Source organism: Zophobas morio, unplaced genomic scaffold (genome assembly GCF_036711695.1).
Source record: "Zophobas morio isolate AGI-343-1 ecotype UQ-CSIRO unplaced genomic scaffold, CSIRO_AGI_Zmor_V1 ptg000070l, whole genome shotgun sequence".
Taxonomy (NCBI): domain Eukaryota; kingdom Metazoa; phylum Arthropoda; class Insecta; order Coleoptera; family Tenebrionidae; genus Zophobas; species Zophobas morio.
In genome coordinates, this window is record NW_026972175.1 from 15,575 (window position 1) to 87,663 (window position 72,089).

The 72,089-nt window shown below is 26.9% G+C and overlaps 5 protein-coding genes and 3 long non-coding RNA genes across 8 annotated transcripts; 2 read left to right on the top strand and 6 right to left on the bottom strand.

Annotated features, from left to right (window-relative positions):
- Positions 1-5,225: 5,225 nt before the first annotated feature.
- On the bottom strand, positions 5,226-10,799 carry LOC135143687 (uncharacterized). The gene is made up of 10 exons (XM_064075595.1): positions 10,735-10,799; positions 10,542-10,645; positions 10,412-10,486; positions 9,559-9,675; positions 9,069-9,121; positions 8,772-8,912; positions 8,674-8,722; positions 8,213-8,326; positions 7,721-7,910; positions 5,226-5,352 (listed from the first exon to the last, which is right to left on the bottom strand). Exons 1-10 carry the CDS (start codon positions 10,797-10,799, stop codon positions 5,226-5,228), a joined length of 1,035 nt encoding a protein of 344 aa, XP_063931665.1.
- Positions 10,800-19,195: 8,396 nt separating this feature from the next.
- On the top strand, positions 19,196-20,729 carry LOC135143686 (uncharacterized). Its single transcript, XM_064075594.1, has 3 exons — positions 19,196-19,297; positions 19,365-19,571; positions 19,688-20,729. The coding sequence occupies exons 1-3, from the start codon at positions 19,205-19,207 to the stop codon at positions 20,567-20,569; spliced, it is 1,182 nt and encodes a 393-aa protein (XP_063931664.1). The 5' UTR covers positions 19,196-19,204; the 3' UTR covers positions 20,570-20,729.
- A 3,704-nt stretch (positions 20,730-24,433) lies between these two features.
- Positions 24,434-26,154, bottom strand: LOC135143696 (uncharacterized). The gene is made up of 6 exons (XR_010282882.1): positions 26,064-26,154; positions 25,847-26,014; positions 25,576-25,753; positions 24,646-24,757; positions 24,543-24,582; positions 24,434-24,490 (listed from the first exon to the last, which is right to left on the bottom strand). It is a non-coding gene; the product is annotated as an uncharacterized LOC135143696 (long non-coding RNA).
- Positions 26,155-27,501: 1,347 nt separating this feature from the next.
- Positions 27,502-35,040, bottom strand: LOC135143688 (DNA replication licensing factor mcm4-like). The gene is made up of 23 exons (XM_064075596.1): positions 34,958-35,040; positions 34,827-34,900; positions 34,611-34,763; positions 34,391-34,555; positions 33,994-34,096; positions 31,135-31,208; positions 30,593-30,647; positions 30,459-30,530; positions 30,280-30,403; positions 30,095-30,226; positions 29,874-30,041; positions 29,702-29,808; positions 29,543-29,645; positions 29,420-29,480; positions 29,301-29,358; positions 29,187-29,244; positions 29,025-29,118; positions 28,882-28,969; positions 28,635-28,819; positions 28,478-28,577; positions 27,989-28,085; positions 27,669-27,921; positions 27,502-27,606 (listed from the first exon to the last, which is right to left on the bottom strand). Exons 1-23 carry the CDS (start codon positions 34,971-34,973, stop codon positions 27,502-27,504), a joined length of 2,445 nt encoding a protein of 814 aa, XP_063931666.1. The 5' UTR covers positions 34,974-35,040.
- Positions 35,041-38,939: 3,899 nt separating this feature from the next.
- LOC135143680 (uncharacterized) lies at positions 38,940-40,025 on the bottom strand. The gene is made up of 3 exons (XM_064075590.1): positions 39,970-40,025; positions 39,560-39,669; positions 38,940-39,397 (listed from the first exon to the last, which is right to left on the bottom strand). Coding segments are annotated over exons 1-3 (558 nt in total). The 5' UTR covers positions 39,972-40,025; the 3' UTR covers positions 38,940-38,951.
- Positions 40,026-46,822: 6,797 nt separating this feature from the next.
- Positions 46,823-49,536, top strand: LOC135143689 (hypoxanthine-guanine phosphoribosyltransferase-like). The gene is made up of 6 exons (XM_064075597.1): positions 46,823-46,891; positions 47,672-47,761; positions 48,618-48,730; positions 48,888-48,905; positions 48,959-49,088; positions 49,412-49,536. The coding sequence occupies exons 3-6, from the start codon at positions 48,710-48,712 to the stop codon at positions 49,534-49,536; spliced, it is 294 nt and encodes a 97-aa protein (XP_063931667.1). The 5' UTR covers positions 46,823-46,891; positions 47,672-47,761; positions 48,618-48,709.
- A 5,110-nt stretch (positions 49,537-54,646) lies between these two features.
- LOC135143694 (uncharacterized) lies at positions 54,647-66,556 on the bottom strand. The gene is made up of 7 exons (XR_010282880.1): positions 66,508-66,556; positions 65,626-65,731; positions 65,492-65,567; positions 61,368-61,435; positions 58,591-58,688; positions 55,026-55,178; positions 54,647-54,778 (listed from the first exon to the last, which is right to left on the bottom strand). It is a non-coding gene; the product is annotated as an uncharacterized LOC135143694 (long non-coding RNA).
- Positions 66,557-70,893: 4,337 nt separating this feature from the next.
- LOC135143677 (uncharacterized) lies at positions 70,894-71,370 on the bottom strand. The gene is made up of 3 exons (XR_010282877.1): positions 71,273-71,370; positions 71,062-71,146; positions 70,894-70,979 (listed from the first exon to the last, which is right to left on the bottom strand). It is a non-coding gene; the product is annotated as an uncharacterized LOC135143677 (long non-coding RNA).
- Positions 71,371-72,089: the final 719 nt, after the last annotated feature.

Genomic DNA, 72,089 nt, shown 5'->3' on the forward strand with positions numbered 1-72,089 from the left:
CTGTGCGTCAAGCAACTCTAGCATTCTCCGAAGTACCGTATATCTCTCAACTCAGTGTTTGAATTAGGAAGATACCATAATCACTCTGCATTGGATTTCACAGTTAATTTAGCTGTTAGTGTCTAAATTGTGTTAAAGTTTAATTGGTTTATGTTTATTTTTTTACTGTAACATAGTGTTGGCTCCTTTACAGAGTAGAGAGCGATATGACCCGATCAAGATAAGTTTACTTGTAACAGTATTCCACCTTCGGATGGCCACCTGTGGCTAACCTAGACCGAAACCATTAGAAAGCCCCTAACGCCGAAGCAGGACGAGAATTTGAATATATAGGCACGATCTTTTTCGCGCGCTTGTACGATAACGAAACTCGGGGCGATACAGAAATCCTTACGTCGTTAAAGTGAGTACAAAACTTGGCGAAGAATCACAAGTTTTAATCCAACGGTTAAAGTAGAAACCAAGCATTCTACAAAACACTCCCGCAAAAAGTCTGGCCTATGGCAGTTGCCAAGGCGCTTTAACTACCGAGGTCTTATTTGCTGCAGTTACAGTAAAAATTAAGGATTCCTTCGCAACTCCTGCGCCAAAAAATTAAGTTAAAGGTGCAAAAAATGCTCGCACAGGACGTGCGAAAAAACATCAAGACATGCTGGTTGGGTATTTCTCATACGAGTGATTCTAGGTGCTAAATTATAGTAGTTGCACTAAATCATGAAAAAATTAAGAAATAACGATCATAGTTCTTTTACCCATTGAATTAAGATAGATTTAGACAAGGTTTTGCATTTTTCTGGGTAAAAAGCACTAAAATATATAATAAATTAAATAAAATTATTCAATAAGATCGTCTCACGTAAATTTATTCGTTAACGATTAAAATAAGATACTAGAAAATAACCGTATTCAATTGTATACTTTATTTCCGTTAAGGTTTTTTCATTTTTTAAGGTAAAAGCACTAAATGAGATAATTATATAACATTAGAATGTCAGGAACTGGTAAAAGTTAGTATGTTTATCTCCTGGTTAAAAAGTAGTATTTTAGAATTAATTGAGTGATATCTTGCTAAAAAAAAAGGCAACTTTCTGAAAATGCTAAATTTGATTCAGGTATCCTTCCCAGAAAAAGCTATTAATAATAGTTACTTAATTAAACTAGATCCTTGGGATTTCATTATGCTTCAAACCAACTAAGGAGAGCTCAAAAAAAATCATCTAATTAATTTTACAAGTTAAAGATACAAAGGTTAGTCATATAAGAATACCTGATGCTTTTTAGTTAGGACTAGGTAAAGAACTGAAATTACTTATTTTAGTGTAAAATTTTCGGCTAGATCAAGATAGTTTGGTTGTTTCCGCACGGGTCTAAAGCTAGTTTTAATCACTGAATGTTACTTACTCACGGATCGAAGGGAAAGGTTTTAATTATACAGTAGCACACTAAGTGTCAATAAGGACAAGGATTTAGCTAGAGAGGATAGTATCCTCACCAACATAACAGCGGTGATCCTGCTACTTTAGTTTGCTTACTTTAAGAAGAGCATTACTATTTTAAACCAGTGTCAAGCTTATCTAAAGTCGATTCGACCTGTCGCTTGATAGTAAAGGTCTCCTAATGGTCTTATTGGAAGATACATATTACATCAGTTTCTAGTTAGGTTTTTAGCATTTTATCTACTTTTTATTTTTCAGATATAGCTAGCTTACGTTTTCCTGCTTAATTTCCACACAAAGTTACCTAGTTTTATTTATTATTCTATTATTTTGTAATTTACTTCTGTATTTATTTATTTTATTATAAAGTTAAAATCAAGGTACTAGAAATGACTCAATTGTTATTTAGGTAAACTAAATTGTTAAATTGATGAAAATAGATCTGTTAAGAGGTAGCGATAAATAATGAGATATACAAATAGAAAGCTAAATGGTGACCTACCTCAATGAACTTGAATAAAGTTAGAGAGCATCGTCCAGATTTTTAGACCACTCGTTAATGCTAGGAAAGAGGCACGAGTATTACAAAAGGCTAAGGGGGTTACTAAAAAGAGTAGCAGAGTCTAGATGTTAACTATGGTTAAAATGGTGAAAATTTCTACTTTAGTAGAAAAAAATAACTAACTAAAAGTCCAGAAATGTTAACTAATTAAATGTTCCACTAAAGTAGAACGAAAAAATAATAAATTAAATTAAATCCTTAAATCGCTTTGGCCTCAGTAACAGGATTTGAACCCATCCAACGGAACTAACAGCGTAAATGGGATTTAATTTAATTTATTACTTTTTCGTTCTACTTTAGTGGAACATTTAATTAGTTAACATTTCTGGACTTTTAGTTAGTTATTTTTTTCTACTAAAGTAGAATTTTTTCATCATTTTAAACACCCGGGCTAGCCCTCTGAGTTGGGTCTATATTTTAACCCATCCAAAGGACCAAGGGCGTTAGATAAAATTAATCTGACTTATCTTACTTTTTTCGTTCTACCTTGGTAGAACAAGCTAGTTAGCTATTCTTTCTGAAACGGTAGTTAATTAGTTTTGTTCTACCATAGTGGAACTATAAGGAGAATGGAACCTAATTTTCTTTGCTCGAGGTTGGCGCCTGTGCTAGCGCTGTGTATCTCACCTTTTAGATACTCTAATCTTATCAGTTACACTTGCCTGGGAGCGGGCCTCCTGAGCTGGGCTGTGACAGCGAAGTTTAAGCCCTTTTTGGGATTCATTTAGGGTGTCTAAACAGGCGTGTGCGATAGGTTGGTCTTTTAGAGGTAGCATCGAACTCGATCGTTAGCCCTATCTTGCGGCTTTCGTCCAGTATTGTCACTATAATAAAATAAAATATGAAATAATATAAAATAAAGTTTAATTTAATATAATATATATGCGCTTCATACTGCGATAGTTCTCGCGGCTCCCGGCAGGTAGAGATATCGGTGGTTGACAATAGGCTGCCATCCGGAGAAGGACCTCACGTTCAATGTCGGCTATATCTTTGGTCATGTCATCATCTACAACGAAACAGCTTCCAATTTATTCGCGGCTAATGTCGCTAAATGGAAAAAAGGAATAATTAACAAACTGTAACGTTGGGATTCTGGTACCTTCCGTCGGCAATAAAGTAAATGTGGGCATGCACCCCGGAAAGTTCTAATTAAGGTCTACTATGATTTCATTAATCAAGGGTCGAAAGATATTCTATTAAAAGTTGCAAAAACTTGGTATAAAGGAAAGCCTAGAGGCAGGTTCTATCTTACCTGTGTTTTTAGAGAGTGGTTTCCGGACTCCGACGTATAGAACAATGTTAAAGTAATCTTTGAGGAACGACTTTGAAGTTTAAAAAAATGCCAGGTAAAATAACTTTGCTAAAGTACAAACTTGCGCGGTGTATAATAGCGTTGCCTGTTGCAGTTGTCTATTCTTATGGCAACCAAACAGATCCAGTTAAGCTTTTAGTTAAACATTTGTAAGACTGTCTAAGTTCTTGGAGTACTTTGACTTCTAGCTACTAAGTACGTATGAATGCTCTCGCTCAAAGCGGCTCCTTGAATACATAACGGGAATAACACTATCTTCTGGTCAGGAAGCGTTGGTGCGAGTTAGCAAAAATGTTAGCTCTTAGTTGTAATAATAGTCAATAGTTTGGCTAAGTACCCAACAAATTTAACATAGTTAAACTAAAGCTAACATGTGGCTCTCGTGCTAATGGGAAATAATGTACGCAGCTATGTATCTAACAGGATAGGCGGTATTATGCGCTGTTACTAATAGAATTATTTACTAGTACTTATTTATATGTTTAACTCGTTATCAAGCCAACAAAGCAAACTAGGAACAATCTTATTGAAGAACTAGAATAATGATAATAATTTAATTAAGAAAATAAATAACATTTAACTAAAGTTAAATTAAAATATAATAATAACATAATAAACATAACAATGAAGAAAAAAACTAAGTTAAACCTCAGCATCAACATCATCTCAATTTAATGCTGTTGCCTCATAAAAAATTCAAAACTTTTAACCTTTTTTTATATTTAATTAAAAACAGTACTTTTAACTATAATAATTAAGCACCACGATTGACCCGTATAAGAGATAGGTGACTTATTCTTTTATTTCATTGCTTGCGCTTGTCCTATGCGCTACTTTAATACTTACTTTAACATCTTATCTTAACTTCGGTGCGGGATGCGCATAGGCAACTCCTCTGTTATCGCTGAGACCACCAAGACATAGGCTTCGGTCATCATTTAAAGATTCAGATTAGGCAGCTATGCAGGTTGGTGCTATGACGGGTAGCATTATGTAATCTAGTTGTTTATTTTACATTTGACCTTTGGTTTGAAACTAACTTATGAGCGTTCGCGATTTCTATGTACATCTTTAACGGAGAAATGATTGCTTTTTACCACCGGGACGTTACCGTAAAGCTCACGAAAAAGATCGTGCCTATATATTCAACTTCGCGTCTACAGACGCTTTAGCCCCCTAAGCTTTCCGATGGTTACGAGCTAGGGAAGGTGAAAGGTTATCATCCGTTGTTGGAAAGAATGCTTAATGTAGGCTCATTCCCCCTTGGTCATGTCACCCTCTACGACTTGGAAAGTCTTACTTTAATCGTTAGCTCATGCAGCTACACCAAGATTCCTGTAATGATTAAACCACCTTAAAGTTGTGATTATGGAATTTTCCTTTGGACAAAATGAGCTCAGGGTAGACGGGTCGGCGAAAATTGCCAGAGCGGTAAAACGCCCGGTTCGAAAGAACTGCTTTTAAAATTGACAAAAATTCGTCTGTAGAATGAAGTCCTTCGGTAGGTTTCCAGCTTACCTGTAAACATTCGGGCAAACATGATGGTTATTAATGTCTTGTTTTGATGCCTTTTTGTTCATTAACTAGAGTGTCTTGGTAGGAGATTTAACTTTATTGTGTGTTTTGACTAGGAAGATCATGGAAAGCCATTGGTAAAACATCGGTGCATACATACTAAGTTATGTAGTACACTACTTCACATTCGAGTGAGTAAGGCCCGCTAAGAACCATAGAAGCAAGAACTATATAATGGGGGATGGCAGTTAACACCATTGCTCAATTCCGGAGCTACTAAAGCAATCATTAAATTAGCATAAAATTTGGCTAAATCAAGGATTGAATTAGTACTATTAACTAAATCATTGGGGTTATCTTCTTACATTTCCGATCTGAATGGTATTGTAGAATAGTGCTAGCTACTAGTACTATAGATAACTAGGCCTAACCGTAACGACGACGGCTTTGCGGAGTAGAGGGTCATATGGCCAGTGAATTGTTTATGTCTCCGTTCGCACTTTGCTACGCCTTGGGCTGGTGACCTGTTGAGCACCTTAGACCTTAACCAACGGATGCCCGCGAACACTAACTCCGAAGCAAGGAGTGAATTTGAATATACAGGCACGCTCTTTTTCGTGCGCTTTTATGAAGAGGAACCTGGGGATGGAAAAGGAATCCTTATGTTCATTAAAAGTGTACAACGCGGTACGAAAATCAAAAGGTTCGATCCAACGGTCAAAGTCAGAACCAATCGTTCGGCAAAATACCTCCACTGCAGGCACCTACCTACGTAATTGCCAAATCGAATCGGGTCGGAAGAACTAACTTGCTGCCATTTCCGCATCGCAAAGGTTGCTTACGGGCCCCCGCACAAAGTATAAGTTGCATGCAGGGACAAGCACAGGCACCAGACAAACTAAAAGCTTATCTCTTATACATGATAAGGCAGGTGCTTAATTATTATAGGAAATAGCACTAAGCCATGAAAATTTTCATACATGACCTTAAGAAAGGCCAATATTCTACCAAGAAAATGATAAAATATGGGAACAACTTTTGTAATTTATCTTGGTAAAAGTACTAAAATTAATAATAAAGTGTTGGCTAGGTTTGAACTAGATTCTTCGTTAAGAAGGTTTTTAAAAGTTAAACCACAACATCGAATAGCATAAAAATAATAATAAAAAGCTCCAGTAAGGATCTTATATCATCAAGGCTAGCGGAACCCGAACCATAGCATAACTTGCTTAGGGTACCTTGCTAAAAAATTCCAAATTAGATAATGGTGCCTTTAAAGACTAATTTCTGACTAGTTAAAACTTTAGAGTACACTTAGCTTAAAACCAACTAAGGTTAGCTAAAACGTGCTTAAAATTAAAGGTCCCCTAGGTTAGCCAACAAGTTAATCTGTTGCTTGTTTTTATTTATCAAATAACCTCTTTAGAGTGTAAAAGAGGGTATGTACCAGGTGTATCAACCATCCGAAAGTCTTGTTTACTGTATAAAGATATAATAAGCAGTACTTTACAGTTTGATCAGCTAGAATAAAGTCCGATTAGGAGTTTAGGCAAAGTGTAAATAAGTATAATTAAGTTATTTTTTATTCATTGTTAGGTATACTGTTTATGAATGGCGTAATAATATTTCACCCATTAGGTTTAATTTAGCGTTTAATTGTTTGATTGCCTGTGAGAGTGAAAGTTACAGGTCCTAGTTAACATAGCTTTAAGTTTTTTTTTATTTTTCTAATGTCACAGCACTAAAATTGATAATTATCTAGCATAATCGTTTAGTTTTTCAGTAAAAAAAAAAACTAAGGTATTTTGTTAATCAGAAAGCTGAAAGTTTGTAAGTCTTCGTGTTACTTTATATTATCATTTATTATATTCTGTTAATTTGTTTATTTATTTCTTTATTTTATATTTCTATTATTATAAAAAGTTCCTTTTTAGTAGAACAAAACTAATTAACTGCCCCTCTAGAAATGATATCTAACTAGCCTGTTCTACTGAAGTAGAACAAAACTAACTACCACTCTAGAAATGATAATTAGATCATTCTACCAAAGTAGAACGAAATAAAAGTAAGATATTAAATTTTAGCAAATCAAAAAGATATTCACTTTAAAAATTTCTAACGCTTTAATGGAAGTATTTTTATACAGATAAATAAATTTTAAGAAAAAGAGACATCTATAAAGTTTTATAAAGGACTTTAACCAAGTTTAAATCTATTAATCAAGTGCGGGCTGCTAGGAAGTTCGCATGCATAATTGTGTTGTGAAAGTTTGTATTTGTATACATCTTTTTTAAAATTGAATTATTATTTATGGAGCTTATAACAAATCAAAGGTAAACCCCTTTCTAACAATGCCTAACGCGTGGCTCATTAAAGATCGATTACAAAAATTTATATAAATTTTTTTATTAGTAAAAAAAGTTATGTGGCGAGTACTCAAAAAAAACCAAACTAAATTTTTTATTTTTAAAGGTTTTTTCAATTCTAAATAAAAAGGCGTTGTAAAAATTTTATTCCCGTAATTGAAGTGCAGAAGTGGCGAATAGTAAAAATATTAAAAATAAAATTTTTTAAATTTATTAGAATTATATAATTTTAAATAAAACTTTTTTAAAAATAATTTTTAACTTTATTTTTATTTTCTTTAATTATAAATAATAATATTAAACTTTTTTAACGTTAGAAAAGTATCGCTTAAAACACCTATAAATTAGGACCTCTCTTTAAAAAACTTAATTAACTTATAGTTAAAAAAAATAATGCTTTAAATTCCTGTTAAAAAAGATTTTATCACACAGAACAATCCAATAACTACAATGAGAAAATTAGCATTAAATTCGTTTATTAGGAATTGAACTTCTTTTTACTATAAATTCCATATAAATGTGAAACAGATGTTGCATAATACAAGCAAAAGGCAAAAGCAGAAGTTCAAGAAGAAAATTATTTCTGGGATTGGTAGAGTTGTTTGAAATTCGAAGAAGTTCAACAGCAAAATCACTAGTGATCTGGTAATGGCCGCGGGAAATTCCAGTCCATAAAGAAGCTGCCGCTTGGTCACTAGTTTGTAGAACGCACGTGCCTAAAGTAACAGCAAAAAACATTTAAGTATAAGAACTAAAAAAAAATTCAAAGGTAATCTTAAAACATTTAAAAACAATTGAATTTAAAGCCTTATTAATAAAAAATTAAATAAAAAAATAATTGAATACAGTTACGATTAATTTTTTTAAGAAATTTCTATTCAAAATTGACTGCAAATAAAAAAAATTATTAATTTTTTATTTCATAACTTAAAAACTTGGGGGAATTACGATTTTCTTAAACTCAAGCATTACGAAGATTTAAAAATAATTACATTTATTATTATATAATAATAAAAACCTTCAATTTTCTTAGTAAGTTCCGGTTTTAACTTCTGCTCTTCTGCAAATCCCGGAGAATCTATACTAGATGCAAAGAAGATGTGGCTTGTATACTGAAATAGCAATAGTTCTCCTTTCAAAAGAAATTAATAAATAAAAAAAATAACAAAGTATTATATATAAACCTTTTTAATACAAAAATTTAAACAAATTTTGAAAGTAAAGTTTACATGAAATTTAAAATTTATATTTATTGGACTTCAGCTTTAATAAGCTTACTTAGTAGTTTTAAATTTTTAAATATACAGTTAACTAGTTTTTATAAAAATTTTTAACAATTAAATTTTGCTAGCTCTATAGTGCCATCTTTACTATTTTAGAAAAATATATAAATTCAACTTTATTAATTTTCTTAAAAACTTTATTTAATGTTAAAAATACACGAAAAAATAAGTTTCTAAGTTGATCAATTTAGTGAACCTCTAAAAGCATCACAAAATCCTCTTAAAGCAAACTTTGTAGCTGCATACTTTTTTAGTGTAAACAATCATTCTTAATGCGAGTGACTATTATGTTACTTGAGAGTATCCCGGAAATGATAGAAGACCGCAAGCAGAACTTATAAATATAAATTTTGCACCGCAAACTCCATCGCGGAGCATTTTTTGAAAACAGTATGTGGCTGCATAAACACTTCCTAAATAATTTAATTCCACTTGCTTATCAAAGAAAAAATGATTAATAAATAATTAATTGAACACTTCAGTATATATTAAAAGTTAAAGCAAATTTAAGAGATCTCATAAAAAACGGAAAATTTTTTCTAATATATTATTTGTTTATCCAAAAAAGTTATAATAATGGCTGTTGTATACATCTTTAAAGAGAACTGGAGATTGCTGATGGAAAAATCCTGGTTTTGAAGCTCCTGCAAATAATTAACAAGCTTAAAAATAATCATAAGTAGCAAAACTGTTACTCTCGTATAATTCAATTTTTAAACTTAAAATTTATTAATTTCTCATATAAAACCTCTATAGGTGGCCTTACTAGGTAATTATAATTGTTTTTTATTTAGGTAAAATTTATTGAGTAAAGTTCAAGTTTAGAGCTTTATAAGGGTAGCATACTATTTATTAACAATTTTAAAAATAGCATCGTTAGTTTAAAAAAAAATTATTATCATAATTGAGTTTTTATTCTCTACTTTTAGCTTTATGACTGAAATAAAAAAAGCAACTGAAAATAATTTTTATCGCCAAAAACAATATGAACTACATCCTTGAAAAAAATGTATTACTAACGAGTGATGCTAATTTAAAAATTTAGTAGCTAAATTAAGTTATCCTTCTTATTATTAAATACCAGCACAGAGAACAATAATATCGACAGGAACAATTAGAGAACAAAATAATTGTTCAACTTCACTAACGCAAGTTACATCGCAGGCAAACGATTCAATCTTCTGAGAATCCTTTTTTGCTTTATACAAAAAAGTTATCATTATTTATCCAATTAAAAAAAATTATCATAAATCATGAAAATTAAAATTTTTGATACTTAATAATTAACTGCTTTAGAGTTGAATATAACTTATCTCGCCTTTAAATATACTACACTGATTTTAATAGCTGAGTAAATTAATTTAAAAAAGGGTGTTTTAATAAAGAAAGTTATATGTGGAGTAATTAAAATATTAATCCATTAACAACGGTAACAATTCGTAATTTTAAGAAAAATATTAAATTTAGTTAATTTTTAAATCTAGTAAGCCAAGCATATACCATTAAGTTTAACTGGAGTACAATGAAAGATTTTTTATAAAAAAAGAGTTTTAAAAGTTTCCAAGTAAAGAGTGCCAGTACTCAATCGCAAAACAAGGGCCGTATGCCTCCTTTGACATTCTCTAAAAAAGTTTTACTCCCTACAATGGCTTCTACTAAAAAAAGCTTATATAATTTATAAGTACAGTGTTTTAATGGCCCTTTCTTATAACTACACAGCACTAAATTAAAACTACTATTACAATAACAAATTTTGTAAATCGAGGTAGCATTCAGCGAAACAAGTATGCACAAGGAACTAACAGCTTATTATCCAGAGATTTGCATATAAAAAATAAAAAAAAATAAAAAAACCATAACAATATAATATTATATGATTAACAAAAGTTACAATCCCAAAACAAAAATTATATATTTCAGATATTTTTCTCTACTTGAGAACCCTCTAAGTTGCTTAACAGCTACATCAAGTTTTTCCTGAGAACGAGAAACGATTGTAACATTAGCACCTAAATTTTTTATGTGTAAGTGGTGAGTTCTGTTAAGTTTCGATAAGAGTAAAACCATTTTTAACACATAATTTTGCAAACGAAAAACCGAGACCGCTAGAGCCTCCCGTAATTAAAACATGCTTATTTTTAACTTGAAATTCAGAACTAGAAAAATACCTAAAAGTGCATTATTTATGTTTTAAAAAAATATAAATAATAACTTTATTAAAATTACGCTAAAAGAAAATAAATTATCAAGCAGATACCTTTTATAAAAAGTCCAAATAATTAAAACTATTATATAAACAAACAGAAAATTAACAAAATTCATCAATCAAAGTGGAAGTGGTGTTTCGCGTAATAATAATACTAGCAGCTTTACTTTTATTTTTTTTAAAAAAGAAGAAGGACCCATTAGCATTATTTCTTCACTGGCAGGTGGCTTCATCCCTTTTAGAAGTATCAGTTAATAGTTTTGAGGAGCTCACTGACGGGCCGCGCTGCTGCTGGGAAGTTGTATATCGCACTGGTTGTCTATCAGATTATTCAATGGCTTTTACTAAAGTCCCGTCGACAAACTAATGCTAAAAGGTTTTCACAGGCCTTAGAAAAAACTAGCAACTTTCCACGCTAATCTTTGGGAGGCGAAACTTGGTGGCTGGGACCGTGAAGGCAGGCGTAGGACGGTCATCTATTTGACACTGCTGCCATCACACCAAATGCATAATAGTGGCTAAAAGCGAGGAAGCTAAGGTGATGCTTTTTGTTGATTATCTCACTGCTCAGTGTGTGCTTCTAATTTTGATCTATCCTATGGACGAAGGCAGGACACCACGAGATTTTGTCAACTCTTAACTACGGACTTATCAAACTGAGCATAACTGGTATAATCACTTCTCTAGCCCCGGTAGTTTCGCAACGGAAAGCATCGGTCTTAACGACATTACCCACGCTATGTTAGGCTAGTTGCCGTGGGTGGTGATTAACCACCTTTCCTGTTTAGCAATTTCAACAAGGCCGCTTAGCTCCTTCCTAACACGATGTAAAACAGCCACTGTTGTGGTGTTACCCAACATTTCGCGAACTTCACCAGACCCCAGCAAATATCGCCTCATTAGCCTACTTTCAGCGGTGGACAGAACCGCGGAGGCTCAGCTACTACTTTGGAATCGCTCCCAGAACTTCAGTTTGGGTATCGAAAAAGCTATCGACGACAGAGCAACTTTTGCGCTTTGTTAAGTGGACAACTCGTCACTTTATTTTTAAAATATTATTCGGCGTTGTCTTCCCCGCTTTGAAAAAGACCTTTGACAGCGTATGATTAGAGGTCTTCCTAAGCAAACTACGTGTATTAAGCATTCCATTAACCTATTACAAGATTCTAATACCGTTTCCTACGCGGGCGCATTTCTCATATGAGGTTTGACACTACTCTGTCGCCACACCGTCAACTGATAAATATTGTTCCGCAGAGCTCTCTGCTCTCATTCCTGCTTTTCGAACTGTATATGCGGGACAATTCCACTTTCTGGGAAACCTTCATATTCGCATCCTATTTTACGCTAACGACAATACAGTCTATGCATCCTCAAAGAGCCGCTCATTATACGGCGATACTTACAACGTTACTTGAATACTCATGCCAACTGATGGCGGCAGTAAGGAATACCCCTAATGCAGAGAAAAGTAAAGCGAGTAGTAATATGCAGTTCGCATTGATTTATTTAGTTTGCAAAAAGCATTATTTCTGAAGTCCAATCAACTACTATTAATTAAATAACTATTTTTCTTTATAAATCATCTTTTTATCTGCATTATTTGAAAAAAAAAAGGTAGTGTGGTCTTGCTTGAATTAAAACGCTTGTTGAATTAAGGATTTCTCATATTTGGATCTTTATATTACGTGTAAGTGGCTTATAGAAATGATTTACACAAGAAAATTCAAGGGCTACAAATTTGTAATGCGAACGAAGTTTTTACTGAGAAAAGTATATATTTTTTGGGCCCTAAATCATTGACAGTATGAAGCGCGTTTATCTACGTGGGTAAATATAAATTTAGTAATCTTACTTTTTTAATTTACTTATATTTTACTTTTCCTTCACTTTTAATGAAAAATATTGAAGTGCTTTATTTGCAAAAACATGAATTCCGTTAATGGTTTTAATTTAGACAAAAAAGATGCAAAAAAATAGTTAAAAAGAAAAATCTATCCATGAGCCTTGCCATTTGGATCAGATCTAATATTGTTTTCACTTTTCTTTTTTAAAAAAATAAAGTGAAGTTTTAAAAAAAGAATTCTTTTCACATTACAAAATTAATTTTCCTTTAATTTTATTATAAACTTATCAGATTGGAGCTCAATAATCCTACTTATTTCTTTAGATCTTGCTCTTGTTTAATGCATACAATTAAAATTCCTCCGTCATTATTTCATGACGTATTAACTAAATGAATGTACAACATGATTTATAACATTTGTTCCTAATGATAACACTCTAAATTAATTTTTACGTATAATTAGAATTACTGAACACTAAGAAAAAATATAACTATTTATTAAGCTATCTCGGTATATAACTAAACACAGGAAACAGCCAATCTGGCACACAACGGGCAACTAAACCAAGAGAGAGAGGTAATCTGCGCCCTCCATGTGACTTTTATATATTTACCTGGGCCCTTAACTTTCACTCTCTACATCCCCCCCATTTACTATAATATACATCACTGGCGGGAAGTATAATCTCCCAGGAACTAGGTTAGTACTGCGGTGGGTGGCGAGGAGGCACACCATGTATCGCGCTTTTTTTTTTAAGATAATCGGAACATGATACCCCCAAAGATATACGGGCACCTATTTGCACTCGACAAGACTAAGCGATCTGCGCTCGACTTACCGAGAAAATGCAAAAGTCATTTAAGATAACATATAATTGTATACATCGCTCTTTAAGTCTTTCTCCGAGTGCTACCCCAAACAGTGTATGATTTAAAAGTTAGGAAGTAATTCTGCGAGATTTTTTTTTTTGAATGTAAAAGTTCGTTCTTATTAATCTTGTTGTATAAACCTAAACTGCATCACCTCTTCACCTGTAGAAATTTCGAAAGGGGCTAATTTCTTTCTTTTCTATCCACTCGTCCGTGAGAGAAGCTATCTGGTTAGGCAATATACTTTGGGACAAGTAAGTAAATGAGCTACTTAAATTTCTTTCCCAAGCGTCCTACACCCTAAAATTCTACTTATCTTGTGATCCTATTCATACGGAAGGTTTACGTACCCTAATGGAAGGACCGTACGTTGTACTGTTTTTCCTTCCGGTAAAGTGAACGAGGAATATTTATTAGATTCTCTATGATTAAGTCGCTGATAAAAAGCTTTAGCACTGTTTAAAGTAGAAAATAACCTGTTTCCTGACGTATTTGAAAATGGTTTTTTAACTACCACACGGCAATAATTCCATATAAACTCATTAGAAGTCGGTAACTATTCTCAAATCATCTATGTATAACGCGATTATACACCGAAAGTTCTTCTCTTTTGAGTAAAACACGCAGGGTTCTATAAGAGATTGTTTAAAACCTAGTTCTAGAAATTTTTTTGTTATTAATTTGTACCACAATAGCCCTGCTTTCTTTGCTCCGTACAATGCTCTATTTAATGATAAACATTTTCCTTTTGAATCACCCTGATAAATTAAGTGAAATCCCTCTGATATTTTAATTAGTAACTTGACGTCCATATTAGCATTCATGTATGCATACTTGAAGTCGAACTGACGTTGAGTTAAACGATAGTGATGAGCAATAAACATTAATAATCTTGCCGTCTCTAGCGATATCATCCGATTCATGCTTTCATAGAGCCCCCTCATGTATTTGAGGGAATCCTCTGTAGCATATCCTTGTTTTTTGGAACCATCATCTTTTACTCTAAATGACCATATTGTATCCCTCACATGCTCACTGTCCTCATGGTATAGGTCTTAAATACCCCAAGTATTGTCATCTAAGTATTTTAGCTCCTTTAGCAGAGAACTGATCCACTCGGGACCCTCATGTGCTTCACTCGCGCTCTTAGGGAGGTAGGTGGTTACTTTGCATGCGTCAATCTCATCTCGTCCAATCTTATGTTGTTGAGGATTTCGCCGTCATTAAATCCAACGACATAATGGTTTCTTTTATGCCAATTATTCCGCCAGAAAAGGCTTTTCGATTTCCATTTTTAAAGAATTCGACTTGGACCCTTTGATTTATGCTAGGGCTTTCCTTTTGTAGCGGAGATGCTCTGTTTTTATGACCATTCACCCCATTGTCTGTTTCAGAATCGGAACTTGTGTCGCTCTCTTTGTCTTTAAAATCTAATGCATCGCTCACGTTGGGGTTATTTTCTCCATCATAGTCTTTATTATGTTCGCATAATGGCAAGAAAAAGCGGTTTTTAATTACTCCGCCGGTCTGTAAGTTGTAAATCTTATAATAACGTCCACATGAGTCAGCTGCTAAGCCAAGTAATATACCCTTGGACCCGTTGTTCTCTAGTTTTCCGGGTTTGACATCGTGAAACATGATCCTCCGCCAAACATAATTAGTTTAGTTAAATCAGGTTTGATCCCATAAAAAGGTTCCCAAGCACGAGGTGTCTGGTTAACTATTAGGGCAGCGCTTGAATCATTGCCTCTGCCCAAAAGGCTTTTGATAACTTGGCACCTAATAACATTGCTTTAGTCATGGATTTCAGTGTGCCATTGTACCTTTCCGCTATCGGGTTGTGAGATGGAGTGTCTGATGCTGTATAAGTGGAGGTAATGCCTATAGATTTACACATATCCAATTATCCGAGGTGAACTCAGACCCATTATCATTGTGAATTTTTTTGATGTCATAACTATTCCCCAAGGTTTTGTCTAAAAAGTTTTCGACTACCAAATAAACATTTCTCTTGTTTCTGCAGAAGTTAACCCATATAAATTTAGTTTTTTTTGCAAACCCTTGTGATGGCCCAGATACGCCCGCCAATAGACTATGGATAGGAGCCGTGTAAATCTACATCTATTTTTTAGCAAGTATTAAGACAGGAATAATTATTTACTAGCCTTCGATTAACTTTGCTTTTCTTAGTATTGTCTTCTGCACATACATCGCAGTTTAAATTGCTGCCTCAAAGTTTTAATCAATGCCATTCCCTTTTAAAGACTTTTTAATCTGTTTGTTACCGCCGTGACCGAGGAGATTTCATGCCAAAACATTGCTCCACGGCCACGCTAGCGATCTCTTTAGTCATCTCGTAAATTCATTCGCTGTTCCTCGTAGCTAAGACCCTGTGTGGGATTATAGTGAGCACGTCTTGAATTAAAGGGTGTTCTTTAATGACGACTGCTTTTTTCTTTGTCAAAAACCACAATTTTTCCTTTATCACACAATCTTCCCACGCTAAGTAAATTACTTTCACTCTCAGGGATAAATAGCGCACCCCTTGGTAGAGACCTCCGGCTGCCTGCTAAAACGTTTTCAGATACTCCACGTACATATTCTCTGATATCCATAAAATCTTTTAGAATGGGACATCGTTAACCACATGACCACTTGCACCAGAGTCAAGAATAAATTTAGAATGCCCTTTAGTTGCCTTAAAAGCTGATTCCAAGTGTGTTTTTGTTCTGCAGCGGGGGCTGTGTGCCCAATTTTATTACATTTATAGCACTTCTTGTCCCAAAAAGGTCATTCCTTTTCATTTAGACTATGATTACCGCATCTTTGGCATTTGTTCCTGAAATAGCAACCTTCTTCTAAATGATTGTTTCTCTTGCAAATCGTGCATCCCAGGCTTGGACTGAACTGTTTGCTGGTAAAATTAATATCTTTTTCCTTACCAACCCTAAAGACTACTTCCTGTTCTCCCTTGTACTGGGAACGACTGCAGGTAACTTGCCATGCCTCTTCCATTTTAACCAGCTCGAGGTATGATATGTCTGTGTTGGAATCTCCGGTTTTCAAGAAGTTGTCATTTCTAAATATTTCCCAATTAGGTTCATCCGGGAGAGCACATTAAAATCGGTCTATTTTCATGTGCTTGGAGATTTCAAAGCCATAGTTGTGTGGGTTTATACGCTCAACAATGTTATATATCCTATCATAAAGCGAAACTATAGATTCGTTTAACCCTTGTTTCAATTCCATCAATTCCTTTTCAAGGGTCACTCTAGTGGCTAATTAATCTTATATTTGAACTTTTTTCGAGTTCTACCCATAACAATTTTACTACATTTAGCTTTGGAGTATTCTTTTTGATAACTTCAACGAGTCTTACTATTGGAAAAAGGCCCATGTCGATAGAGCTTATGATTGCATCCCATGCTATAGATTTCTTCATCAATTAATGTGGATCGTATAGAGCAATTAGAGTTTTCTTTCTTCTGAGATATGACTCAACCTGAATTTTCCAGTTGGGATAGTCACCAACCGTTTCTAGTTTTTCATGTACGCTGAAACTATGACGTTTGCTTAATCGGTAGAGCCCGACTCTAAATCTTGTTGTTAGGGCATTTAAACCTTTACTGACCGGTGTCTAAAACTTTAAGTCCTTTGAAATTAATTGTAAACAAATGTATATATATAGAGAGAGAGAGAGAGAGATGTACAGATGTGACTAAAACAAAAAAACCACTAAAAATTAACACAACTGCCAGTTTACTTTTCGTGAACCTTCATTACATACTAACTACCAAGCAATAAAATAATCAATAATAATCATAAATTGCCTAAAAATGGTAATTTGCGTTAAAACTTATGAACTGGGATCTTTTCCTCAAGACTTTCAATAGTCTTCTGAAGATACCTTTGAATGCTCGTTTTCCGATGTTAAGTTTCTGGAAAAAGGCACTAGAATTCACTTCCTTATTACTTTTACTTTTAAAAAAACATTGTTGAAACTTTATTAAAGTCGTAATTAGCGTTTTCTAATGAACGTTTCTAAATCTCATTTTATCTTAATGTATAAATTATTATAAGCCTACCGTAGAAAAGTTACACAGACAATTCTTTTAACAGTCTCTTCGTACGATAAGATGTGACTAACGGTAGTTTTTGTTTACAGTATCTCAACTCCCTACCTTCAGTAGTCAAGCTTTTCCTTATTTTAGTTCCGGTAAAACGGGGAAGAGAAAGAATAAATTTTCTTTGGCTAAGAAATTAATCATTATAACACTATAGAATTAATACAAATATAACAATTTTTTTTATATACTTTATGTTAAAAACCTTAAACTAGAAACTCACTTATATATGACGAATAAAATGAGATTGGGTCGGGTCAGATTATCTTTTTATTTTTTTAATGCATTTGGTAAATTTTATGGAGATAAAAAGATTTTATTGGATTATCTTTACTAGATTTTTAGTGCAGTATGAGAAAGTTTTTGTTAGTTATAACATTATAACTTTATCAGCTCACTTTTTCAAAGGTTTAATTAATTTAGAAAAGTAATGGTAATTTTTTTAAAAAGGACGAGAAAGGAAAATAAACATGAATAACATATTTATTAATAGAAAGATTATAGTAATTAAATACATATTATAGTTGACCTTCAATTAATTTTGTTTTAATATTTTTCAACAATCTTGTTAATAGTAGCGAAAGAAGATTATTAATAGAAGAAAGTGGTTAGCCAGCCTCGCGAAAGCGTTATTTTCCAGTAATATGAAAATAAGCTTTGCCATTCTCATGTTAGTTTTAATTTTATCATAAAAAGAATTTATGAAGTTTTGACTATAAAATAACTTTTACGGAAACTTCATTTAGTAATTTTATAGCAACTACCAGATATGTTAATTTTTAACAAATTAACCACAATGTTTAAAAAAAAGTAAAGATATATTTTTAAACCATTATTAAGGCGAAATAATTTCTTATAGGTAAAACCAAGCAAGCCCACAAAAACTTTGACAAATATTTCTTTATAAAACAAAAAATTTTTTATAAGTATGTTTGCCTCTTAAAACATTAATTAAAAATATTCTAAAATTTTTAGGCACACTTGAATTATAGTAAAACCTTTCACCAAAATAATGTGAAAGCTTTCAGACTTAAAATCTGCTTCTTTGAATGATAGTAGAAAAACTTTACTACTTTGAAAAGAAAATATTTAGATATAATCCAATAGTGGGCTTTTATTATAAAATGCCGAATAAGAAGCAAAGAAATAGTAAAGTTTATAAGATCAATCATTTTAAGAGCAATACTAATTTTAAATCTTACTTGTGTGTCATAACTTTATTTTTTTTTATACTAAAAACTTGATTTTTTACCTGTATTTTTTATATCAAATATGACTGCACCTTAAGAATTTGGCTTGAATAAGCTTTACTTCGGTAAAGTTTTTAATAATTATTTGGCAGCATGAACGAAATTTTTTTTTATTAAAGCTTGAGCAAAGATCATTGTTTTTATTATAAAAAAAATTTTTTTTCGTGTTGTATTGGTTCGAAAAATCTTACGCATTACTACTATGTAACCCCCTGATTATATCTGTAGTCATTAGTAGGCAGTATTTAAATGTTCATTTTACTCTTTTTCCCAAAATTGTAAACATGTTAAATATTAACTATTTAGTAACCTCTGTATATTTTATTAAAAACCAATCTAGAAAACTATTAATAACGTTTTAAAGTATTGTTTCTTGTTTTTGTCAGGGTTAACAGAAGTTTTTTGTACGACCGTTAAGAGTCACTAAAATTATGTCAAATAATCAAGTTTTCTTAATTTCCATAAAGGAAGAAGATATTGTTGCTTTGAGAAACTCTATAAATATAATACTTCGTGATTATAAGGTAAAAAAATGTTCATTTTGTTCTCTTCTTAATGTTTTTAGTGGTGCACTGACGATTGCTTTCAAAGGGAGAAGTGCCAGAAGAATTAGTGTCAGATTTTAAACTTGCTCGCTTTATTAAGGGACATGGTGCTAACGCTCTTTCAGCTTTTGAACGACATCTACTTTTTCGCCAGGAATATAATATTGATAAAGTAAGAAACGAGATTCTTGAAGAAGAAAAAAAGCAAGGCCAGCTGAAATGGCCCTACTTTATGGAAAAGTTTAAGATCATAGTACTAAACTCATTTTTCTTTTTTTAGTTAAAAAGCTGAATTTTGCTTCACTTTTTTAATTAGCTCCTTTTTTAAAATTTCTTTCTAATTATATGAAAAATTTTGCTTATACACAGCTTGAAACTGTTTGGAAAAATATACCTCCTGCTTTTCATCATCAATGTTCCAGTGAATATCATTGTGTGACTTTTACAATATTAGCGAACTATTTCTTTAGTGAAATTACTAGCAAAAATCTTGAAGAGTTGTGGCTAGAGTTAGTTCTTTATTGCGATGTTTACTTTGACCTTGTCTTGCACAGGATCTCTGTAAAGCATAACACTCCATGTTCACGCCTCGATATTGTAGATGTTACCGGTCTCAAAATAAAGCACTTTGGCTTTAAAACTATATCACTGTTAAAAAAAATGGGAGCACTTTCCCAGCAGTACCCTGAAATGATAGGAGCGACTATCACTTGCAATGTTTCTAAAGTTGGGCTTCAGATTTGGAATATGGTAAAAGGCTGGCTACCGAAGCAAACGGAATCTAAGATGAAGCTGTTTACTGCTGACTACCTTTCCTTTTTAAAAAAATTGAACGTCGTCCCTTCTCTTCTTCCTTCACGCCTTAATGGATCTTGCACGTGCTCCCTTTGTACTCATTATATAGATAAAAGCCTTCTTGAGGTGTGCATACCAGCCGGAACTCTATATTCGTCCAAAAAAATTCAATGTCAAAAAGGTGATTTGCTTTGCTGGGAAATTTATGAGAATAGCGCAAACTTGCCATTTTGGTTAACATATTCTGTCAGTCCAGAGGAGAATGAAAGCAGTACACGTGAAAGTAATTTAAGTGTAACTCCTATGGAAGTAAAAGGATCGCAAAGATGTCGTAGCTCTGGTTCTGTATATTTAGAAATTTCTAATGAGAAAAGTTGGTTGCACTCTCAAAACGTCATATACGCCTTATATCTGGAAGTAAATTATAATAATATTTCGAGTTATGAACAAAAGTAAAGAAGGCATTTTGTAGTAAAGCAAAGAATTTTGTGCCTCTAAGGCGTGGAATAGCGTGAATACTTTTAATTAATAAGTAAATTAAACAATTTATACTAGGTGAGTTGGAATTCGCCCTTCCATAAGCAAATACTACTTATCCTCAGGGTGAGGAAATGGCTAAACGTCACAAAAAATAAACTTATTCAACGTGCATTTGTTAGTGGTTTGTTTTACCAAAAGATTTGTTTGCTTTAAAAGGGTTCCCGTCTTAGCCGCTTATCATTTCAAGGTACTTAAATACTTGAGAAATTATATTTATTACCTCTTTCCAAATCTTAGTTTACAAGTGTACCTTATTTACATCTTATTAAAAGCAGTAGTTTGGGTTATTGTTTCTTTAAGAAATATTATCAGTTTGTTTTAAGCTCCCTTTATCTACCAACCTTATACTAAAAAGTAGTTAAAAATATTTGATTAACCCTGTTTCTTTGCACATAAAAAATTTATTAAGTTTAATATTTATTTGTTATTTAAAGTGGGGCTTGTTTAGCAATTTGTGCAAATGTACATAGCGCAGTATTGTGGCAGACAATTGCACAGTGAGTGCTACATAAGTCAGGTTACCGGTAGCGTTGCTTCAGCAAAAAAGCTTGTTCATCCGAGGTTCACAAAACACAATAGCTATTTAATAAATAGCACTTTCGAATTGTAACCCGCAATCTACGACTTGCTTAAATTTTTAACTGGCGGCTTAGAAATATTCTGCCGTACAAGTCAGGCGTTATTATTAAGATCAGATTGGTGTTGGTAGAGAGATTACTGTTAAGTGTTTTATCAAAGCATTAAAATTAATAAAAAGTTATAACCCCTTACTCTTTGTGAAAAACAAAAGCGGCCCTTTTTTTATACAACTTTAACAAACCACTTGCTATTGAATACCGCGCTATCTCTACGATACGCGTAATTTGAAGTTACAGCATTCTACTTATCAATTACTTGAGAACAAGTCATTTAAGTTCTTTTTCTGTAAAGTTTATTTTTTCATCGAGCCGGGCCTACGCGCAGAAGGCATCACGATTCTCCGAGTAACAAAACTGCACACAGGGACGCGAGGTTCCGCTACCTTTGTGTTGGTGCCTATACCTAGAAAGAACGAAAAAGCTGTTAGAATTAAAGAGTGTCCCATATCTTCAAACTTAATAGGAAAACTACGAAAAAGTAATTGCTTTATCCTGTGCCCTCGTTGACAGATCTTCAGGCACATTGCAAGCTTAAGCACTGCCCTATCTCTATGCGTTACAGGTCACTTGACTACGAAGGGCCAAAGACTCGCTTGCTAAACTAGCGGTGGTGGCTAGGCACACTCCGCCCACTGCCGGGTCTACGAATACTAGAATAGCCGATGAATCTATGCCACCAGGGCTTCCGTAAATTTCTACAGCATTTACCATCATTCGACTAGTTTTAATGCTTCGCGCCTAAGAGCAAGACTCCCCCCTGCAACTAATGCCACTTACGATAATCATGCAAACTCAGCTACTCAGCAACTGCAAGAACAGCAAGAACAACGACCACAAGCAACTAACAGACGACGCATCTCATGACCATGCCCGAAACCGTAAAGAGCTTAGAACCCGTTTGAAGTGACTTCTAAACCTTAGAAGAGTAATCATATCCGTTTTTTTCCTTTTCTTTTTTGAAATGCGGAGGGCGTCAATAATATAAAACATGAGGTGCTGGAGTTAAAAATGCGATAGAACAGCTATCAGCATCGTCAGCAAAACGCAATCCCCTTGATGGGTCATTTTAATTTCTGTAACTTATCGTATGGTCAGGACCTGAAAGGGCTTGCTATATTGATAAAGGGAGCCATTAACACAACCCAATTGCTTTACCAGCTCTGCAAGAGGTTGAGCAGTTGGAAATACCCCAACTTGATTAGGCAAGGGCCCGTAGCTGTGACGTTATTTGAAAGTCTCCAGCATTTAATCACGTCGTTCGATCTTGACGCTCTTCATGTCCATAACTCTTCAGTCATTCTAAGCGGAGATACTGCGTACTAGAGCCATGTAGTAAACCGGAACGACTACATCCTTGTGGCCTACGCAGGAGAACGCAACTTGAAAATTTTAAGGACCAAACTGCCTACACACGTGGCGAGGGAGTGTTGTTACCGTCTTAGAGGGCATCCGCCTTTAAAAGGCTATTGAAGCGCTAAAGAAACTATTCTGAATCAGTTATCTGTGCTGCTCGATTTGGGCGACAAAATGGAGGCATTAAAGATATTCTCCCAGTTTCATATTAATTGGTTTTCCGAATTGCTCGAGAAGGTGCCCTTGTTTTTCCCGACACTACAGAAACTCGCTTTACTAAACAATGTTAATGCCGACTCTAAGCTTGCTGTACAAGATGCTCACATCAACATAACGACGACACCCGAAGTTATGTACTGCCCTAACTGCTTTCCTGAGAAGCTAACATTCGAGCATCGGCGCCTCATTCGAGAAATCATGACTTTTTAACTCCGCCCTCCCCGGCACCTCATAAAAAAGTGTATGGTGCACCTAAAGAGTAAAAGGAGATAACCATTTGGATGAAGTGTCGGAGGCTGGTTCATCGTTCTCGCCTCCTGAAAATTAGTCAAACGAGTCAGGAATGCGGGCCTACATCTCGGTAACCTCTTCGCAACGATGGTGTACCGTAGCCGAAAAAGCGACTTTACTGATCATCTTGCTATTTAACGTTCATCGCCTACCTTCTCAACTGTCTATAATGCGCCCCTTGATTTTAGTGTTATCTCGGTTGATACGACTAAAGGCATATTTAGCTTTATCGTTTATAAGATAAAGCAGTTGTATAATATTAATACTCTGTGTTAACAATTTCTTTTATATGCTATTATAAGGCTTGACTAAGAATTCCTTTTTATTTATATACCGCATATCGTTTAATCCCATTAAAGTCATAAACATTTTTTAAAAAATTATATTTTTAGTTTTGGCTTTACTTAAAACCTCTTTACCTATGCGAATCACTATAGGTTCTTAACAAATATGCTAGTCGTGACAATTGAAATTTATTTTGACGCGTTCTTAATATTTTATATTTGCAAGTGATTCTGTTGATAATAAAAAAGAATAAGCAATGATGCAGGCTATGTAAAAAGTAATTATCCAAAGCTTATAATATTAACTATGGTAACTATAGATACTTTTTTTGAGTATGCCAGTTTTATTATAGACAATATATCTATCACTTAAATTGTATTCAAGACGCACTGATCTTAGCTTAAATTCAATGGGAGCGTTAAGCAATTTAGCTGTTCAGATTCTTTTTTTAATACGCTTTTTCTAGTTAGATAGAGCGTTAAGTACACAAGTCCAAATAAAAGAAAAAACAATCACTGCGTGAATTTAGAAGACATCTTCCTTGTCTTTTTCTTAATTTAATAGGGAAATGAGGAACAAATATTTATTTTGGTTGTGTACCTTGAGATTGTAAGAAGTAAAAAAATTGATACACTAAATTATAATTATGAAAAATTATGTATTTTTCTAAAACCTGCAGTCAGAATGAAGAAAAATAGTAATAAACCACTGTTCTAAGTTATATAAATAACTTTTTTTAAATTAAAAATTAATTTAATTATAACGCTTTCAATTTAATAGAAATTTAATATCGTTAAAAGTTTGATTTCAAATAATAAAATTGTTCGGATTTTTACCAAATTTCAACTATAGTAAAAGAGTTAAAACTCTTTGGATTTAGAATTAAAGAAGTAGTAATAAATTTTTTTTATTTTTTTTTAAAATTTAAAAAAAAAACTCAATTTTATTATTTGCTTCCAAGGACTCGGCCTTCTCCTTCCCATCTTTGAGGAGCGCTGGATTTGCTCTCTCCGGCAGAAGAAGTTCGAGATCGGAAGATGACTCCAACCCCCTTCATATATTAATTTTTTATATATAAATTGAAAGAAAATAAAAAATCATACCTGCACGCGTGAAATGCGCGAATCAGAAAAATATTTCTTACTATATAAAAAAATTGAGTGAAAATCTGAATTTTAATATTAAAATTTTGCTCGAAAATAGTACAGAAATTTTGGAGTAGTAAGTAAAACAGTCCCGCTATGTTGAGGATAAATATACTGTAAAAAATAGTAGCAATGCCCAGAAATCATCCCGATTATTTCAAGGCGAATTGGATCTTTTTTTAAATTATTTATTTAAATAAAATCTCTTTTGAAAACTAGAATTAGTGGGCTAAAAATATAAAAAATTAATATTTTAACTTTTTATAAATCTTTTGAGATTTAGTTATAAAAAGTAAAAGTGAAAAGTTTAAGTAAAAAATTAATAATTTACAACTTAAAAATTAGATTTTACAAATCTTTTAAAAGCCCATACTAAATGAAATCGCTTATAAGATTAAATTTATTAAATTTTACTAATCTTAAAAAAAATTATTTGAAAACACTTATAACAAACTATTTTTATAAATTTTAAGGATAAATCTTTAAAAAAATATTATGCTTAATTAAAATCGCTTTTTAAAAATAAATTATGCTTAAGTAAAGAATTAATAACTTAGTAACTAATTAATTAGATTTTATAAACCTTTATGTAAAGTAAATAGAATTACTTTAAAAAAAAATTTAAAAAGCTTAAGTAAAGAATTTAATAACTATGTAATTGGATCTTATCAATCTCTATATAAAATTATAAATAATTTGAATTACTTATTAAAAAAATTTTATAACGTTCAAGTAAAGAAAACTAATTAATTGAATTTTTTAAATCTACATAAAAATATGATTTATAAAAAAAATAATTTAAAAAAATTTAGAGTTAATTAAAGAATTGTATTCAAAATTTATAAATCTTTAAAATAATGTATGAATCCAATGATTAAAAACATAATAGATAATTAAATTTAAAAAGCCTAAAGTCAAGAACTAATAACTAAGTAACTAATTATTTAAATTTAATGATATTTTTAAAATAAATTTTATTTATATATGATGCCTCCAAGTAAAGTGTAAAACAACAGAAGTGCCCAAGGAAGATAAACGGCTTTCAACGCAATGGAAAAGTAAAATGTAACAACGGCATCTTTATTAAGCTGGCAACAGATATATGTTAACGCCATCGACAAAGACGTTGCCAAGTAATAAGCAGGATAATAAGGATTTAACCCTAACACCTTTAAAAAAGCTTTAATAACAACTAAAATGATTAAAAAATTTAACGAAGTATAAAAAATTATCAAAAGAGATGTAATTGTAAGAATAATAACCATTAAAGCAACAGCTATTATTATTAACATAAAAACAAAATCAGCTTTTCTTCCGGAAAATTCTTCTTTTTCTAACCATGAAGAGTATTGATATATTAAGTAGAGATTAGTAAGGAAAGGAAATCCTAAAGGCCCGGAGTAAAGCAGAGAAGTAAAGAGTCGCCAAAGCTAATAAAAAAATAGATTAATAAAAAAATTGATTTACTTCGTGACTTACCTCGAAGTCATAACGTATATGTTTCCATATTAACAAAAAACTATAAGTGGGAATAACATTAAAATTGCAAGCCAGACTAAAACAAAGGATCGCCACTATTAAATATCTTGTAGTGATATGTATTATTTTTAATAAAAGAATATATAAAATTTATAACAGAGTTACCTTGTTATAGGCGGAATATTATTAAAAAAAGCGTTTGCGTCGGTCTGGATCATGAGAACTTAATAAAAAGCTTGGACTAGAGTTGTTTATTTTTTTCTTTTTAAAAACGCCTCAATTTAAGAACTTTTTTTTCTATGGCAGCCGCCAGCCCGGCTTCAATGGAGTGCGTGCGATTTTCTTTTTTTAAGTTTAGCAAAAAGTTATTAAAAGGGAAGTACGAACGTTACTTCGTATGCCTAACAAAGAATGTTTAGTATTTTATATTTCAACGGTTATAACTTTAAGCAATATCTTTAGCAAGTTTTATAAAATAAAATTTAAAGGCTTTATTAAATTTGGGCTTGTACATTGGTAATTAATACTTTTATTATAAAGTGGAATAGCCTCCGTTAATTTACAATCTCAAATTCTATATAGTTATGAAGGTATATATAGTATATATAAGGGAATGTTTTAAAAAAAGTTATAGATATTAAATTATGAATTCTGTACGAACCGCGTTTTGAAAAAGTTACGAATAAGCACTGCTTTTTCTGTGCTCCACTCCATTTAGACCGAAATTATAATAATTTTTATAGCCTTCACATACCGTGCGTATGCCTGATTATCATAGCTTGTTAAATATAAAAAACTTTTTTGCTACCTTAAAATAAGATTGGGCTTTGAATTAACGATAAACGTAGAGGCTGTGCGCACATAAAACACTTTAGGAGCGGAAATCAACTACTTTCTCTATTACTTTTCGTCCATCACCTCACTCGTATATACTCAATTGTTACAGCAGACAAAAAAAGTCGCTCAAGAATATAATTCTTATAAAACTTTATTAGTGGAAACTTTCAAAAAAGGCGGTTATTAAAAAATAAGTAACGAGTTGCTTAAGAATATTAATTTTACAAATCTTATAATAAGGATGGTAAAAATGAAACAGTAATATAAATAGCTTTGCGAAAATACTTTATTTAAATAAGCACGACTCGCTAAAGAATGTATATTTAATAAAATCTTTGTCAAAAAAGGGGTATAAGTCTGTGTCAATTTTAAAAATGCCTTGCAAAAAAGTACTTTTAACAAATTCGTAAGCTCATAACGTTTTCAATAATCCTCAAAAAAATAATTTTTAATTTTTTTTAAAATTCAAGTCTTTTTTTATACAGAAACGTTTACTTCCGCGCGTCAGCTTTGAAGTTAAAACTCATTCGCTTTATTAGCAGAAAATTTATAACTGAAATAATAAACTTTTTATGAATTTATAAATATGATTTATTGAATTTTAGTAAATCAAGGAGATAGCATCCTGGCGAGAGTTGTATGAAATAAAGCCTTCTTCGACTAGCGACCTACAGATATCCCTCAACTGGTGCATTTGCAAGTTCGCCTAAATCAGTTAATAAAAAATAATTAAAAAAATAAATTTAATAAAAATTAAATGAAGTGAACATTGTTCTGCTGGTTGTATTCTTCCAGAAGAGCTCGAAGTCGCAGCGGAGCGCCAATACGTCGATGCGAGAGATAATCCCTCAAGCTGACCACCGATTGGTTGAGCCGTTGACGGCTACTCTCGCTCAGGCCAGTAGTGATGATGCTCATGTCCACCATTCCCGTGACGGGATCTGTCACTGATTGGCACAATGCCGTTTTTATTAGCCGAAGCGCCTCAGCAACGTCGCCGAGCGCGACTTCCGAAGAAAATCTGCACAGAAAAAGTTTTTTTTTTTCATTAAAAAAAAATATAGAGATAAAGAAGACAAAAAAAAAACCTCATTCGTGCGAGGGCTTCGGAAATGCGAATCAAGGATTCCAGTTGACGGGGCGTAGCGGCAATAGTCTTTCTGCTACCACCAAACTGACGGAGTTCTACAAGATTTATTATTATCATTATGGTTATTGTTATTACTAGTATTATTAAAATTATTAATAATGTTAATACCAATATTACTATCTCTGTTATTACAATTATTATAATAATTATTACTATTATTATTCCTATTATTGTTATTGTTATTCTTATTATAATTATCACTATTATTATTATTCCTATTATTATTATTGCTGGTGTAAGTACTATTAATGTTATTTTTTAGATCTATAATTATAGTTATTACTGTTGTTAAAATTGAAACTACTACTGCTGTAACTACTTTTGTTATTTGTTTATTATTATTATTATTGTTGTTGTTGTTATAACTACTATTATTGTTATTATTTTATTTTTATTTCGATTTTTATTATTTTTCTTAGCATTTCACCCATGTAAGCATGAACAAGAGCCTCGGCGGCAGTGTCCGTAATAACCGGGTGGATGTGCTCGCGAGCGTACGAAATATAACGTGCAAGTAGCTCTGGCGGCTAAAGCCGGGCGTAATGATAAGTACCAATCACAATTGGCTATTAAAGTAATTGTACCATAATCTCCGCAGAAAGCGCCTCCGGGCCAGTAGCGTACATCGCTGTGATGTGGCGGGCAAGTTGGCGATCGTTCATTGGATCGGGGTTGTCCAGAATCAAGTAAATGAGGTCAAATCGGGAGAGCAGCGTTGGTGGAAGATTTATGTTGTCTACTATTGGTAGTTTCGGATTCCACGAGGACCCTGCAAGGAGAGCAGATTGACTAGCAAAGAATTGGGCGCTCAGGTGACTAATATTTCTAAACCAATAGGATTAGCGGCTGCGAGAACAGACGCGCGTGCATTCAAAGTGCAGATAATTCCCGCCTTTGCAATGGAGATTGTCTGCTGCTCCTGTCGGAAAATTGATGAGCAGCCTTGGAAAAAACCCACCATTTAGCCAGACTACCATGGCCTCGTGCAACACCGACCGCGTGCCTTCGCTCATTTTGTCAAACTCGTCTATGCAGCAAATCCCTCCATCGCTTAGAACCAGCGCGCCGCTGCCATTAATCCACGTGAGCACACGTGAAATATGCCGGCCGTGCAGAGAGCCAATAGGATGGCTTACCTTTCCAGTACAAGTTCCTTAGTGACCGGATCCTTCGAAACGTAAGCAGTAAGCCCCACTGTTTACGATTATTTATTATTTATTATTATTATTTTTATTATTATTATTAGTAACCTGAAGAAGAGCCTTTTCCCGAAGTATAAATTCCGCGAGGAGTCACCTTATTTACGTGCTACCCAATCACTCGACATCAAACAGTCAATCAAAAGGACAATGCCATATATGTAGGACACCGTTAAAAATTGTGATTTGCTCGTTCCCGGATCGCCGCAGAGAAGTATATTGATGTCTCCTCTAATCAGAAAGAGCAGCAAAGAGCACGTGATTCCTCGTGGAAAGTCAAGTGGGGTTAATACCTCGACTTTCCCAAGCCTCTGTCCCTCAGGTCTTTATTAACTCCGCCAAACAGCTGGCAAAGTATGCCTTTTTTGATGTCCTCGTGCTGCCAGATGCCCGGGGCTGCAATCAAAATATATAATCAAAATTGATCATTAAAAATATTGAAAAATAAAAACCAAAAGAACTGATGAGAATTTGATAAATGTTCGGTGACGCTGCAAATTCGTGGAAACGCGCATGTAGAGAGTCACGTGCGTCAGGCATCTCGTGAACATCAGCGACGCTGGGGCCATGAAAGATCGCGTGGTATTGCCAATAGTTAGCAAGAATACCCAAAAAAATATATACTCGTGAAAAAATTCTTCAGGGCCTGCAAGCCTCTCTCTTGCCACGCGGTGGGCCTCCGCCTTCTTAATATGAAAAACTTCCATGTGCGTCTTAAAGACAGCCTTAATAATCCGCTGGTTCTTATTAGGACGAATGGACGAGGCCTGGAACATGCCCGTCACAGTAATCCTAAAAAGGCACGTGGCAAGTCACGTGATGAATATTTTTTAAAATTAATGAACCTATCACCGGGCTGCACGGCATCTTTAAACTCATCCAAGCACACGAGGACGACTGCGTGGGGGGTCTGCCCAGCGGGGATGGTCTCTGGCGCTTCCTGCAGTTTGATGTGCTGCTTGTTAAGAAATTTGCATCTGCCCACGTGTTAGTTGCCCCCAACATGCCAGCAAAGTAAAGAGTTAGTCACCTGTTATGTATAATGTCCAACGAAAAGTTTGTCCCGCAGTTTTCGCAGTGGCTCGGCTCGACGATGCGTCCACGAACGGGAAGAACTTCCAATGAAAAATGGCACACCGAGCACTCAAAAAAAGCTCAAAAAATATAATGAATTACTAGTACTAATATTAATGAAGGAGAAAGACACACCAAAATTCAAGTCCGGAAGGATGGGAGACACGCGGATGACCATCCCCTTGATCGCCACGAGCTTGTTAATATCTGTAATATCCACATGAAAGACACGTGACTAACGCATGATGAAAAAGGCACGTAAAAAATTCCTGAAGGGTCCAAGTCGCGCATGGCCACCTCCTCGCCTAAATTATAGGGCCGTACCTTATTTTACATAAAATATAGTGAACTAACGATAACAAAATAACGAATGTATTTATAAATATCATATAAAAAATTCGATTTACTTTATTATTTTATTTATATTTTCTTTATAAATGAAATATAGTATAAAAGCTTTAAGTATATATTATAGCAGCATTGCCCAGTAGTTACGTTAATAAGGACCAATAATTCCGCACCAATAAAAAAGGGAAAAATAGGAATACAGTTTCGTTAACCAATAAAAACACACATATAGAGAAAAGCACCAATAATATCAAAGATAATCGGCATCCCCCATATCAACCAATCAATAGAAAATATATATCAAAAAATTTTGTACTGCTCTTAACTAAAAAAGGAAATATAAATAAATATTAGTTCATTAAAAAATATTATTTTTTCAACAGAAAAAAGTATAAAAAATAATATTCAAAATAAGTAATGAATAAAATAGTTCAGTATTTTTTTCACGTGACTGAATAAACACCTGCAGTTGGTTGGGAACGCCGCACCAATTCTCATACTTTTCGCTGGCAATAAAGTCAAATATTTGAATGGCGTCTAAAAAGTATTCATTATTTTTAAAGAAGTTTATAATAATAATGAAGATCACAAAAAAATGGTAAGGAAAAGGTTATAGTAATAATGAATTTAAAAAATAATAAAAGTAAAGCGTTAAAATAATAATAATATAAATACTAAAAAGTAAAGAGATAATATTTTGATAATAATATATAAAATAATAAAATAAGATAAGATAGTAAAAAGTAAAGAGTTATTATAATAATATTAATAACTTAAAATAATAAAATGTAAAAAGTTTTAATAAAAATAAAGATAATAATAAAATAATATAAAATAATAATAATCTAAAATAATAAAAAGTAAAGAGTGTAATTTAAAAAATTATAAAAAGTAAAATTTTTATATTATTATATTGATGGAGTTTATATTTTTTTAAAGTTTCATTTTAATGAATAAAATACGTAATAATAATAAGAAAAAATAAATAATAACAATAAAAAATGATAAATAACAAAAATTAAAAAAATCTTAAAAAGTATTAAAAAATTATAAAAAACTACAAAAATTACTTTTATTTATTGCTTATAAAGAAATATTTTATATAAAACTTCTTTTTAATTTTAAATTTAATAATATTTTTTAAAACTTTTATAAAAATAAATTTGTTTTCATAATAATAAATAAAATAAAGATAATAAAAAGTATTCAATATTATAATAAAAAACTTTAATGTCATTTTTATTAAAAAACTTTTCTATAAATAAAAAGTGTATTAATAATAAATAAATAATAAAATAATAAAATAAAATATAATAAAAACAATAAAAAGTAATAATACAAAAAATAAAATATATTTATTTTATAAATTTATTTTTTAAAAATAATATAAAACTTTAATATTATTTTTATGATTAAACTTTTATATACATAAAATAATAAAATAAAAGAAAATAATAAAAAATAGTAAAAAACAATAAAAAATATTTTATTATAAATTAAAAAAGTAAAAAAATTAATAAAAACTTTAATATTATTTCTATTAATAAAACTTCTATAAAAATAAAAATTTTAATAATAAAAATAAAAAAATAAATAAAATTAAAATATTAATAAGTCAAATAAAAAATAAATTTTAATAATAAAAAAAATATAAAATAAAAAATATATTCGTTCTATTTATTTATTACTAAAAAAATATTTTATATAAAATCTTAAATATTATTTATTATTGAATTTAATATTCTATAAAAAATTTTTAAATAGTAATAATAATAATAAAAATAAATGCGAATTACGATTAAAAATTAATTTAATTTAATTAATAATTAATATTTTTAGAAATTTTTAAATTTTTTTAAAATAATTAATTTTAATAAATTAAAAAGAAATTATTCAAAATTTTATTTTTTAAAGAAATTAATTAGTTAATTTTTATTATAATCTACAAAAACTTAATTAAAATTAAATAAAGAATTTCAATGAATTTACATTAAAAAAGTAAAAATTATAAAATTTTAAAAAAATTATTTAAAACTATAAAATTGAATGTAAAAATTTATAAGTTTTATTTGAAAGAAAGTAAAAATAATTTTTTTTTTAAAAAAAACTTAAACTATAAAATTAAATTAAAAAATTAAAAATAAAACTTATATAATATTCTTAAACAAATTGTTTAATTTAAAAATTTCTGAAAAAAAAATTTAAAAATTGAATTAAAAATTTAAATATAATTTATTTAAAAAAATCCTAAACAATAAAATTTAATTAAAAAATGACAATTAAAAAAACTAAAAATTAAATTAAAATTTTTAATCAAATTTTATTGGAAATTAAAATTAATTGAAAAATTATATTTAAAAACAACAAAATTATTATAAAAATTTAATAGAAATTTTATTTAAAACATGTAAAATAAAACTTTTTTAAAAAAAAAATCTTAAACTATAAGATTTAATCAAAAAACAAAAATAAAAAAATTAATTTTGAAAAATTTACAAAATTTCACTTGAAAAGTAAAAATGAAACTTTTAAAATAATTCTTAAACTATAAAATTTAATTAAAAAATTACATTAAAAAAAAGCATTTTAAAGAACAAATAAAAATTACAATAAAATTTTATCTATAAAAATGAAAATAAAACTTTAAAAAAAATCTTAAACTGTAAATTTTATCTAAAAAACCATTAAAATAAACGAACTTTTAAAATTATTTTAAAATTTATAATAAAATTATTTGAACGTAAAAATAAAACTTTTATAAAAATCTCAAATTTTATTTAAAGAATTACATAAAACCCTTAAAAATAAATAAAATTTCATTTAAAAAAAGTCTTAAACTATAAAATATAATTTAAGAAATAGAATTAAAAAAAATGAAAATTAATTTAAAAATTTATAATAAAATTTAATTTAAAAATAATTTTTTTTAGAAAAACTAAAACTATAAATCGATTCAAAAATAAATAATAAAAATTTATTAAAAAAAAGTAAAAACTTTAAAAAAAACTTTTACTAAAGAAATTAACTTGAAAAATAACAATAAAATTTCAGTTAAGGAAAAATATATAAAATACTAAAACTAAAAAATTAATCAATTTACAAGATTATAAAAAATAATTATAAACTAAAAAAATCAATTTTTAAAATTACAATAAAAAAAATTTAAATCGTAAAAAAAAACTTCAAAAAAAACTTCAATTATAATAAAAATTTACAATAAAAACTTAAAAAAAAATAAAACTTTTTAAGATTCTAATTAAAATATATAATAAAAGTTATGGAATTTTGTAATTTATAATTAAAAATTTAATTGTAAAATTACTCTCAACGTAATCCCGCAAAGTTTCATATAACCGCCGGCTGTACGCCAGAATGTGCTGACAATCTACATTAATGAAGTTCAAATCCCTTTCAGATTCTGAAAGCTGCAATAGTAATAAGTAAAAATCCATATAATTTTTATATTTATATTAATTTTACATTAATTTAAACTAAGTTTAGAAGATATAGTAAAGCCTTACATTAAATTAATAAAATTCAATTAAGTACATAATTTTTTTTAAGCAAAATATAATTTATAATTTTTTAAGGAGCACTCGAAAACAAAGAAAAAATATTAACTTCACAAAAAAAGTTATAATTTATAATTAAAAAGTTTTTATAGAAAATAATAAGAACTTCAGAAAATATATTTACTGAAATTTTATATATAAAAATACATTTATCATCAATTTTTTATAGTAAGGCAGTTCGTCATCTTCATTTACTCTAAAATTTTCAAAAAAATTTCTAACATCGTTTTCTAAGTCGACCACAGAAACATTAGTCCCCCATAAATAATCTCTTTGGACAACATTATGCTGCCCTTCAGTAGTTCGTACAACCTTATAATAAAATATAATTTTAAAAAATTGAGACAAACGTAATGAAATTAGTAACCAAATCCTCAGAAAATTCGTTAGATGTCGAAGATGGATTAGCTCTTCCTGTGCTAAATATGCGATTTCCGTAACCAGATAAGTTAGATCGAGGAACAGGAGTGCTAGGAAGGCCAGCTAACTCACTTCCTAACCGAGAAGTGCCTATTTCGTGCTATATTTAAAAAAATATAATTAGTAAGAGGAACAATAATTTCGTATTAAAAATATTTCTAACTTGAGAAGAAATAGAATTATTTTGAGAAGTAGAACTTGATGGTCCTACAAAGGAACGAGGTCTATTCGGAGTTGCTAAGCAAAATTAAATAATAATTTGATTTCTATAGCAAAAAGTTTAAAATGACTAACAAGGAATATCCGGCATGTACTTTTAGCTAGAAAAAAGGTTGGTAATATTATAATAACTATGAAAAACTCAATATCCAGAAATATATATAAAAAAAGGATTTAAATAAGAATTATTTTCAATTTTATATAAAAAACCTAAAAAGAAAATAGAAGACCACTAAACTAAATTATGATGTAGTTATAAGTTTTTTCTCTATAGCGATGAATATACAGAAAAGTGAAGAGAGTGGCTTCTGTAATAAAAAAGAACGTGAAAACCGGCTTGCCCTTTTCTTATCGCGCTTTAGTAAAATATATGGAATGGCTAGTACAGCTGCAAAAGAGTTTAACAATAGCATTAATAGGGGTAATATTTCCTTTTTAAAAGCTTTGTGACTTTATAATAATATTTTAAGTAAAAAAAAACTAAGTACTTTATTTATTTTAAATGGGTAGCAACCCGCACACAGATATTTGACTTTGCATAAATTTTCGAAATTTAATACTAATTAAAAGACACAAAGAAACTAATCGATAGTTTTTCATGAGCAATATATTAAAAAACTCTGCAAGCTACATAATAAAACTAAAACTATATAAGCACATATACAGTTATTTGTAAATTTTACAAATTCAAATTTTCGCAAAGTTAATAAAAAAATCTCAATCTACATAATTCTTGTAAAATTTATGAGGAGTTGTTTTTATTAGAAAGGGTAGAAAAACAACCAAAGTTTTAATAATAAGTTGTAGAAAAAATGCAAATTATTTTAAATAATTGCTGTTTCGTTATTCTTAAAATTCTGATTTAAGAATGGAAAAGAAGTGTTTTTGTAGTTTAAAAAACTACTTTAGCATTCTTTTCAGACAACATAGCCAAACGTATTTACTTTAACCTATTGCTAAAAAGCAGACACTTTGTAATTTTGCTATTTCAGCTAATTTTTTATAAGATATTTGATTCTACTTAACAAAACTTAAAGAAGCTAAAAACGGTTTGCTCGTTTTATATATCAGAAGCAATCTTGCTTTAGTTTTTAACGTTGAGTATTTCTAAATTCGAAATGAAATAAATATTAATTAATTTCGTAAATCTACTTCTCGTGTAATTAATAGTCACGATGCGTAAGTTTAATATTTACTAGCCAATTTCTATTAGTTTTGTAATAATTGAGGAATAAGTCTGCCATGTAAAACTTAATTTAAATCTAATTGTAAACTTCATGTTATTTCAAACTGTTTAAATTTTCAATTAATTTTTATATATGTCCGTTGTCGAAAGAAATTCGGTTAGTATAGTAGCAGTGCTAACTGTTTTATTTTAGTACTATTTATTTCCCATTATTATGTCAACGGAGTAGATTGCTTGGTCATCTTTCTCGGAACAAAAAATAGATTGAACGCGTCGGAGCACAACTTTATATAAAGATCTACTTTTTAAAAAAGAAAGTGTTCTTCTACCCCCTAAATATATTTTTGGCAAAGCTATTGTAAATGCAAATTTATTATAAAAACGGTGTTTTTAATATTATTATTTCAAAATAAAACCTTGTGGTTCGAATGCTCTCGGACCGATCTACCTAGTTAGCGTAGAGAAGTTTTTGATGCTTACTTTTTTTTTTTCGTTAAAATTGTATATATATATATATATATGTATTAGTACTATTAGTATCCTTACTGTTAAATAAAATAAAATAAAATGATTTTGTTTTCATTATAAAAGAAAGTTTTGATTTCTGGCCCCTTCTACTTTTCTGTTGTTTGAACGTAATATATAATAACTTTCATCTAATCTTTTTATTTAAAAAATTAGTACATAAAGATGACTACTGCCCACGCATTTTGGGAAGGTATGGGAGATCCTTCAACAAATACTTTTCATCTGAAACCTTAAATAAAACTTTTATGGTAGATTTCCATTTGTTAAAGTTAAGGTACAACAAACTACAAAATTAGAATTTAAAAAATTTACTTTAACCAAATTTGATCTTTTTGAATTTTAATAGAGAAAAGGGATTGCTATATTAATGACTCAACGATTTATAAAAAATACACACTTTGGCAATCGTAGAAATAGAAGTTAAGTTTACCAAACAAAAAACAGGTTACATCACTCTTAACCCCTAGTAGGCGACATACTTATGTGGTTCCTTTGTCAGAAGTTATACACTTATGTAATGTTAAATTCTTTATTAAACTTACTGATATTTGAGTACTCTTAAGAGATATAGAGCAAGCTAAACAAATTTTTTAATAAAAATTGAAATATTGAATAAAAAAAGATTCTATGTTCCAATAAAGACCGTGATTTCACTACAAAGGAAACATAAAAGGAGTGTATTTTATAATTATTATTAGATATGAGAAAACTCGAAATAATTTAGCTTATTCCAGAATGATTTAAAAGTTACTTGCTGGCAAAATTTTGAGTTTGAGTTTTTTCTAATATAAAATGTGTAAAATTTTTGACTTTTGTTAAAAATGCCCTATAATTTCACTATCACAATTATTTCAAACTAAATTTTTCTTCAATTACTACTTTTCCGGCTTTTTTAACTTCTTTTTTCCCGTGAAAAATTCTTGCCTTAATTCAGTTATTTACGTATATAATACTTACAATCACTAGAATTAAGAAGGCTGCGCTACTTTTACAACAAAAAAATACTATTATTAATTTTTCCCTTAATGATTATTATAGAGGTGCCATAGTTTTAAAATTAAAGAAAAATAACACCTTAACTGTTGCACCCCACTATTAAATAATTCCAAATATCTTTTATAGAAATAAGCACAAACTGTGTTGAAAATGATGACGGCAATTGCATAACCCTTTAACCAAAAGTAATTCAAACAATATTACTTTATAAATTAATTACTTTAACAATTAGCTAACAAGAAATGTTTCTAATTAATTCCAGCTACAACATTTAATTAGCTAACAAGAAATGTTTCTAATTAATTCCAGCTACAACATTTAGATTAATTTAATTAAGGTAACAACAACTTGATATATCATTATTCTTATTGTGGAGCGTAATAAATATATACCTTTAACCATATTTAAAGTTACTGCTAAATTTTAAATATTTCAAGAATTTTTATCGCTACCACAATATTCTAGAAACCTTCCAACGTTGTATCACTATTCGTAACAGACTCATATGGTATGTAAATTGCCATTTTAATTATTTAAAATAAGTAATTTTTCGGGTTAAAACTTAAAGAGAAATAATACTCATAACACCCACGCCAACGGGGGTTTCTGCCATAATAAAGTAAAAAGAAATGTATTAGTATAACAATGTAAAGTTAAGAGATGAATTTAACATTAACAAAAGGTAATGCTATTAAAGTGTTATAAATAAAAAATACAAGTTGTTACAGTTACATTTATATCAAAGATTAATTCTAATTACCTTAGCTGTAATTCTTAAGGAAAAATATATACCCATTATAAAATTAAAATAAAAAGTTTATTGCCCGCCTTACCAGAATTAACTAAAAAGTACTAAATATATTTTCAAACCAAATTTTATAATTTAAATTGAAAATTCTTATAAAAAGTAAGCTAAATAGAGCTCTTAAAGTATGTTATTATAATAAAGTCAAGGTGTTATAAAAACTTAGATCAAAGACAAAATTTTAACTATCTCAGCATAAGTCAAAAAATTGTTTCTAATAAAAAAATAATCAATTTTTAAAGATTTATTTAAAAAAAAAAGTTTTTAACGCGCTTATTAGAACTTAACTAAAAAGTAGAAAGGAGTAAAGAACCAATTTTTTTATTACTTTGCAAATCTATAACAAGTCGTTAGAAAAAAAAATAAGTCAATGGCAGAATCTTAAACGGCTTAGCTTAAGCCAAAAAGTTGTTCCTACTAAATATATAATCTTTTATAAGATGAAATATAAAAACAATTTTTTTATAACGCGCTTTACTAGTATTAAACTAAATATATATAAAAGAATGAAACATTTTATTTTAATTTTGTAAACCCCTAGGAAAAAAGCAACACTACAACATTTTCTGAGTCAAATCCGCAGCGACTTCCTGACGACGAGCACGCCGAGTCTTATCTTTAAGCCTGCGAGCCTCTGCTTGATCCGCTAAAAGTTTAGCACGTGTGGCTACTTGCTTTTGATGGTGAATATGCTCCATCAAATTTCTTTTATTTTTAAATTGATTTCCTTTCGACTTCAAGTAAAGCTCGCGATAAAGATGTTTGTCGATCTTTTTAGTTTCTCGATACTTCCGAAGTAGCCTTCGCAAGACTCGCATTCGTCGAATCCACAAAACTTTTGAGGGCATCCGAGCTTCGCGTGTACCATGCCTCTTCCCAGGGCCGGTGTGCCGCCCCCGCCGGACAGCGTCCCGGCGACGGAGCACGCGGCTCCTGGAATGCATGGCATTAGGTTTCCGATAGATGAGACCATTTCTTACAAGCTTTCGAATTTTAGCTCCTTAAAAAAAATTTACGTTGATTTTATACTAAAGCTGATAAAATTTAATATATATTTTATAATAATTGATATACAGCTAGGAGGTAAAAGAGGTTTGCTTTCAATACTTTTTTTATAACTTCAAAGAAAAACAGAAAGTAAACACAAGTGAAAATATTATACTTGAAGCTGCAAGACCAATTGAAGTAGTTTCATTGGGATCTAACCAAACTTTACGCTTCCCGCATTTTAAAACGGAGGCAGCAAGTCGCTTCTGAAGTACTAAGGAGACCCTAAATTAAAAAATAAATTGATTGAATTGTAATAACTTGTAATATAACTTTATAAAAGATACTGGATTCGCAGTAAATTATTTAATAATTAAAGCTTATTTTTTGATATGATAAAAAAAAAGTATATACGCCATAATAGCAAATAATAAGCATTAAGGTAATAATAAACACCAACTTAAAAATAATAAAAAAATTTAATTAAAAAATTAAAGATTTTAGAATTATAATTTTAAAACTAATGAAACATCCAAGTATAACAATAAAAATCTTTCTAGAAGTTGTAAAAAAAAATTAGCGTACATATTTTGCTCGATGTTCTAAACAAAGAAGGAAGTTTGCCGAACTCGCGTGGGAATTTATAACAGGCACAAGCTTGTAATGCCCTGAAACTGCTAAATGTGCTTTTCTATATAAAAAATTTTTTTTTGTAGCATTTTCTGTTAAGTACTGTCCACTCGAGCAACTTCTGCTACTTTAGATAGTAAGTAGCTAGCCGAAAACATTTTATTTAAAAATAAACTAAAAGCCTATAAATATTTAACAGACAAATACAAAATTTATAAATTAAAAAAAAAAAAAATTAATTTTTTTTTCATAACTTTTTTTTTTAAACTTAGAAATTGATTTCTATATAGTTAAAAAGTTTTATATTTGTTTTTTTAACAATCTATTAAAAAAGTTTAAGAATTACAATATTAGTTAAGAATTTAAAAAAAAATACGAAATATATATATATATATCAATTTTTTTGAAACTTTAAAATTGTTTTTTTCGAAAGTTAAATAATATTAAAATATTATATAAAAAATTTTAGAAACAAATCCAAAATTTATTATATAACGATTTTTTTAGAGCAGTAATGTTATATAAAAAATAATTTCGATATTAGTTAAAAAACAAAAGAAAACTATATATCAAATATAATTAAAAATTGAAAAATTTGAAAAATTTTATTATAACCTTGAATTTTGTTTAACAGATGAATTTTATTTTAAACAAATAAAAAAAAACTTTTTATAACTACTTAAGCGTTGTTTCTTATCACTTATTAGTCAGTGATATTTTATACCTGTCTAACTAGAAATTAGTGATTTTTTCAGATTTTATTGTAACTAGTTCTCGGCGTTTTTTTTCTAGTCACCTACGCATAGCGCGATTATATATCTAAATTCTTCTCTTCTGAGTAAAACTTTAAGGTTTTAATTTGTTCAATAAGTTTTATTGCGTTTAATTTAAAACACTAAATCTTTTATTCTTGCTTTTATTGCATAATACTTTGTTGAAGGATACACCATTCCATTTTACTATGCCTTAAATATTAAAAAATAACATTTTATTATTTTAATTAACAACTTAAATCCATTTTTTAATCTGTGCTTATATATTTTAAGTCGAATAGAAGTTGTGTTAGTCGACAGTGAAGATCTACGACAATTATAAATCACACTTCTGTAGTTGATCTCTCCAGGTTTAATAAATTTATAGTAGATTTGTGACTTTATTAAACCCTTAACTTTTTTTTTTTTCTCTTACTGATCATATTGTATATTTAGTAGTTCACAGTCCTCACGTTCTAGGCCTTAATTATTTCTTATAAGTATTGTAATCGTTTATATAAAATGATTCTTTTTTAATAAAGTTGGCCCTCTTGGAATTCTTCGGAGTTTCAGTAGCGTTTATAAAAAGAATGGACCCATTATTATATCGTTAAAAACATAAGCGTTATTAGATTCAACGTCAAATTGGTTTCATAAAACCAGTAAAATGATTTATTTTTCTGTAAACGTTCTCTTTACTTACGTTAGTTAAGACGCTTGCCAGCATTTAATGTCTTTTTCACAAAAACTTTTATAACGTATTTAGTTGGCCTAGAATTTTATGCAAGTCAATTTTTTACTTCGCAATAATTAATAATTCCAATCAATGCTAAGAGGTAGTTTCCTGACTATCCTGAGGCATATTACCAAGTATTTATTTCTAATTTTCATCTGCCGAAAAGCAACATCTATCTCGTTCCTCCAATAATTTACTAAAAAGAACTTTTCTTTTTACTTGTTATATTTCAGATACATCATAAGTAGGCTTGGAAAAGACCGTGGAGGTTTTGCAACTAACTCTTGGCAAGTATTCAAATATGAAATTTCATTTTTATTTTTTTAAGTCAGGCATCAACGCTTACTTTTCTTTTTACTGTTCAAAGATCTGCGAGTACTGCGAGTTTCTTAAAATTCAAACACTCTTTTTCAATAACGACCTAGGCGTATGCCAAGTAATCACTCTAATAAAGTCGCACTGTTACTCATACGCTAGTTATCCATTAGTTGACCGGGTTTCTTGTTTAATGTTATTTTTATGGCAGAACAAAAAAGTTTAAGTAATTACAAAAAATAAAATAAACAAAAAGTATTAAATTATTAAGAACAGAAAAGATGAACTATTCTTTAAAGAAAAAGTTCGAATAAATAAAAAATGTAAGTTAACTGAGTAAATAAAAATATTAGTATGTGAAGAAGAGAAAAGATAAACTATTATAAAAAGAACAAGAGAGAGTTAAGAGAGAATAATTACCCTTGAGCTTCTTTATTTTTTCAATAAAGTTTTAAATGATATTAAATAAGTAATAAAAAAATTAAAAAATAATATAATCTTTTCTAATTTTTATAAATTATTAATGCTTAAAAAAAATAATAATAAATTATACCTTAAAAAAATAGAACTAGTACCAAAAATGTAATATAATTTAAGAAATTCTGTGAATTTGAAAATATCAATGCTAGCTTACAATACAACTCTCTATTGTTGGGAATGAATACATTTTTTATACTAATATCTCTGAATTAGTGTTAGAATTTCTTACATAGATTTTTGTAATTAAATCTTTTATACTGCTTAGCAACTCTTTTATGATAAACAAATAATTTTGATTACTTTACGACGAGTATAACTTGAATAATTATATTAACTGGAGGAGAGCGAAACTTTTGAGAGTAAATAATTTTTAGTCCATCGACTTTTATCTTTAAAACTTTAATTTCTTAATCTACGGAACCTCGTTGTCAACGCTTTCTAAAAAACTACAATTTCCTATAACCTTTTGCTAAAGTGTTTTTTTTGTGCTATGCTTATAAATCCCTTTAGATTGCTAAGATATTTCAAAAACTTGCAACGTTGACCGCTATATAATACACCAGCAATAAAGAGTTGAAGAAACAATTAGACTTTTTAACTCCTAGAAGAGTGTGTAAAAGATGAACAGAAACTTTTGAAACTGAAATTTCTTTGTGCACAATAAGTGGGATCATAATCAGCTTTTAAAATTATGTTAAACTTTTGTATTCTCTGGATAGAAAGCTACCCTTAAACAATCTGATATCTATAGCAATTTATTAACTAGAATAATAAAATCAGATGACCGTCTTAGAGTGGTACATTCGGATATAGGCGAGTTGTATCCTCCAAAATAAGGCTAATTAAATATTTACTAAAGTTAGGTAAAAGTGGATATCACAGATAAAGAGCTGTATATAAAGAAAAATCATCAAAGTTAATGAATGTGTGAGGGGCTAGATTTAGTAATGGATTCCCTGAACTTTGAAGGTGGACGTTCACTTTTTTTTTTGGGGAAGGGGTGGGGGGGAATCTAATAGTTTTTTATTGGAAAGTACCTTTTTCTAAAACATAGATGCCTAAATAATCTTTTTATAAAGAAATCCAAACTAAGATAAGCATTGTAAAGTTGGTTGGGCAAAGAGAAAGTAATTTTTTTTAAGGCGAGACCAAAAAAAATGGAAGTTTTCAAAGTTTTTTTTTTTAGTATGGTAGGCATTTCACAATTTTATTAAAATATAATTTCAAAAATACTTACTATTATACTAAAATATGAGAGACATGAAGTAATATTTACAGGTTCTTTTCTAAGGAAAATTTTAGTAAATACTCAAAGTTTTGTTGTAAATCTTTTAAACAAAAAGAAAAAAGCTACGTGTAATACTGCTCACTTCAAAACGGTTATGTCCTTATTAAATTCAAAGGATTTACTGACAAAAAAATTGCTACTATACTCTTTTAAGTAGCAGTAAGGGGAGCGAAAAAAATAAATAATTTTCAACCAGAAACAATTTATTAATAGAGACTACTTCGCCCATTTCTAAAAGAAAAAGTTTTAAAAAAAGATTAACTTTATAATAAATATTAACCTTCTCAAAAGGAGGGGTTACGTTAATAATAATAGGAAGTTTATTAAAAACTTTTCTTCAATAGGCTGTGTAAGTCAACTAGTATTAGTGTGCAACGATTAACTAGTCAAGTCAACTAGTAGTAAATAAAAAGGCAGAGTTCAATTAACCTTATTTCTCCTTCTAACTTGAACTCAAAGAAGATTTAAAGAATCTTAAAAAAAATATTAAAGAGATTTGAGAAAGCAATACAACAGAAAATTTTCTGTGGAAATTTAAATATTAAGCACATTTTTTGATTTAACGCATCAGCCTTTAGGCCACTTCATCATCAAAGATTAAAAAGTTTAAGTAAAGAAAGAAAAAATGTGGCAATCGAAAAGGAAAAGATTACTCTCGTAGCGTTAGGATCAATGTATCTTTCTTTTTAAAATTTAATAAATTAAGACCTTTACCTTTTATCAATACTGACCACAAATAATTATTTTTTTTTAGCGAAGAAAAGATCATTTAAAGGTCAGTATAAAAACTGAGAATTAAAAAGGAGCCCATATTAAGGATAGCATTGTTAACATCCCGTCTTTTGCTTTTTGCTAAGGCTAACGTTACTCCTAAACTAATTAATCATAATCTCATTATTAACCAATAACTATATAGAGACTAAAGATAAAAGTGTTTAGTATATAATTCTTTCTTATTTTTAGAAAATTAACTGTTAACATTATTATAAAAAAGAAAATTTAACTTTTTAAAACTACTTTCGCAGGGACATATTCTCCCCTTAATAGTGAATATAACATCTGTTTCTGTCCTAATTCTATCTAAATTCGAACATTTCCTTGTTAATATATATAATAAAGTGAAGTTTTTATTTAATTTACAAAAACATTTTATATAATAATATAAAGTTGGGAAACCAAATTTATTTTTTAGGAAGAATAAAATTCATGCACGTAGTTAGAATTATATGCCTATTTAAATAAGTATTAAGGAAGACTAATCTTCGAAATTCTTATAATTATGTTATTAGTTAATAAATATATTCTAAATAACGAGGTTCTTTAGTACATATCGCCACTTAGAATTAAAAAAACTCAGCTTACGGCTTATGCTCAACTTAACTTTAACTTTTATCCTTAAATCTTGAAAAATCATGACTATTTTCATGCTCTCCCGAGAATACATAAAAATGAACAAGAACGTTTTCTGCTTAAAGATTTATAAACCCTGTCTTGAACTAAGTCTGTTTATTTTTTACAAAGTACTTAATATCCCTTAAACCTACTCTAGATATCAGTAAGATATTTTTTGTAGCTAAACACAGTAGCATTCCTTTAAAAATGATAACATAATTTAGAGTACTTTACAAAGGGTCATATTAAACATAAACCTCTTCTTTTTCTCTTCTATATTTCTATTAGGTATGGAGCGGTATACCATTGTATTTTTAAAAATTATACGATATACTATTTTTAGCTTAATTTAAAGTTCGTTACTGAATTGTGCATGACATGTCGAATTTTATATAAATACATATATAACTAAGACTTGTTGAATAATAGAATTAGTAATACATGGAAACATTAGGAAAACCTATAGGAAATAATACAGTAGTACAACTATTAAAATAAAAAATTAGATAAGTTTAAAATGCGTTACCATTAATACTGACACTGTAAGAGTGTTAATATTACTCATTATGCAAGCATTAAACTAAACTTGAATTATTAGAGTACTTGCAGAACTTATTCTAAAGAACATATAGGCATTACTAAAGAGTTCTCTGAATCAAAGGCGAAAAATTATAATTAACGAGCCTTTAATAGCTCTAAAATATCAACAGAAGTTGAGAGAGGATAATGAACCAAGATCTAGTCTCTAACTTTTAAATAAAATAAGGATAAATCACTACTATCTTCAAGTAAATTAAAAAGTACTTTCTAATAATTTGCTTTGTACTAGTATTCTTCTGTTAAAAATGTTTTATCTCGGTGACCTCTTTAAAGTTGTTAATTGAAGCTAGAAGAGTTTTCGGTATTAAAGTACCAAGTTATACTTGAGAACATTTCATACATAAAAAGTTAGTAAATTAGCAAAAAAGAACAGTAAAAAAAGATTCTTAAGTTTGAAATATAAAAAATTAAATTAATAAAGCCATAAAAAAATAGATTTTTGACTGGAAATCCATCTATTTCTCCAAAATAGCCACCTCTTTTACGAAAAAGCACAACTGGAAACAAATAAAAGCAATTCAAATTATATCGAATGTACTTAAAATGTGAATTCTTGAAATTAAATACGAAAATACCAGTAAAATATATATGTATCATGATCTTTTAAATAACCAGCAGAACTCAAAAAAGGAGACAATATTATTAAATAAAATAAATAATTAGTCCTTTTCTTAAAAAAATAAATAGTAAACTTAGATGCATAACAAACATGAACTATTTTTTGTTTATAAAAAATTCTCATAATAAAAGTGTCACTGTAATTTTACTCTTTTAAAGGAGCTGCGTGATAAAATTTTTGGCCACGTGACAAACCGTTTGAAGAAAAACGCATCTTAACAATTTTGATTGGTCATACTTTCAGTTAATACTAATTAAATTGTACTTTCTGGTTTTGTTTTACGCTTTTCTTTTTTTTTAATAACATATCACTTTCTTTTATGGCTTATTCTGGTTTATAAAATTTATCTGTAGAAATATTAAACTTTTTTTGATACTAAAATGAATAAAAGGGAATCAAAATCTGATTGCATAGTTGTACTATTTTATTATATATAATAATGTACCTTCCATCTTTTTTTACGTTTAAGGTTTACTTAAAATAATTCTTTCTTGTGATACCTTTTTATTTAAATATAATTATATTTGATAAATTTTTTTTTTAATAGATAAAAGACAAATATGATTATTACAATTTGGAGCACTTTGCCGTTCCAAAATATTATATGAACGATCTTGATCACATTTTAATTCCAAATGGTTTAATATTAAATCGAATCGAAAAATTAGCTCAGCAGGTTGTTGAAGATATTGATGGTGAAATTTTTATTATTAATTATAGTATTAATTTTTTCGTATAAAATTCTTATCTATGTACCTTCAATTTATAAAAAGTATTAAACTTTCAGGTTACTTTAATTTCTATACATTTTTTTATTATTATTCTTTATTTATTTTTTTAACATCTTTTTAGATATTTAATAATATTTTATTTATATGGCTAAAAGTCTTATAATCACTAAGTACTTTATAGAGTTATTGAAAATTTATATTTAATTTATTTTTTTTAATTTTTTCGAATTTATTTAATAAAAATAAATTATTATCCTTTTAAATAAAAAATCTTTTTTTTAAAAACAAAAAAAAGTATAAAAAGGGTGTTTTTCTATTCGAAAAATATATTTTTTTGCTGCTATAACTTATTATAAGCAATTGTATATTTATACTTTTAATATTTTTATAAATATTTTTGTTACAAGTTTGTTTATTTTTATTATATATATAATTCTTTTTGTTTAATTTACTTTTATAGTTATTAAATTTCAAATAATTTTATTAAATATTATTCTTCATTTAAGATTTTTAGGTTAAAATTAAAATTATTTTCAATAGATTTTCACAATATTTTTTCTCCATATTATTTTTGTTTCTTTTCTATAAATCTTTTTGATAAAATTTATTCCACCAAATTTACTGATTTATAATTAATTATTTTTTTAAATTTTTATTAAATTTTTATGTTAATTCATTTTTTTAATTTTACTTTTTTAATTCAGAACTTTTTATACTATTTTTTACTTTTTTAAAACTTTTTAGGCCCATTAGTTTTGCTTTGCGTGTTAAAAGGTGGCCATCAAGTTTTTTCGGATTTGTCAAATTACATTAAAAAAATCAACACGAACAGCTGTACTTTTTCATATATAAAATTTATAATTAAATATTTATTTTAGAAGAAAAAAGATAAATATTATTTAATTTTATTTATTAATAATTAAATTTTTTGATTAATTTTTGTTTTATTTTTATTATAACTTTTATTTAATCATATTTTTAGTTATTTTTATCATTTTTGTAAATTTATCAATAGTTATTATTTATTTGAGAAACTTATTTTTAGCATTGATTTAGATTTATTATTATGATTGGAAATTTTTATATTATCTTTTTTTAAGAATTTTTGATTTATTATATTTATTTGTGAAATTTTTCATATTATTTTTTATAATAATTTTGATTATTAGTTATTATTATTTATGGAAATTATATTATTACTATTTTTTTTGACAGTTATTTTGATTTATTATTATTATTTATGAAAATTTTTGTATTATTATATTTTTTTATAAAAATTTTGATATTTCATTTTTATCATTTATGACTATTTTTATTATCATATTATTAGTTATGAAAATTTTATATTATCATTATATATTTTTTATAATAATTTTTATTAATTATTATTATTTATGAAAATTTTTGTTTTTATTATATTTTACTTATAACAATTTTGATATATTATTTTTTTATTATTTATGAAAATTATCATTATATATTTTTTATATCAATTTTGATTGATTATTATTTTTGTGAAAAATTTTTATATTATTCTATTTTTTGATAATAATATTGATATATTTATTCAGGAAATTTATTATTATATTTTCTTAATATCCATTTTTATTTCTTTATTACTTTTGTTTGGGACAATTTCTATATTATGATTATCCTTTTAAAGTACTTATTAAATTATAAATTTGCTTAGCCACGCCGTTGCCCCTTCGGTTTGAATTTATTAAAGTAAAAAGCTATGAAAACGACTCGTCCTCAGGTTCTGTTTTGATTCGCGGTTTGGATATGGAGGAAGTCCGCAGTAAAGTAAAGAGTTAATAAAAACTTAATTTTTTTATCTATTAAAAGCTATTGGTAGGGATCTGCTTTTATTATTATTATATTTTTCTTTTTATAATTATTGTGTTTTGCTAATGATTTTTTTTATATTATTTATGAATACTATAAACTTTTTCTGTTTCAGCATGTATTGATCGTCGAGGTATATTATTATTATTCTTATTCTTATTATTATTTTAATATATACTTTTAAAGGATATTGTTGATACTGGACGTTCCATTCAATCACTTATTCAAACGCTCAGCCAATACAATCCGGCAACCTTAAAAACTTTTAGCCTATTGGTTAAAAGAGCCCCACTTAGCTGCGGATACCGGCCTGACTGTACTACTTTATTCTCCTCATTGCATCCGATTATTTTGATCTGCTACTATTTCATTTTACTCCTTTATTATCGGTTATGCGGCCTTGGGGCGCCTAATTTCTACCAGTTTAAATATTTTGGCGTCATATTAGTTTAACTTTGACCCCTTTTTTGTTTTTAAACGGTTGATTTTATTAATTGTAATCATACTGACTGAACTCAATTAATAAAGAAGCCTGTTGTCTATTTTTTATTAAACTCTATTCGTGAGTGGCTATAATGGTTGTTTATTAATTTAATTGGTTGACATTTTTATTTACGAGAATGTTTTTAATAAATTTAGACGTCGGCTTTGAAATTCCGAACGAATTTGTTGTTGGTTATTGTCTTGATTATAATGACACGTTTCGAGATTTGGACCACATCTGCGTTATAAGTGAAACGGGGAAACAAAAATACAAACAATAAAGAAAATTTATTGTTTTAATAAAAATGAATTATAATGGTTTAAAATTATTGTATGAAATTTATTACATTAAAAAATTATTAACTTGTTAAAAAAAATTTATTTTGAAATTTATTTCAGACAAAATATGATTTAACATAAAAAAATTCTGACTGCTATGAATTCAATTAAAACATAATAAGTAAACTTTTAATTCATTACAAACAAAAAATAAAAAAGAATTATAAATAATTTAAATACGTTTAAAATGTTACAATTAAACAATTTAATTTACTAAAGACAAAAAATTATTTTTAAATACAAAAAAAAAATTATAAATGCTATAAATTCGATTGAAATTTTGTAAGTAAATAACCTACAAACAATATTTTTTTTTCAAGAATAATAAACTAAATTTTAGTTATTACAAAGGTTTAAATTTTAATAACTAAAAAACTACGAGTTCATTATAAACAAAAAAAATTGACAAATAATAAAAAATGAATTATAGAAGTTGTAAAATAATATGAAATTTATTACGGACAAAAAACATTATTTTACATAAAAGTAATTTATATGTCATAAAGTTGTTTATCATTAATACAGCCAACAAAAAAACTTACCTTTTTTAATAAATTTTTAAATGTTATAAAATAGTTTAAAATTATTATAGAAAATTAAAAAAATTTACACACGTAATTTAATTGAATAATATATTTTATAAAATAGTTTGAAAATAATAATATTAAAAAAATTTATCGGATGTAATAAAGATTTATAAACGTTAAAAATTTGGTTTGTTAGGGACCTAAAATATTAAATACAAAATTGAACTATTATATTTAAATTGGCTCAAAAAATATATATTATTGGTAAACAATCACGTGCTTATTAACAGACAAATAAAAGTTATAAATTTAAATTTTGTAATAGACAAAAATAATTAAACTTAAAATTGAATTATAATATAATTTAGTTTGAAAATTATTACAGAAAAAAATTTTTAATGTGTAAATTAGCTTGAAACTTATTATAGGCAATAAAAATATATATCTAGTGTAGTATTGATATATTAACGTTGTAAATTTGATTGAAGTTCATTAGAGACCTAAAAATAAAAGTACAAAGCTGAATTAATAATTTTATTTTGATTTGGTAAACAACCACGTGTTTATTACAGATCATCCAATTTTATGTTTGAATTAATTGTAGACAATAAAAATAACTAAATTTACTTAAATTGATTCAGCGTCATAAATTAGTTTGAAAATATAAGTGAATAAGAAATTATTGTTGTAAAATCGTTTGAAACCATTGTAGGCAATAAAAAAAATTATCTAATGTAATAAAATGATTGATAAACATATATTTGTTCAAAGTTTAACTAAAATTTTGTTGTAAACAACCACTTATTCATCACAGACAATGGAAGACAACGTTCTTAACCTATAATAAAGTAAATATTTGGTATATTTACGTTTAAAATTTTATTAGGACAACTACATGTTTATTACACGGAAGAAAAGTATATGTATCAAATGTAATAATTAATAAATTATAATAGTTACAATTTTATTTGTACTTTATTATTAGTAAAGGTCCTCTCTACTAACGTGACAAAGAGCAAAGCGCTTGCCGTGGAGTTCCAACGGCACTAAAATTTCTCGAAGTTTTTAAGTGAAACGCCTAGTGATTTTAATTAATTTCATAAATTATTATATTTATTTAAATGCTCTTCTTTATTGTTATTATTAAGTATTTGTAAACTTTTTTTCTAGTTTTACCTTTTTATAATTAAGAGTTTTTAAAAAATATCTATTTCACGTGAATTGCAAGGCAAAGGGTTAAAGCAGCGAACGCAGGCGCTATATTGCCTATTATCTAACAGAACAAGCTTTTACGGTGCAGTAAGCGAAGGCCGACTGTTTTGTACTTCAGCCCACTTTGCCATCGGTCTACAATTCACTGGAAACAACATTCCCGCTCCAAGCGCTAAAAAATGAAAACTCTTACTTTTTTATTATCTCCATTATTATTGATATACGTATATTAAAATTAAACAAAAAACTTTTTATAATATATATATATATATATATATATCAGAACTTAAATAAGAGGCGACATATCTACTATGCGGAACAAATGCATCCCGCTGACTAATTATTAGAAGTAATATTACCACTTTTTGCGAAAGGGACATCCTGATCATGTTAATCGTTTTATATTGAAAAACTACTCACGAGTCATAAAACGGCGTTCGCAATATTAACTTATTACATTTTTCAGTTGGAAGATTTAACTAAACGCGAAGAGCACGTAAATTTCTATGTATACACGAGTCCTCCTTTGAGTGCAACTTGTCATATATATGTGAAGTGGGACACTCACTGCGTTCTTTTTTCTTTGAATAGTGGTTTCCGCTATATTTGTGCTCCTCAGGAGTCTTTAAATTTATTATATAATTATTTCCGTGTTTTGAGTCTTTAATAGCTTTATATTATATCATTGTCTATGCTATACAATCTACTATATCGTATCATATAGTTTATAATAAACCAGTTTCAAGGATTAAAACTAGCAATATCAGCAAATATAAAAACAATTTATACTTTGCGACTATATTCGAGAGCTTGAGTATTCGAAATTGTTAATTCGATCGGGCACCGAAATGGGCCCGTTTATAAACAAAACAAATATTTAAGTGCTTTGTTTCTGTACTACGTTTTGGCCGGGCTAAAATGTGTTATAGCGTGCGTGAAGTAGATCTTGTTAGATTCACCATTATGATGAAAGAATAAAACTCAACAAAATTGGAACAGAAAAAACTGTTCTGGATTTAATTAGCTTTTTTTTCACGTGATAAAGGTATTTTCACCTACCTTAATTATTATAAATTAAAAATATTAGCCGATCGTTAAGATAAGTTAACTATTATACTGTGTTAAAATATTCAGATTGACGATAAAAAAAAACCAAAAATATTGTTAAAACGTAATATTACGATAAGGAGTGAAAGAACGTTACGTCTCCTAGTTAATAATACGTACCAAACTTACGTAAAAATAGATTTTGCAGATAAGATAAGCTTTTTACGTTATAACGAATTAACTTTTAAGATGTGTTAAAAAAGTTAGACCAAGGAATAACGGTAAAACAAAACAAAAATATTTCGACAAAAAGTGAAGAGAACGTTACATTTTATAAGTAATGATTATGAACTAAATTTACGAAATATATATTGTTTTTAAGGTAAGCTATTCTATAAATTTTATAACAAATAGTTTGCATCAATGTATTGTCTAATATTTTCATAAAAACCTTCAAAGGGGAATCAGTGGTATAAAAGATATATATATATATATATATATATATATATATATATGAAGATTAAAGTTTATACTAGAGTAAGTTTTGAAGAAACCACTAAGCGAAAACGTATATATTAGTAATATAATCGGTTTGTTACTTTTTAATAGATCCCTTGTGGGTCGATTATAATATTTTATACCATCATTTAGCTAATCTATATAAGAAGTATACTACCAAAAGTTATTTTTTTGCTCTACACGTACAAATTTAAAGTTACCATCAATTGACAAAAGTTCGTAAATTGCATGGATAAATAAATCTTAGTAGTTAACAAAATTACTTAAATAAAATAAACGCTTATAACCAAGACACTATAATAAAAATGGTAACTAATTTTTGTTATTGATAAAAACCTGAAAAAATCAGTACTTATTAAAAAAATAAAGAAATTTTATTCTAAGGGGTCTTTAATAATAACTTAACTTTATACTCAATTAATAATTGTTAAAAAAAATCGATCGATTTTTTTTCAACTTGTATTTAGCTATTATATTATATTAATTTCGCGCTAAACTTTTATTTTTATCTTATCAAGCTATTAGATAAATATACTTTCTTCACAAATTTCTTTACAGAAATTATTAATAACAAGACCTCCTTTACTGGAATTCAGTAGCTAAAGTCATAGCAAGTAAAAGTTTTTCGGAGGCTAAAGCCGATAAATTTTAAAAAAAAAAGAATTAAAGTAAATTGTTTATTTTTAAATAATCTTTAATGAAGTGTGCCTTTATCTTTTTACATCCAGCAAAAGTAAGTAGTTAGAAGTAAAATCATTAAAAAAATATGAAGACAGGTTTCGCTTTACTTAACACAAAATAGTAAAAAGTAAGTAAAAGAAACTTATAAATCATTATTTTAAGAGATAAAAAGGATAATGAATAACTCAAAAAGGAAATTTTTAAAAAGGAAATTTTTAAAAGGCGGGTGAATTACCAAAAATTTAGATCCTATTAAAAATTAGTAACTATAAATAATTAATTAAAGATTAACAAAAATTTTAAAAATTTTAACACGAAAAAGAAAGTTGTAACTGCTACTATTTAAAGAGTTATAAATTCCTAATTGGCACAAAAATTAAAGTTTAGAAATCTGAGAACTTTGGTTATCAAAAACTAAACTAAAAATGAAACTTTCAAATTTAATAAAAAGCTAAAAAAGTTTATTGAATTTTAGTACAGTTGTAACCGAAAATTATAGTCTAAAAAATATAGAAAAAAATTAACAAGTAAAAATGTTTTTTATATTTCTAATTGTTTCTTAACTAATAATAAAATTGTGACCAATTATAAAAGTTTAAAAACTTTTTAACTATATTTCCTATTTAGAATAAAATCAATATTTTCGTTGTTAACTTCTAGTATCGCAGAAACCATAATAATTTAATATATTATAATAAAATATTCTCGAGTCATAATTTTACACAAAATAAAGATAAATTCTTAAAATTCACACTCTTCTAGCTTAGTGTCTAGCGCCTATAAAAGATAGCGAAGAATAATAAAAACTTATTTATTAGTAGATTTATTGAAATGCCCGCTGATATACAAACGAGCACGCACAGAATCCAACGCCACACCAAAAAAAAAAACACACCTTTTGGAGGTCCTTTGCAGGAGCTATTTATACCTAAAGTTGAGGCACATGCTAAGGTGCATTACGAATATTCGGAACATTCTGCTATCATACAAATTATATATATATATATAAAATTAAAGAAACTTTATTTATTTATATTTTAGATCCACGCAGGTTATAGAGCCTGAATATAATAACTTTCAATAAAATTTTTTTCTTCAAAACAAATCAAACAGTTATTTTTCGGGGGCCTCGAGCGCCAGAAAATTTCTGTGTCGTTTCATGTGGAGAAAAAGAAACAGGAGATTGATAGTTCATTAACTGTTGATATAATGATTATAATAATAGAAATAATAATCTTAATAATAAAAATAACTGATAATTAATGAGCAATAATAATTAGTAATAATATTATAATAATAATATTTATTAAAAATTGAATGTAAGTAAAAGGGAAACCAAATACTTTAATTATGCAGCATTAAATTAAATCGTGACAAATAAATACCAGAAACTACCAAAAATAACAATCCTGTTAATTTATAAAAATCCGCTAATCACTTATTACCTGCTTCCAGCGTGCACCAATCTGCTTCTGAAGCGTTTCATTGTTAGTGTTTTTAGTCCACAACGCAACTCTGCTGAGCTTTCGCATAGTTAAGATACAGCCATTCACAAACTCGGAATTTTCTAAAAATTGCCCAGAAATACAAGAAAGCATCTGTTTTATATTTTTATTATTTCTTATTATTATTCACCATTTATAATTACTATACGTGATTTATTATTTATCGTTATTTATTATTAATGATAAAAATTATATTATTCCATATTTTTCTGTATTTTAGTATTTTTTTAAAAATAATAATATTAATATATATTTTTTTGTCATATAAAGTACTGAGATTTCTATTTTTTTATATTAATTTAATAATAATGAATTATTTTTTATTTCATTACAATTTTTACTATTTTATATTCCTTTACGATTATGATTATAAAAATTATATTATTTTACATTTTTAATAAAAAATTTAATTATTAAGTATTTTTTATTAATAATATCAAATTATTTTCTAATCTTTCTTATTAGTAAAATCAAACTTTTTTATATTTTTTATTACTTTTTATAAGTTCTTCAAAGTTTTGTTATTAAATATTCCTATGGTTATTGATAAAAAAAACTTAACTTAATAATAAAACTTTTTTGTATTGTTTATTTTTTTATATTTATAGTTTTCTTCATTTTTATAAAATGTAAACTTTATTATTATTCTCAAAAAACTTAATAATATTTTTCAATATATAATTTTATAGTATAACCTTTTTGAAATTGATATGTAAAATTTTTTATTTTCATATAAACTTTTGAAATATATTTCTAAATACATTTTATGATTATTTAAAAAAAACTTAATTTTATTTTAATTCTTAATATAAAATTTTAAGTATCGCATTTTGGAATAAATATAAAAAATTTAATATTATTTTTAAAGTCAAAAATTTTTGAAATACTTTTTTTATAAAAAATATATATTTTTATTACTATTTTTTTAAAACTTTCTTTTTTTTACAATATAAATTTAGTAGTGTAACATTTTTGACTAAACATTAAAAATAAGATAATACTTTTTATTTTTATATAAAATTTTGAAATATTATTTTTTTAAATATATTTTAAAGATAATTCTTATGTGTTTCGTATAAATAAAAATAATATTAATTATATATTAGATTATTTTTTTCATTATGTAATATTTGTGATAACTTTTAGTTATTATTATTTATATAATAAATACTTTTTATATTTTTTTTTATTTTTTTTTTCCAGTAATTTTTCCAAATATTTTTAACATATTTTCATGAATATTATTAAAAAATTATCGCATTTTTATAATATAAATATTGATAAGCTGATAAGCTAATATTATTGTTTTTTTAATATAAATTTTTATATGAAACTTTTTTATTTGCTTTTATATTTTCTATAATCCCTTAAAAATATTAATAATTATATTCTTATTTTAAAAAAATTAATGTTTTTGTATTAATTTTAAAAAATATTTAAATCATTACAATTAAACATTTTTTTTATACTTTTTTATACCCGGAAGCTTTTGTTTTATATTTTCACTATAATATCGGAATATAAATAATAATGAAGATTTGTCGAAAATACTTATAATATTTTTATTATTATGGTTATTAAAAATATATTATTTTATATATTTCCCTAAATATTTTGTGTTGTAGTAGTTCTTAAAATTAACAATAATAATGAATAATTTTCTTTTTCCATACAAATTTTTTTAAATTTTTTTTTTGATATTAATATTATTATTATAAAAATTATATTTTATATTTTTCACTAAAATATTTGGTATTTCAGTATTTCATTTGATATTAATAATAAAAAAATAATTTTCTCTTTCATATAAATTTTTAAAAATATTATTATTTAAATTGTTATTATAAAAGTTATATTATTTCAGAATTTTTTCACTAAAATAGCTGGTGTTTTATTTTTCTTTAAGTTAGTAATAAAAATAATGAATTAATTTCAAACTTTCATATAATATTTTTATAATTTTATATAATTATAATTAATATAATTAAACTTTTATTTTTTTTATTTTTTATTTATTTATTTATGACGAAAGCTTCTGTTTTATTATTATTATTATTATAACAAAAATCATACATTCTTCACTAAAATATTTTATAGTGAGTATTTACTGCTTTGGTATTATTATAATGAACAAACTTCTATTTTCCTATAAATTTTTGTTAATATTTTATTTTTATTTATAAAAAAGTTTGTATTTTAGTATTTCTTTCAAACGATATTAATAAAAGTAGTTGTTTTTTATTTTTGTATAACATTTAAAAAAATATTAATTTCTTTATTAATATAATAAAACTTTTTTATAGTTTATAAATATTATTATTATAATTTGTATAACTAATAAAAAAATTTTAGTTATAATATTTTTATTATAAATATAAATTACTGAATATTTCTTATTTATATATATATATATATATATATATATGTTTTACATTATATTCTTATCAGTACGTATAGTTTCTTTTACTCATTATTATTACTTTCTTATAAAAAGTTAATATTGTTTAAATTAAAATATTTTTATATACATTTATCGTTATAGTTTATATTGTTATATTTATTAATAAACTATTATAATTTTCTAAAATGTAGTTTAAATTTTTAATAAACATTAGACTTTTATTGTATTTCGTTTCTATATTTTTCTTATATTATTATTATTTTAATAAGAAATTTAGTTTTTTTTTCTTATATTTATTATGTAGCATAAATTTGTAATCAAACATTTTATATTTTTATTGAGAATTGTGTCGATATTCATTATAAATATTATTTATAATTATTAAGTTCGATAATACAAATTTTATTATTATTTATAAGTAGTTTAAATTTTTTATAAACGTTCAAAATTTACTATAAATTGTTTCGATATCCATTATATTATTATTATGTAAATAAAAATTTTTATATAATATAAAATTAAAATCTTCTTTATTTTTATATATTTTTTAATTCGTTGTTATTCTTATAATTATCATCATTTATTACTTTTTTTATAATATTATTATTACTTATTATTGATATTGTTATTTCGTTGTTTTTCATATTACTATTATCATTACTTATTATTTATAAGTATTTTATTATAATAATTTATTCTTTTTATTATCATTATTCGTTATTATTATTTATTATTATAATTTTTACCTGTTATTATTATCTTATTTATTATTTATTGTTAGTATTTTATTTTAACTTATAATCATTATTATTTTACTTATTATTATCATTAGTAGTTATTTATTATGAATATTTTTTTTACTTATTATTATGATTATTAATCTTTTTATTTTTATTAGAATTAATAATTATAAGCATTATTATTATTTTTACTTGTCACTATTATCATTGTTTATTATTTATTAGTATCAATGTTTTTACTCATAATTATTATCATTATTATTATCATTCTTATTATGTCATTATTTGTTATTTATTATTATCTTTACTCTTTATTATTACCATCATTATTTATTATTTATTGTTATTATTATTTATAGTAAACTGTGTGCATCCAAAGATAGTCAACGTTTCTTTTGTCACAAGTAAGAGCCCACCTCCCCCCACCCGCATTTTCGGGGTCTTCCCATTTGGGCTCAACGCCTTTAATAATAGTAATAACTTTTTTAAAAGAAATAATAATAACATATAAAAATAATTTAAAGTAATACAGTACATTATTATGAAGTAGAAGTATATAATAAATATGTAATAGTAAATTATCCTTAAAAAATATTTACATAAAAAAATAAATGATTATAATAATAAAATATTAAATTAATAAGTAATTATAAAAACCATTTAAGAAAAATAATAAAACATTAAATAAAATATTAAAAATACTAAAAAATTCAAATTATATAATAAAATATTCATTAAAAAACGATATAAAATTCAACAACAATGAATTATTAAACATAAATGTAAAAATAACCCTTGATTGGAGCTCATTAAAACAAAAAATTCATTAAAAGGGGAAATAAATTTAATATTGAGTAAAATGCAAAGAAAATAATGAAGAATTGGGTCAATAAATAACATGGAAAAAAAAAATGAATAGGAAAAAGGAATAATGAAGTGTAATTTTACAAAAAATAATAGAATATTATAACTTTTCTTATAAAAATTCATTAAAAAAAGAAATTCAACAAAATTCAGAAAAAATAATGAATTATTAATACAAAAATAAGGATTTCAATGAGGATAACAAAATACTTGAATATTTACAAACTAATTATATATAATGAAATAAAATAATGAAATATTAACTAAAAAGGGGAAAAAAAATAAATTTACATATATTTCAATATTAATAATGAGATATAAAGGGAAAAAATTAGGACATCTTTATAAATATAATTAATTAGTGGGTTAAGAATATAATAAAATAAAGAAACTTCCAATGAAAGAATGAATATTAATTAAAAAGGAAAAGAAAGTTAAACGTAGAGTGTATTCAACAAAAATAAAGAAAATTATTGTTAAAAACGTAATATTTAATACATTTACACAAAAATATGGATTATCAACTAAAATAACAAAAAAAATTATATTCAAAAATAGTGAATATATATTAAAAAGGAAAAGAAAATTAATTATAAAATTATTGGCTTAATATTTTTATAGAAAAAATATATGACATTAAGATTAACGAATAAATTAAACTAAAAAGGATAAAAAAATAAATGTTGCGTATACTTCAATAAAAATGAAATAGTGGCTTAAAAATTTTAGTATAAATTATATATAAAAATGATAAAAATGATATAAATAAAAAAATAGATATTTAATATCTAAGAAAATTTAAAAAAACAGGGGGAAAAGAAATTCAAAAATATGAAAATACAGTAAAAAGACTTCACTTTAGCTAAGAATATTAATTTTCTTTTGTAATGGCTATAATCCATTAAAATAATGAATATATTTGGAAATATACATTCAACAAAAATAGTGTAATATATAATGGAATTAACCACATAAAAAAAAATATAATTTAAAAAAATTAATTAAATAAAAATTTCATGAAAAATAATGAATATACTTAAAAAAATGCACTTCATAAAATATAATGATATAATATAACCACATAAAAAAAGTAATATTTATTAAAAGAATCACAGAAAAAACTAAAATTTAAAAATTAAATTCGATAAAATTATATAAAAAAATTAAATTTGAAAAAATATATTTCAACGAAAATAATGAAAAATACTTATTGAGATGAACCATAAAGGTTAATTAAATACCATTCATAAAAATAATAAACATTTAAAAAATATATAAATCAACAAAAAAAATTGAAATATATATATTAATATACGAACCACAAAAAAAACTAATTTTAAAAAAATTTATTATCTAAACTCATATAAAAAAATGAATAATTTTAAAAACTATAACTTATCAAAACTATTAGTACAAGTATAAAATGCATATAAAATAATGAAATATTACTCCCAAAAAAATGTGAAAAATACAAAAAAATTATTAAATATTATCACTTAACTGATGTTGTTTTTTTCAAAATTAATATTATTTCCATTTATCTGCTTTATTTTTTATTATTAAATATTATTCATTATTTGTTTACTTGTTATATCTAAAAAATAGTTAAGTTTTTAAAAAACTTTTATTACATTCATAATAATTTATAATTCAACATTTACAATGAAAAATTACTTTTTATTAATAAGTATATATAAAAAAAATTAGAATTTGTAATAAATAATTATTGAATCCATAATAATTTATAAAATTAATTTTAACAATTATAATGAAAAATTAATTATAATAATAACTTGAAAACGATAAAAAGTTTATTCATAAAATAATAAAAAGGAAGTAAAAGGATAAAATAAATTCAATGCCACAAATATAATGAATACCGTCTAAAATGAATTTGACATGAAAATCTGTAAAAAAAACTGACATACCAAGAAAAAACAAACTGTCACTATAAATTAACACTAAAAGGAACCGAATTAATTAAATAATCTAAATTGAAATTTAAATGCGACAAATAGTTATTTGTTCCACAGTTTTATAGGAAACAAAACTAATTGGACAAAAATATGCGGGTCTGTACGTGGGCGCTGTTGCGGCAATACCAAAAAAGGGGATAACACGTGACAAAACTGGAAAAATCAACTTTATATAATGATTAAAATTAAGCCCACAAAATTAAAGAATGAAACAGTAATAAAAATATTTTAATGTTTAGCAACTTTTTTTAACGAAAAAAAAAATAGAAGTAATGATATGTAAATAAATAATAATACGAACCGCAACGAAAAAAATGGAAGCTTCCTTTATCGGGTAAGTCAGAGGCAAACATTAAGTTATTCATGACACTGAAAAAAATATTAAAAAAGTAATAAGAAATCGATAAAAGTATTAAAAAACTGATTGGTCTAAACATTTTTATAAAAATTATTAATATAAAATATAAATAATATTGGAAATGCCAAAAATATAAACACTTTTTTCTTAAAAAAAGGGAAAAAAGAATATATTAAATAGCGAATGCCCATTAAAAAGTGCTGATTGGTCGGGGCCATTTATATAATATTAAAAATAGTTGAAGTTCCAAAAATATAGAAGTACGACTCTAAATATATAAGTATTGATTGAATAAAGAATTATCTTTTTAAAATAAAACGAAACTAGATGGTCGAAACATTTTTAAAAATTATTATGTTTTATATAAAAGGTGAAGCGATTGGCCAAAGCGTTTTAATAACTATTTAATAATAATAATAAAGAAGTCTTAAAATATAAAAGTAAAAATTCCTGATGACAATTATACTAAAAATACTAAAGAAAGTGGAGGCTCTAAAATATACAAATATTGATTGGGTAACAAAAGCTCCATAAAGTGAAATAAAATGATTGGTCGAGGTTTCACGTAAAATGGGTGAAGAGGTAAACCAAAGCAGTTGTTATAACTCTTGAATAATAATGAAAGTCTTAAATATAAAAATACAACGATTATTTGAGGCAAGTGCAAACTCTAAATTATACAAATGTTGATTGGATAATAAAAGTCCTATAAAAATGAAAAAATACTGATTGTTTATATTATTTTAAATAAAATTGTTATAAAATTTACGTAAAAACAGTGAAGAGATTGACCCAAAAATATTTTTAAATCATGCAACGAATTTTTAAAAAATTCAGAAAAAAATTGAATACTCCAAATTATGCAGGTATTGATTGGATAACGAATTCTTTAAAATTTAAAAATGTACATAAAATTAATGAGCGTTTATTAATAAAAATATTTTAAGTGAAGGTCCCAAATATATAAAATTAGTGAAGACTCTAAAATATAAGTAATGATTGGTTAAAAATCTGGAAATATCGATATAAAGTATTATAAGCCTTATAAAGAAAACGATTGGCTAAGAAAGATATACAAATTCATTAAAAAAAAATAGCAAAATACTTTACGAAACTTCGTTAAAAATTATTATATTGTAATAAATAATATTTTTTATAAGATTTATTATATAGCAAAGCAAAAAAGCAGAAACGATTAAGCTTTTCACTTTAACGATTATTTAATTTAGCTTTAAATAAGAAGAAATGTTGGTTTTTTTGTTTTTAATTATTTATTATATATTTATTTTTAATATAATTATTTATTATTAATGTTTTATTTATTTACTTATTATTATAATGATTTATTATTATCATTCTATAAATTTATTATATTTTTAATATTTTTTATTAATATTTTATTTTTTACCCATGATTATTTTGTTCACTTATTTATTATTATAATTATTATTTCTATTTTCATTTTATTTATTTATTCCATTATTATTGTTTATTACTATTATTATAATAATTTTTAAAATTTTTAAATATACTTATTATTATTGATCTACCTTGATCGTTTATTTTATTGCAATTATTTATTCTATTATTCTTATGTTTACTTATTTATTATTATAATCATTTATTATCATCCTTTATTATCCATATTTTATTTACTTATTTTCTAAAATAATTACTTATTTCTATTATTACTTTATTTACTTATTTTTTTAATTTATATTTATATTTATTATAATCAATGATTTCATTATAATAACGTATTCTTAATATGTGTTTACGTTTTATGTATTTTTTCAATTATGATTACTTATCTCTAATATTATATTTTCTTATTTTATTATAATAACTTATTTTTATTGTATTTATGTTTTTTTATTTTCTATTTTAATTATTTAAATCTGTTATCATTTTTTTTGATTATTATTTCAGTTATTTTTTATTATTTCTATTGTATTATAATTATTATTTCCTACAAGTATTTTATTTATTTCTTATCATAATAATTTATTTTCATCACAAGTATTTATTTCTTACTATAATTATTATTTTAATTACTATTTTTTTAATTTATTTCTATAATTAATTTAATATTTATTAAGAGTATAATTATAAAATCCAATATTATTTCGTTTATTAAATTATTATGATAATCGTTTTTTATTATTATTTATTTTTTACTATTAAATTTTATTTTCTTATTTCCTAAAATACTTAAAAATTTTTATTTTTATTTAATTTTTTATTAATATTACATTTATTTGTTTCCTTTACTTCTGGAATTATTTTATTTATTTATTTTCTTTAATGTTATTACCTATTTTTTATTAGTTTTATTCATTACTATTATATAATTTTTGTTACTTTTCATATTTATCTTTATTTATTTTTACATTTTCGTTTCTCACTATCACAAATATTTGATATCGCTAAATATTAGATAAAATTTAGGTTTACATATATTTCTGTATATTTATTATATATTTAGATTTATTATAATTATTATTATATTATTAATTTATGTTTTATTACAATCACTTATTTTTTAATAATTATTTATATTAATATTATTTTATTTGTTAATTTTTTTATTATAATTACTTATTAGTATAATTATTTTTATTATTTTTTTTAGAGTCTTTTAATTTTTTATAATAATTATTTATTAATTTTTTATAATAAGTCTATTATTAAAATTATTTTTTTATTTATTTTTTTTAATCAAAAAACTATTTATAATTATAAATTCCCATAATTACTTAATTATTTATATCTGTTATTATTATATTTATTTATTTATTATTATAATTTATATCTATAATTATCTTATTTTTTAATTAATTTTACTATAATTTTTTATATATATTTCATTTATTTTTGCTTTTACGATTAATTTTTAGTTTTGATTATTACTATTGAATTTAATTTACTTTGCATTTTATTTTTATAAGTATGTTCCTTTCATAGTTATTATTTTATTATTTATTATTTTTTATTATTTTTACTTACTTTTCATATATCTATTTTTAATTATTTTTATTTTTCTTTACCTTTCATATTTATATTTATTACTCTTATTTTTATTTACTTTTATATTTATAGTTATTATATTTATTATAATTATTAATCATAATTATTATTATACTTCAATCAATTATTTAATAATTTATTATTCATAAATTTTATTTACATTTATTAATATTTCTTACTTCGAACTGTTCTTTCTCGGTTTACTAATAAAAATATAAAAAAAAACTATAAAAAATTGAAAAAAAGTTTTCATTAAAACTCAAATATTTTTATTTAGCATTTATTAAAAAAGTAATAAATTTTTAGTGCCTAAAAGTTTTATATGCATCCATTAGTAAATATTTTGGTACCATATAATGCTAAAGAGTAAAAATAAAAAATCCTGATTGGCTGATAAAAGCGCCAATCAAAAATAAGAAAAAAATTTTCTAGAGCGAAAAGTTGGAAAAATGAGTTTTTATAATATGTCGTTGATAAAATATTCCAAAAATGTAAAGAAAGAAAAGCCCAAAGTTTTGACAAAAATCTATGAACTAAAAAATGTATTTATAAATTTAACAAAGAAAGTCGTTATAAAGATTATGAAAAAAAAATCAATGTCACCTCTTTTTAAAGCATATTTAAATAATAATAGTAGACCCGAAATAAATAAACTTAAAATAATGAATCGGAAAAAAGTTTACTATGGTTTATATAATAATGAAAATTTTTTCTATATATATTACGAAAAATGTTTAAAAGGAACGCCCCCCGAAAAATAAGAGTCGCCTCTTTTTGGCGAAAACTCATATAATAAGTATAACCGCGTAAAATATGAACTCCAAGTAGTGAAACCAAAAAAAAAATTTCAATTCATAATAATATAAAATAGTAAATTTAACTAAATATTATTTAAAAATGTTTATAATAAGCGTCTCTCATAAAATTAAATGCCTTCTCTCTTGGCGCCAAGTTGAATAATAGTAAAAAAACTGCGTGAATTATAAACTTAAAACTGCACAACTTCACCAAAAAATAATCAAAAACAAAATCTTAAAAACCCCCAAAAAGTTTCAATAGTATCAATTGGCTGTATTATTTTAGCATTTTCCAACCAGTTCTCGTAATTTATTTCTCCTTTTTTCATCAAAAAAATATAATCATGAAATTTTACAAATCAGACAAAAAAAAGTACCGCTAGGAATGTCCACGTAGAGAGCCCAAGAATACTGAAGGGGATGTGCTATAGTATAGTTTAAGGGATCTTCAAATATAGTTTTTTCTTCAAGAACTGTAGAATTCTTTAAAAAATATTATTTCAGAATTACTTCATTAAATTTAAAAAAAATTTGGAAAAAAGAACGTGGAAAAAAAGAAAAATAAACTTAAAAATTGTAATAAAAATTTCCCTTTGAAAATTGTAGATGCCTCATAAATAGAACAAAAGTAAAAGAAAAAAGTAAAAATTTTTGATATAAGTTTTATTATCAATAAAAAAAATGTGTTTGTAAAAAATCTAAACGTTATATGTTGATACCAAAAAAGGGATAACTATATGAAATTATAATTATGAATAATTTAAAAAAAAATTGAAATTAAATCAATAAATAAGAGTTCACTATTTAAAAAAATGAGTTATTAAAAATAAATAAACATTGTACTAACATATTTATATAAATATTTCTAATTTGGTTTTATGTATAAACAAAGAGAAGTATAATTTAAAAACTACTTTGCCTAAAAAGAAAGTAAAAAGTTAACAAGTAGAATTTTAAAATAATTTAAAAGCCAAAAAGTATAAAAATAATAAGTAAAAATGTATAATAAAAAAAGTACTTAAATTATAATTTACTAAAATACATATGGCAGTAGATAATATTATAATTAATAAAAATTATTAAAACCATAAATATTTAAAATAGAAAAAATAATTAAAAAGAATATGAATATCCAAAAATCAAAAAAAAAAATTCCTATAACAAAATAAAAAAAAATTTATTAAGAACATAATCTAAAAAAAAATTGAATAAAATAATTATCAACTTTTAGAAATATTATGCATAATAACATCAGATACCTCAGAAGTTTTTATTGAATCACTTTGATTAGTTTCCTCAACAGAATTCTCTTCCATTAAAACTAAAAAATTAGCAAAAGTAAAACTTTATATTTAATAATGCCTAGCAAAAAATACTAGAATAGAATTATTCTACAATGCAGCTAAAGCGGTCCTCGTGCAGAAAAACTTTTCCAAATGCCCTTTGTCACATGTATAGATTTTCTGAATCTGTAATTTATTGCGCTTAAAAACATTACAGAAAAAAGGAAAATCATGAAATAATAATTACGAAATAAACTTAGAATCTAATAGAAATGATAATTATGTAATAAGAATATAGTTTAAAAAAATTGTTTTGCCAATTTGTACGATTTTAATTTTAAAAAAAATGTAGGGAATTATTGTTTAATTTTAAATTTTTCCTGTTTATTTATAATATTGTCGTTTGAAGTATTCTTCTTGCTTAGTTGTTCTTATTTACATTTTCATTTATGTTGTTATTGTGTGTTTATTAATGGTTTATGATGTAAGAAGGTAAATGGTTTCATTGATGCCTGTCTCGCAAGGGTTTTCTAAAACGGTTATGTTACACTTGCTAACAAATAAACTTAATAAACAAATTTTCCTATAACAAAAACTATAAATAATATAGGACTTCAAAAAATGAGATGCCATGCGAGTATATATAATATTATATTCTAGCGAAGGTTTTTTAAAAATTGGATTACTGAAATCTTAAGAGTTGCACAATTATTTTATTTCTTGTTTAACATAATTCCAAGCATACCACAATTAAAAGTTTTTTTACTATTAACTAGTTTCACTTTTAGAGCTATTTCATAATTTCTTGTGTGAGTTAAGGCCCACTTAGCAGTAAAAGTATACAAAAAAAAAAAGGTACCTCTACCACCTACACTATTTTTTTTTTAATAGAAATGTGTATTTACAGTATTAACTAATATAAACTAAGAATAAACTTTATTATTATTCTTTACGGTTATAACTCTTTTTAATTTAAAAAAAGAGTCTACATGGCTTTATGCCTTCACTATTATGAGAGTGACAATTGCTTAATATACTTGCTATTCTGCTTTAGAAAGGTATTTCTTTTTGCATACAAAAGTTTGCGGTAGTACGTACTCGCTTAAGTACAACTAGTGACTGCTATAAAGTTAGTGAGGGCCAATATACAAATTAAGTGTATAAGCTAGCCACAGGTTTTTTTTTTTTACCCGCTTCTTGAGTTAAGTAGCCTCCGTGGAATAGTAAAATAGTTATGTTTGTATACTGACCCCATCTGTTTAAGCGTCCGAATAAAATTTAGTTTCTTTACTGATTAATTTTTATTATACTTCGGTCACTAAAGTAGATGGAACCATCACGCAAGCATAATAAAGGAAGCCACCGTTAACCAAATTTTTAACCACTTGCATCCGAGTAATAAAACCATTGGCGCCGATCGAATAATAGAGGGTGACATAAACAAAGCCAAAAACGTTCCACCACCTGAGGTCACTTTAATGCCAATCTCAAATGGACACCCACGGGAAGCCGCTGGGAATACACCGGTACTAATAGTGAACGATCTTTTCCACCGCCTTACACTAGTAGCCTAAAGACAAAAGGCAATATTCTCTCTACTTAATAGCGTAATAACCAAGAGGGTGACTCGAAATGTATCTTTAAGGATTGCTCGGAATGGTTACGGTCTTAATAAGGTTGCTGAACCCTAAAGAAAGGGCATAACAACGACTAAGCGTTTGAGCTCGCTAACAGGTATTTAGAAAGCTATATGCTCCAAAAAAGCAATTTTTGAGCGTAAAATTATGTTATTTTCTAAAGTTTCTAAGATAAACAAACTGATAAAGTAAAATTGGTTGGGTAGATTTGAACTAGCTCATCCGATTTAGCTTTTCTTACGGTTTAAACACAACACCTAAGAATTATGACAATTAATTTTTCCATCTAGAGAATAATTTAGGCTCAATACTACTACTTCTCCATAAAGATACCTATTACTTTTTTTAAGGAGCTAGGAGAATCTTTATAAGAAACCCCATTATATAGCCCCCACTAACTCTTGCGATGTATGAGTAGAACTTCGCCTGGGTAAAGGAAGTTATTAGAGCCACAAAATGAATAAAAAACTGTCATCCCACTCGCGATGTTATGTTCGAGTGTGGTTCTATTACTAATGATTTTTTTGTTTAATGAGTCATTTGGGAGAGAATTTTTCTGTTGCTGTAGAATTAGTGGGTCATTTCTATTATTATTTATGTAAAACAGAAGAAAATATAATAGTAAATAAAAAATATGAAAAAAAATGTGTGACAATAAATAGTAGAATAAAGCTTGAGTTTGTTGTAAAGCTTCTTGGTATACATATTTAAAAAACGGATTCGTACCAGTCAATATTAGTATCACCGCCAATCAACTATCCTTTAGTTTAAAGGATTACCTTTTATAGTAATATTTTTTATACTATTAAAACAAATTGGAAGAACTAATCAAAGTGGCATCGCCACCATTAAAATACTTTTTTCGTAACTAAATTATTTTTGAAAATTAATTTTTTAGTTAATTTGTTGTTAATTTCGTGTAAAATTAATCTAAGGATGTAGAGTTTTCTATTCATTTTAAAAAATTCTAAGTACTCGATGGAGCACGAATGTTTGTTCATGAAGCTTCCTGTGTGAGAAAATAAAAATTTAAGCTGATACAACACACTAAAACAAAAAAAATAAAATATAAAATTGCCAAATATAGAATGACCACAGAAAGTTAGGTTATTGGATGAGAAAAATTAATTCTTGTAAACCCAAAAAACAATTAAAATAATTACAAAAGTAAGAAGCTCATTGGCCGAGACCTCAAAGTTCATTGGTCGGCAGTTTCCGAAATTTTAGTATATAGAGGGGTAACCAACTGATAAAAATGACTTTTTTTTAGTAATCCTTCATAATTTAATTTATCACTGAGTTTCGATTCACGGTTATCAATTGGTTGTCATTCGGAAATTTTAGATAGCGCCCACATGTAGGCTTAATTTAGCTAGTATGTCACACTTTACACCTTTTAAGCCACGGGTTTACTTCCCAGGGCGCAAGTCGTTGTTTCTAGTGCCCAATTTAACAATTATTGTTACTATTATTATCATTATTAAAGAAAAGTAAAGTGTGACCTTTTCAATTACCTAAAGACTTTTTATAGGATATGACCTGATGGTCTGGTAAATAAAATTAACTGCTGCTAGCTTTCCTTACTTAAATTACGGTAGTATATTTTTCACCTTACAAACAAAACCTTTACCTTTACTAGTAATCCCAAGGCCTCATTATTTTCTTTACCTTTTTTCCATACACCCGCCTGATATGCCTCATACGTTGAAAATAAACTTTGCTATTACGCCGAGGACTGTGTAAAATTCGTTTTTAGCGTGCTTGAGGTATTTTTTGAATATCAAAGTTATTAATTAAATTGCCCAAATGTAGCTTTAACGTTATGTTTTTCCTTGGATGCATCATTGTGTGTAATAGCATAAATAAAATACCCAGTACAGAATAAGGTGAATAAAATGATTTAAATATAAAAATTAATATTACACAGTGCTTGGACTGTCTCCTAACACTGCTACAGTCTCCAATTTTAAGTACAGAGCAAGAAATGTTTAAATCCCTTGCTGTAGAGGCTTGCCCTCTTCGTTTATAATTTGGGAATTGTGAGATCTTGCTTATTTAAAAATTTCTTATTATTAACAATAACACGAAGAAAGGGGCCTCCTCCACACTCCTATCCCTTGCAGTAAACTAGTTAGGTCACCCTTCGTTAATATTTAAAGAAAACTTATCAAAATTCATAAGTTATTACAAAAATCGTTATATATAAAGTTTTCGCTAAAAAAAGGGTAAACATTATTATTTTACTAAGCATATTATAAAATAGAAAATAAAAATGAAAGTAAATTTTTTTTGAAATTCTAAAAAAAGATTAAAATCTTATAATGAAAAGTATAATACTAATTTTGTTTTATAAATCAGCTATACGTCCGCTGGCGACTTTATTGTTTGTGTCTAATCCTCTAAAAAGCATACGAAACGACTTGCAAATACTACAGAATGCGTTCAATTTAGGTTTGTTACAATTAGTCTCACAGAGTGCATAACTTTGAGTGTATTCCGTACCATATTTTGATAAATTTCACGTACTGACTTACCAGAACCAGTATTACTTTAACGATTTAATAATATAAACCCTTATGAATGACTCTCGCTGGTATACCAAAAACTCGCGGCCTAAAAAGTACTTAGATTTATAAATAGGAAATATTGCTAAGATACTAAGATTAAAACTAATTCATTATGCTAAACTATAAAGGCTAAAATTAAACTATGGTGATATATTATTGTTGTCCTTTAATTATGCTTCTGATTTGATCTTGATTTGTCCAGTTTTTTGCTGTTATAATAGAGCGTCGTTCTTGTCGATGTACTCTATTTAAATTGATTATAATATTGATTAGTGTTATTTCCATTGTACAAGTAACTTTACTGAGCTAGTCAAAAATATCCTTACTCCTTACTGCTTAATCCTTTTCCCTTTGTAGTAAAGGAACGCAAAGTAAACTCGAGAAGCAGGGAAAGTTAACCTTTTAAGTCATCTAGTATAGAGAAGATATTAGTTGCATTTACTTTTCTTATTAACAATATTAATAATTACTACTTTCACTTTATTATTATTATTTTCTGCGTTTTTTTAATCACTTCCGTGATAGATTCAACTTTACCATCTCGGTGCAAATAAAAGTTTCTTATGAACCACGGGGCATTAGTCCACAGTCGAAGAAAATACATTGTAGGGCTTGTAGCCTATTTAAAAGGCTCAGAAGAGGCAATCCAAGCGGAAGGCGCATGTCGAGGTATACATCTTAACATTTATATATAGAAGCAGCTGGTTATGAAAGTTTAACGCTCTTTTAGCACAGAATAAAACATTACTAATAATTCTAAGTTGGCTAGCTAAGTAGTCTACTAAGTGAGCGTATTTCCGTATTTGCTGTCAGAATAGTTTTTATATAATTATGCTTCGCTTTGTCTTTCCAAAATATATTATTGTTTAGATTTTTAAATATTACTTGATAACTAATAATTGGTCCTTTAAACAACTTGGTTATCTTATAGGCCATGACTTAAACACCCTCTAAACGTTTAGCCCTTGTTTTAGTCCTGTAACCTAAAAATATTACCTAGATGACATAGCTAGTCCTCAAAACCAACGTCAACTTCACTTATGAAGGCGCTGCCATAACCAAAAAGAAGAATGAAGCTAAAAAATGTAGTGCTTATTCTTAGTTCAAGAAAGTCAAGTCTAGTAGTTAAAGTATAAGCAACTCCTCTAAGCAAACTAATCAAGCGCGCACCAGGGGCTGGTGAGAGCTGGTAAGAAGGAAAAAAATTGTTTTTGCTTATTAAAACAAATAAGCTTTTTATACGTACAGAAGTAAACAATATTAGACCAATAGTAATGAAGAGCGTGAAGTAGTTTAAATCTTTTAGCTTCATGGTCATAGAGCTAATAATAACATTCACTCTGAAGATCTCTTT

Bases quoted from the DNA above. Each gene is read 5' to 3' on its own strand.
- LOC135143687 (XM_064075595.1), bottom strand. From the start codon at position 10,799: ATGAATTTTGTTAATTTTCTGTTTGTTTATATAATAGTTTTAATTATT. The intron at 8,913-9,068 runs GTATACAACAGC...TTCTTTGATAAG, and splicing joins CTCCAGTTCTCTTTAAAGAT to CAAGTGGAATTAAATTATTT. The intron at 7,911-8,212 runs GTTTTTATTATT...CTGTTACTTTAG, and splicing joins ACTTACTAAGAAAATTGAAG to GCACGTGCGTTCTACAAACT.
- LOC135143689 (XM_064075597.1), top strand. From the start codon at position 48,710: ATGGAGGAAGTCCGCAGTAAA. The intron at 49,089-49,411 runs GTACTACTTTAT...TAATAAATTTAG, and splicing joins CTGCGGATACCGGCCTGACT to ACGTCGGCTTTGAAATTCCG.
- LOC135143680 (XM_064075590.1), bottom strand. The intron at 39,398-39,559 runs GTATAATATTTT...ATTTTTTTTAAG, and splicing joins AATTGGTCTTGCAGCTTCAA to GAGCTAAAATTCGAAAGCTT.
- LOC135143688 (XM_064075596.1), bottom strand. The intron at 34,764-34,826 runs GTTAGAAATATT...TTTTAAATATAG, and splicing joins ATAATTCTATTTCTTCTCAA to CACGAAATAGGCACTTCTCG. The intron at 29,646-29,701 runs GTTTTTATTTTT...TTTTGATTGCAG, and splicing joins AATTCTCATCAGTTCTTTTG to CCCCGGGCATCTGGCAGCAC.
- LOC135143686 (XM_064075594.1), top strand. From the start codon at position 19,205: ATGTCAAATAATCAAGTTTTCTTAATTTCCATAAAGGAAGAAGATATT. The intron at 19,298-19,364 runs GTAAAAAAATGT...TTGCTTTCAAAG, and splicing joins TAATACTTCGTGATTATAAG to GGAGAAGTGCCAGAAGAATT. The intron at 19,572-19,687 runs GTACTAAACTCA...GCTTATACACAG, and splicing joins TGGAAAAGTTTAAGATCATA to CTTGAAACTGTTTGGAAAAA.